The sequence below is a fragment of the Sardina pilchardus genome, chromosome 3, assembly GCF_963854185.1.
Source record: "Sardina pilchardus chromosome 3, fSarPil1.1, whole genome shotgun sequence".
NCBI lineage: Eukaryota > Metazoa > Chordata > Actinopteri > Clupeiformes > Clupeidae > Sardina > Sardina pilchardus.
Window position 1 is genome coordinate 13,384,265 of NC_084996.1, and position 72,089 is coordinate 13,456,353.

General features: G+C 42.9%; 2 protein-coding genes and 3 pseudogenes across 5 annotated transcripts; all 5 read left to right on the forward strand.

Annotated features, from left to right (window-relative positions):
* Nucleotides 1-18,697: 18,697 nt before the first annotated feature.
* Nucleotides 18,698-20,845, forward strand: LOC134076743 (immunoglobulin lambda-1 light chain-like). Its single transcript, XM_062531944.1, has 4 exons — nt 18,698-18,813; nt 18,904-19,229; nt 19,560-19,593; nt 20,402-20,845. The coding sequence occupies exons 1-4, from the start codon at nt 18,774-18,776 to the stop codon at nt 20,722-20,724; spliced, it is 723 nt and encodes a 240-aa protein (XP_062387928.1). The 5' UTR covers nt 18,698-18,773; the 3' UTR covers nt 20,725-20,845.
* A 3,040-nt stretch (nt 20,846-23,885) lies between these two features.
* LOC134076745 (immunoglobulin lambda-1 light chain-like) lies at nt 23,886-32,673 on the forward strand. Of its 4 annotated transcripts, XM_062531948.1 has the most exons (5): nt 26,601-26,655; nt 26,744-26,918; nt 27,003-27,069; nt 31,325-31,358; nt 32,282-32,673. In XM_062531948.1, the coding sequence occupies exons 1-5, from the start codon at nt 26,616-26,618 to the stop codon at nt 32,602-32,604; spliced, it is 639 nt and encodes a 212-aa protein (XP_062387932.1). In that variant the 5' UTR covers nt 26,601-26,615; the 3' UTR covers nt 32,605-32,673. The 4 variants fall into 4 exon arrangements, with proteins under 4 accessions (XP_062387931.1, XP_062387932.1, XP_062387929.1 ...); XM_062531947.1 differs by lacking the exons at nt 26,601-26,655; nt 26,744-26,918; nt 27,003-27,069 and adding exons at nt 23,886-23,940; nt 24,029-24,353 and having other exon boundaries at nt 31,324-31,358; XM_062531945.1 differs by having other exon boundaries at nt 26,744-27,069.
* Nucleotides 32,674-39,977: 7,304 nt separating this feature from the next.
* On the forward strand, nt 39,978-43,944 carry LOC134076747 (immunoglobulin lambda-1 light chain-like; annotated as a pseudogene).
* Nucleotides 43,945-47,775: 3,831 nt separating this feature from the next.
* Nucleotides 47,776-52,710, forward strand: LOC134076744 (immunoglobulin lambda-1 light chain-like; annotated as a pseudogene).
* Nucleotides 52,711-58,898: 6,188 nt separating this feature from the next.
* LOC134076746 (immunoglobulin lambda-1 light chain-like) lies at nt 58,899-64,570 on the forward strand (annotated as a pseudogene).
* The last annotated feature ends 7,519 nt before the right edge of the window (nt 64,571-72,089 follow it).

Below are 72,089 nucleotides of genomic sequence, written 5' to 3' on the forward strand. Positions count from 1 at the left end.
ACACATACTCTCCCTCTCTATCTCCCTCATTAACACACACACACATACTGTACACACACACACAATGATTTAGACAGAGAGTATTTTGTGCAGAGGGGATTCTCTGTGGAATGGCTTGTCCATGGTGAGCCCTTAAAGGGATATTCCGCCATTTTTGGAAATACGCTCATTTTCCACCTTCCCTCGAGCAAAACAATCGATATTTACCTTGTTCCCGTTCATCCAGCCATTCTGTGAGTCTGGCGATACAACTTTTAGCTTCAGCCTAGCATAGATCATTGAATCGGATTAGACCATTAGCTTCTCGCCTGCTAGCTTCATGTTTAAAAGTGACTAAGATTTCTGGTAATTTTCCCATTTAAAACGTGTCTCCTCTCAAGTTAGAAAGTGCAATAAGACCAACTGAAAATGAAACCTGCCGTTTTTCTAGGCTGATTTGACATGGAACTACACTCTCATCTGGCGTAATAATCAAGGCAACTTGCAGCTACTGGCACTACTACTGCTTGTTGTCTATGGGGACTATTTTCAGATGCTGCGTAAGATATCACTGCGCCTATGGTACGTTTGCAAGTTGCCTTGATTATTACGCCAGATGAGAGTGTAGTTCCATGTCAAATCAGCCTAGAAAAACGGCAGGTTTCATTTTCAGTTGGTCTTATTGCACTTTCTAACTTGAGAGGAGACACGTTTTAAATGGGAAAATTACCAGAAATCTTAGTCACTTTTAAACATGAAGCTAGCAGGCGAGAAGCTAATGGTCTAATCCGATTCAATGATCTATGCTAGGCTGAAGCTAAAAGTTGTATCGCCAGACTCACAGAATGGCTGGATGAACGGGAACAAGGTAAATATCGACTGTTTTGCTCGAGGGGAGGTGGAAAATGAGCGTATTTCCAAAAATGGCGGAATATCCCTTTAAGGAGTAACACATGGCAGAGAAAGAGAATGCAGTTGGAGTTCTCCACATTCTCTCACAGCCCTAGTACCTTAAGTCTTCTCATTAGGACATGATCCTGATGCCTGTGGCATGGAGCTCTATACACATACACACAAACACACACACACTCACACACACACACACACACACACACACACACACACACACACACACACACACACACACACACACACACACACACAAAAACACAGACATAAATCTGCCCTACTTTCTCTCACCCATGCATGTGCACTCACCAAACACACTCACACAAATACGTGCATAAATCTTCCCCCAGACCCCTACGTTTCTCTCTCTCTCTCTCTCTCTCTCTCTCTCTCTCTCTCTCTCTCTCTCTCTCTCTCTCCTCTTACTCATGAGTGCATAAATGTATGTCCACAGTACACACACACATGCACACATATAAACAAACACACACACACATACGTATACAAGTCTCTTTCATTCAGAAACCAGGTGTTGACAGTACCACGAGATGGGCACATAGCCAACCCTAACAGCAAAGACAGAGAGAGATAAAGAGAGAGAGAGAGAGAGAGAGAGAGAGAGAGAAAGAGAGTGTGTGTGACAAAAGTGAGAGAGTTAAGGCTGCTGCACATTCTTCGAATGGTAGGGACCACGCAGGGTTATGCAACAGGTTGCTGCCCTCTCCCTGCCCGGCCAGCTCGGGTACACAGAGCAGTCCTCTGTCTCTCAGAGAGGGGGGGGGGGGGGGGGGGTAGGTAGCGCCAGCCTCTCTCCCCTGTCTTTAGGAGCAGCCCCACGGGAGCCCACCAGCATCCAGCTCCAGCATCCAGCCGGCGAGCAGCGCTCCACTGCACCTAGTTAATGACCATTCATCACAGCCAGCCGAGTACAACACACACACACACACACACACACACACGCACACGCACACGCACACGCACACGCACACGCACACGCACACGCACACACACACACACACAGCACGGAGATGGAGAGGAGAGCAGCCAGAGACCACAGAGGAGATAGAGGGAGAGCGAGGAAATACAACACAACAGAGATTAGATAGATAGATAGATAGATAGATAGATAGATAGATAGATAGACAGATAGATAGATAGATAGATAGATAGATAGACAGATAGATAGACAAACAAAGATAGACATAGATAGACAGACAGATAGAGAAGGAGAACAATGAGAGAGCATACGTGCTGCATACTGTAGGTATTTAGGAATTATGTTTGTACTGTGCACACTTGCACTTGCCTCCCTGGCAACGAAGCACCTGGAGATGAAATTTGAAACAGGTGGGGGCCGAGAGTGATTCATCCGAGCTGGACACGGGGGCTAAAGGGGGCGCGCTGGGGAGGGGACGCTGACCTTTACGAGCTGATTTATGAGCACTTTAATGGGGGGGAGGCAGAGCAGTGTGGAGCCGGGCAGCCAACTGACAGTCACGGAGGGGCAGGCTGGGGCAGGAGGGAGGGGAGGCCTGCGTGAATATTAAGCTCCAGCACTGCAATAACACAGCAGTCCCCTTTGGGCTGCCCAGTGCTACGGTCCTCTAGCGCTACGGTCCTCTAGTGCTACGGGGCTAAACAAAGGCATACAGATGCAAAACTTTACATAGCCTTACACATTAGTGGAGACAGATAGATACTAAGATAGATAGATAGATAGATAGATAGATAGATAGATAGATAGATAGATAGATGGATGGATAGATGGGTAGATGATAGATGGGTAGATGGATGGATAGATATTTAAGATCGTCTGAATGATGCATGATGTATGTGCATATGATATGGCAGTGTGTGTGTATGTGTCTTGCTTGTTTTGTGTGATCCCCCCCCTCCTTGTTGTGTGTGTGTGTGTGTGTGTGTGTGTGTGTGTGTGTGTGTGTGTGTGTGTATGTGTGTAAATATCTGAGTATGCACCATGTATAGGGTATAAGAGGAGTCAACACTTGGCTTGCCTGTGGCTGGCCTGTGGAGGGAGAGAGGGATGCAGTGTGGACTGGCAGGCAGGCATGGAGAGAGGAGAGGAGAGGAAAGAGGGAGGGTGGAGAGAGAGGAAAGGAAAGAAGAGGTAGGAACAAAAGGGAGACAGGAGGAAAGAGAGAGAAGAGGAGAGCAAGGAAAGAGGGAATGTGGAGAGAGAGGAGAGAAGAGAGACAGGAGAGGAGAGAGAGAGAGAGGAGAGAGACCTCATGAAATGGCTGCTAGGGGACGCACTGCTACTGCTGCTGCTGCTGCTGCTGCCTCGGTGGAAACGCACAAGGGCTCCTCCTCATCCTCCTCCTCCTCCTCCTCCTCCTCCTCCTCCTCCTCCTGCTCCTGCTCCCCCAGGGGGCAGAGCAGCGCTGACAGCAGCCTTCTGTCAAACACTCCAACACAGACACCAGCACAGGACAGCACAGGACAGCAGCAGCGGACAGAGACAGAGAGACAGACAGAGAGAGAGAGAAAGAGAGAGAGAGAGAGAAAAAGAGAGAGACAGAGACATAAAGAGAGAGAATGAGAATTATAACAATGGACAGAGGGAAAGGAAGACTGTCAAAAAAAGACAGGGAGTCAGAGACAGAACCACACAGAGAGTGAAAAAGAGATAAAGACAGAATATGGATAGATATATGAGTAGAATATGGATAGATACTGTATATGAGTAGAATATGGATAGATATATGAGTAGAATATGGATAGATATATGAGTAGAATATGGATAGATGTATGAGTAGAATATGGATAGATGCATGTATGAGTAGAATATGGATAGATATATGAGTAGAATATGGATAGATGTATGGATAGATATGAATGAAAACATAGATATGGAAAAAGGAGGGAACTGGAGAGAGGACAGACAGGCCAAGTCTGCAATGAAGAGAGAGAGAGAGAGAGAAAAAAAAAAAAACTCTTGTGGCCAAATGGACAGACAGCCTGACCAGACTTCCTGTTTTTCCCCAGTCTCGTATGTCAGCTCTATTTTTGGCAACCCTAGTGATTTTCAGAATATGTTCATGTTCACTCGTCCCATATTTTCAATCTTGGCTTCATTTATTGTGAGCATCATGGTAATCCTCACATAAGAAACATGCTCTGGCCTAAAGCATATCATTTCTCTCCAGATAGGCCCACTGCTTTCCAAAGTGTGCTCACCTGATTCATAAACTACTATAATGGAGGTACCGGTATTACAGTCATGTGTTTGAAATCCTACGAACAAAAGGAACTCCTAACCAAAAGGAAGTCCCTCACAGAACTGTATGCCACTCCAGATAAGAGCCAGTAGCTTGATGCTAGTGAATTAGCACAACAGGAGATGGGGCTGGCAAAAAAAAAGAAGAAACATCAAAGAGAGAGTAAGGGAGAGAGAGGGGAGAGAGAGAGAGAGAGGGAGAGAGAGAGAGAGAGAGGGAGAGAGAGAGGTGATGTCTGTGCATTGGAGCATTCCTTCATGAAGGCTCAGGTGCCCTCTCTTGCCATGGGCGCCTGGGTGGGTGCACAGGTTCACCAAAGGCCACAGACTGGACTCCACACCACTGCGCCCCAAAAGACTGGACTCCACGCCACTGTGCCCCAAAAGACTGGACTCCACACCACTGCGCCCCAAAAGACTGGACTCCACACCACTGCGCCCCAAAAGACTGGACTCCAGCATCCTAGCCAGTCATTGTGAGCGCTGAGCACAGCTTTAGCAGCACGCAACAACGCCCCCAGAGCCACAAAAAGGACTTTTCCTGCACAGATGATCTCAATGCTTAATGCTTACTGATTGCAGGGCTCCCCTCACACTCTCTCTCTCTCTCTCTCACTCTCTGTCTATCTCTCCCTCTCTCTCTTCATCTCTCCATTGCTCTCTTTCTATCCGTCTCTGCATGGTATTGTGTGAGAGTGAGGAGCCTGGATGTTTCTGCTACTAAGAGCCACTCTAAGGAAAAGGCGAGCATTGAGTTTATGTAACTGTTCCTTCCCTGGGAACAACATGTGTGTCACAGATAAGAAAGCAGAGGCACACACACACACACACACACACACACGCATACACACACACACAATCACATGCGCACACACACACCATAGAAGCATATCCCAGATGAATTGTCCCTGGCAAATCCACTAAACCCACTCTGCATTTTTAACTTGCTGCCACAGCTCAAACACACACACACACACAGGGCCGTCTTGCTCCGCTCCCCTGCTGCTGTTTACAAGCTCACGCACTCTCACATCTCCCTCTGCTCTCCCACATCCCCTTCATCCGCTCCACTCAGCTCCTCCACATCTGCACACACACTCTTTCAGTTCCCCTCTTTCTCTCTCTCTCGATCGCTCTCTCTCTCTCTCCCCCTCTCTCGATCGCTCTCTCTTTTCTCTTTTTCTTACAAATAAATGTCAACGAACGCAGACTCGCTATGTCCACAGACGCATCTGTAAACCACTAGCCATACATAGACAAACACACACACACACACACACACACACACACACACACACATCCAAGCAAACTCTCTCTCTCACACGCACACATACACACACCCACACACACACACATGAATACAAGCAAACTCTCTCTATCTCACACACACACATACACATCAAAGATAACATTTCCCCAATAATTTGGCCCTCACTCATCATCCTGTCACAGAGTAATTGTCTGACACATTGTCTGAACTAAAACAAACGATCTTTGTCACACGACTCCCCCTCACCACCCCCCCCACCCCCCTCCTGTGATTCCCTCCTGCTCTCCTCCCCTGCAGAGTGAGCCGGAGGGAGGCTGGGATTGGACGAGAGGGACTGATCTGGGTCTCGGCGACGTGTTAAATACTGTATGAGATCATCTGTCACGGCGAGGGGAGGAGAGGAGAGGAGAGGAGAGGTGTGGAGACGGAAGGAGGAAGCGGCAGGGGAGGAGATGAGGAGGAGGAGGAGGAGGAGGAAGAGGAGGAGGAGGGAGCATGGCTGCCGCACGCGTGACACATTTCCACAGGCAGCGCTGCATCGGCACGTTCACTTCTCTTTCCCAACCTGTCTGTCTTCATTCCCTCCCCCGTTTCCTCATCTTCTCTCTCTCGCTCTCTCTCTCTCGCTCTCTCTCTCTCTCACGATTTTTCTCTGTCCCTGTCTTTCTCTCACTCACTCTCTCTCTCTCTCATCCTTCCTCTCTTTATCGCTTGCTTCCTTTTTTTAATTCTGTTTATTTATCGCATTCTAAATATTTGCCTCTTCATGTTTCACTTTATTTCATTCTCTCTGTCTCTGTCCTTCTCTCTCTCTCTCTCGCTCTCTCTCTCTCTCTCTCTCTCTTTCTCTGTCTTTCCAGATCCACTCCATTCCAGTTCGAGCTGCCCCTGCCGAGGGCCCCCGCCAGCCTTACGTAACGCCCGAGCGTGGCAGACTGGCAGCAGGGGAGCGCAGGGAATTATGAAACCCGTCAGCCCTGTGTTTCATCAGTCGGGGGGGCGAGAGTGGGGGGTGATGGTGGGGGGGGTGGGGTGAGGGGGAGCGCTGTTCTGAGGGGTCTGGGGAAGCACCGCCAGTCGACTCTCACCGCTGCCCAGGGGTCATGCAGCTGAGCTCGCGACGACGACAGGGGGGGGGGGGGGGGGGTTGGGGGGGCACGAGTTCAAAGAGCCAGCTTTGTTTTTTTTCTGCGCGTCAGCTGTCATGAGTTTGATGGGGTTTTTTTTGCACAATTCAAGAACCAGGAGGAGGAAGTAATGACTGATATTGAGCTGGCATGATAAGTGTGTGTGTGTGTGTGTGTGTGCGGGGAGGGGAAGCCTGCTCGCTCTTTTGCTTGCGGTGGCTGAGGAGGCACTGTTCCCACGTCGCCTTTTTACTGGCAGTGCTCCACAGTCCAGCTGTGTTGCCTGACAACTGCTGCCATGGCGGCTGAGGAATCGTACTGTTCACCCGCCTGTCGGGGGAGGTAGGGGGTCGTTATAGCTGTCCGTGGTGCTGAAGTGTCAGCACAGGTGCTCCTCGCAAAAACACAGGCGCTGTCCTTGGTGCTGAAGTGTCAGAACAGGTACCCTCAACATGCACAGGCCCTCTCCGTGGTCCTGAAATGAGCTACAGGTATTGGGGTGATGGGGAAATTCACAAGCTCCTCATCTCCCTCGTTCAGTCAACCATGTTGTGTGTTGTGTGGATGTGTTGTGTTGTGTTTGAGTGAGTCTGTGTTTGTACGTGTGTGTGTGTGTGTGTGTGTGTGTGCGTGCGTGCGTGCGCGTGTGTGTGTGTGTGTGTGTGTGTGTGTTTGTAGGGGGGCGGAGCAACTTCTACTTCAACAGTGTGCCATATTTAAACCAGTATTATGTGACTCATCCAAGTGCTTGGCCTCTTTACAGCCACAATTAGTATTGATTTGTTTTTGCAAGGAGCCCATTTGTACAGCCATACAACGGTGATGGTGAACTACTGACAGAAAGTGACAAAATTAATACCTCTACAAATCAATTTCACTCAATTAGGGAAGATTTCATTGAGCCCAAGTGATAGCAAATAGTTAAAGTGATGGTCTGGCTTGCTGTGAAGACTACTATAATCTGATTTCCATCACTATCAAAGACCATCACTCTCTATCAGATTATCTCAGGCAAAGGCAGGGGATAAAAATAACCTTCCATTTCATTCTTTCATTCCGTTTCATCCCATTTGGAATCTTGGCAGGCCACAAACACACATGCCAGGTGTGCTAAAGCTTCAAAAAAAACGCACACACATCAAAACAACCAATATCGCACGTGTGTCTCATGGAGACCTCATTTGGGGAGGTGGAAACAGAGTCAGTACAATAGCGAAAAGTCTTCTAAACGGGCACACGCGGGGCCCACTTCTGCGACTGCCCCCTCAGCACCCACCACCACCACCACCACCACCACCCACCAGGTCAGCTGGCGTCAGCGGGGCGTGCGTGCTGACACATCCCCCTGACGGACGCACGCAGCGTCACCCGGCCCTTATGCTTCTCAGGCGGACCGACCTTGAGGGGGGGGGGGGGGGGCGGCGTGGTGCGGGGCAGGAGGCGGAGGGAGGAGGAGTGGCACGCGGCGTGCCAGGAAAACAACACCATCATCACGGCCTCCGACGGAACGGAAGGACTAAAAATAAAAAACAAGCCCTGCATCACAGGGTGGGCAGCGCCATGCAGTGCTGTGCCACGCTGCACAACCCGGTCAGAACAGACATCTTGTTTGTGTATTTGTCGGTGTGTATGTTGGTGTGCATGTCTTTCAGTTTCACTTGGTGTGTGTGCATGTGTGTGTGTGTGTGCGTGCGCGCGTGTGTGTGTGTGTGTGTGTGTGTGTGTGTGTGTGTGTGTGTGTGTGCGTGTGTGTGTGTGTGTGTGTGTGTGTGTGTGCGTGTGTGCGTGTGTGTGTGTGTGAATGTGTGTGTGTGTGTGTGTGTGCGTGCGTGTACGTGTGTGTGTGTGTGCATAGGTGTGTGCGTGTATGTGTGTGTGTATGTGAGAGAGTGTGTGCGCATGTGTGTGAGCAGTCCTCTCATGACCGGGGCACGTGCCTGCATGGTGTGTCTCTCCTGCTCAGTAAGAGCCCTCCCCAGTCAGACCAAGCAGCAGCAGCAGCAGCAGGAGCACAATAAGCAGCTCAGAGCGACTGGACAAGCCCACCGTCTGGACCACAGCTGACCAGCCCCCGACACCTCAGCACATTTAACAACACCACCTAATATAATGTCCTATCCAGTAACGATACCATATAAAGTCTGGACATCTCGATCACTCTTTACCCAGTCATCATGCTTCTTTACTGGTCATTTCTTTCCCACCTGTGTTACATTGCTAAGCTTTAGCTCAGTCGTAAATCAAACCTTCCACTAGACCCACCTGCCTCTTCAAGAGAAACGCTATGTACAGTATGTATGTATGACACAACAACAGGACACTCATCTGATTGGTTGGCTAGGACAGCAGGTGCCCCTATGGTCTTGTTGGTCTCTTCCACCAACAGGCTGAGCCAAGACCAGCCTCCCTCCTCAGGCCTCAGCTGGTTTCCAGGGAGACGGGGGCAGGAGAACCCCAAGCATGTGGCTGATTAACAACATCTTCCATCCATCCACCCACCCATCCATCTATTCGTCCATCCATCATCCACCCTTCCATTGCCTATAGGCAACACGGATTCTCAGAAATGCCACTTGGCCCTTACGTGATGGATCACCACCAACTGTGTTTACAGAAGGAGGCAGCAGCGCACTGTGAAGCCACTGAGACGTACGAAACCCTCCGACCCGAGAGTTCACTTAGTCTATGATTTACCAGAGGTGCACGCCCGACACACACATGCAAAAAACACACACACAGAAACAAACACACACACACACACACACACACACACACACACACACACACACACACACTTTCATGTCCATGGCTTTAGTGTGTCTTTCACAGATGGCAGCTCCACGGAGTCATCTGCCTGACAGATCAGGGAGCCATAAATTTCCCCTCTTGCTCTGATGCTGACCTCTGGAATCGCGTGGAGAACATCTCGGCCGGCCAGACACTTTTAAGCCCCACCGACAAGTGAGGGGAATTCCTGAGCGAGCTTTAGTGAAACTTCTCCCTTGGCAGAAAGACACAGAGAAAGAGAGAGAGAGACAGAGAGAGAGAAAGAGAGAGGGAGAGCGAGAGAGAGAGAGAGAATGCCTGCGGGCAATTTAATCAGTTCACAATGGCCCAGCAGAGGAGAGCCTTTCACTCACGTAATTCCTTTGGCGTGACCAGGGGTGTTCTCTCCACCTCCCCTTACACAATCTAATTACCAGTGGTGCGGTCGCGAAAGACAGTGCCACGCCACGCCACGCTACGCCATGCTATGCCATGCTATGCCATGCCACCGCCAGGTTAGCACAGCTTGCTGACCACGGCCTGGCAACAGCCTTGATGCCAGGGAGCGATCAGAGGCGTAACGCACGACTCAGCAGCACACACACACAAACACAAGGCAGCCTTGGCCACGGAGAGAAATAGGACAGGGCTATTTAGGAGATAGAGGGAGAAGAGGGGGAACAGGGACAGAGGCGGAAGACAAGAACAAAAAGAACAGTGGAGACAAGAAAGAAAGAGAGAGAGAGATGGAGAGAGGGAGCAAGAGAGAAAGGGAGAGAGAGAGAGAAAAAGAGGGAGAAGGGGGAGAGAGAGGCCTTTTGTGTGCTAGAAAGAGGGTAAATAGGAAAGGCACTGGTGCCATTTGAATGCTAAGCACATCGCAAAGCAACTCACATTGCTCTGGTTGTGGCTTGGACAGTTTATGTCTTCAGCCATAACTCTGTGGGTCAATGCTCCACCACCCTGCATGCGCGCACACACACACACACACACACACACACACACACACACACACACACACAACTGAACACACTCTGCAGCACCTGAGGATCTCTCATCTCAAGATGACCACCGCCACACACCAAGGGCTTCCACAGCCATATAAAAAGCTGTATGTGTGTGTGTGTGTGTGTGTGTGTGTGTGTGTGTGTGTGTGTGTGTGTGTGTGTGTGTGTGTGTGTGTGTGTTCATGTGAAAAGTATCCTAGCCCTTAGGTCTACCCACACTAACATATGCACATACAACTCATCACGTGACATGTCAAGACAGCAAGAGAACGCAAATGAAAGCTGCTGCAGGCCATTCCAACTCAAAGGTATAACAGCACGTCCGTTGAAGAAGGCCACTGTTACTCATACGCATTACACAACATGGCTTCTGACGTCTGACTCTAACACTGTTGATGTTTTTACAGCTTAGCATGTGACTTTCCCAGGCTGCCAAATCCTGTCCTAAAATATGGAGCCATTTCTTTCAGAGTATGCTATTCAGAAAATGTCATGTTTCAGCGCATCGAACATGGAGTGCGTCGAACCGATCGTGATACTAACCTGACAGATGTCATAATGCTGATATGTATGTGTACACACACTGAAGCACACATGCTTGCGTGTTTACAGACACACACATACATACATACATACATACACACACACACAAACACACACACAGTTTGCGCATCATTTCATATTTCCCTCGCCTGTAATGTCCATCACACCATCGCATGTATTCAATCAGGTGACGTGTTCACCTACCTGAGTCAAAATGTGAACTGAAGGCAAAGCTCGGGTTGAAGAAAGCGGAGGACATGACTGCCACCAACACAGACGCGGTCATTTTCCTCATAAGGCTTGAGATGCAATGCGGTGAGAAGAAATTTGAATTAGAAAAAAGGAATCTGTCCGGCTACAGAAAAAACAGCAGAGATAAATGCAGCATTTTCTCCTTGATGCTCAGTGAACCGCGCCACTCTGTCCCTCTATCCCGTTTTCTCTTGCATCAGATGCATCCGATTAAGAAACAGATGTCGGAAAACATTTCCGCTCGTCTCTCTTTGGAATTTACCGCAGTCATTCACTTGTCTTTCAGCCGACCTAAACAATCGTGTTCTTCTTGCTTGCCTCTCGTCCATTAGGTTGCTTGTGGTGCGGTCCCTTGAAGTGTAGACACAGCGCACTCGATCGGTCCCTGGTCAACGTGATGATTTTATTTAAAACATTACCATCCGTGTCCGTGCATCCAACATTTGGCAGTTACGCACAATAAATCTCTGTAAGAGGGTTATTAACTGAGTCACTTTCCTACGAGAAGGCGAGGTGAGTTAAACCATATTGTGTGTAGAGTTCCCGCCGCACTCTTTTCCATAAGCCGCAGTCCCCTCATTACGCCAGCCACGGACTAATGAATTGGATGGGAGCTGAGTATTGCTCTGCTAGACTGCGCACAGTAAGAGCGCCATCTTGCAGAGAAGGAACTAAACGAAAACTCAGGTTTGATCTTAGTTCTCCTGTTCAAACGCAGAAATGTTGCAATCTGACTCAGTGAAAGTTAGGACGAGTTGTCCATTTGTAGGCTACGTTTCTCTTTTTTCTATGTTTAATAGCACATTTATACAGTACGTTTTGGTTTTGGAGTATCATTGCTGGCACCATCATAACCAGCACCACTGCAACTGTTCACTAATTTGACACAAACTTTTGTCTCATCTCATTGAGCAACAAAAGAGAGAGAAACTAAATATTGCATCAATTCTCTACATACTGATTCACACTGGTAGCAAGTTACAGCTATCAACTGTTAACATGTCATCCATTTTGCTTTTTGTAGTGTAGTATTGCACAAAAAATGACTTGCCTAAATGCCAATTTGCAGTTAGGGTAATAATTGCGAAGTGCCAATCAAATGGAACTGTTATAAGTCTGCCATGTCCCTTTTTATGCACAGAGAAGAGGATGGTAAAAGAGGCAAGTGTTTCTGAAGAATTACTGTTGGCCATAGGATAAAAGTAGCGTGTTAAGGTCACCACATTAGTCTAAAAGTCTAATTAAGTCTAAAACACATTAAAAGTGACCATACAAACAAGGAAAAGCCTTTCTTGCCATTGAACCATGTAAGCTAAGTGCTGAAGTTGCTAAATGCTATACTGGAACTTTGCCTGGAATCATCTTCACGGTCTGATGGAAAGTAGCCTTTTTCCAACTTATCCTCCATTCAAGGTGGATTTGACATACAGAGAAGAATACCGAAAAGAGCCATTTCCTCTGTGCTGTAGATCCATCAAGATGCAGGCACAGGGATGTTGCAGCATTCGACTTGCTATTCTGTGTGAGATGTGTCCACTAGGATGCACTACAGGGCAAACTTAGGTGAGGGGAGGTGGGGTTGGGGCGATGGAAGGACTTTATATTGATACCTACAGTATGGATCTAAAGTTCCTGTGGTTAATGGCAGTGGTCCCTATATTGTGTTGTTCAAGTTCAAGTTTCAAGTTCAGTAATGTATTGCCATGTCAATACAGTTGATTGGAATTTATCTTGGTGTCATTGAAGATTTTTTTTTTTTTTTTTTTTAAAGCAATACATACATAGGAACATACAGTACAGTACATGAAATACAGTCATTAAAACCAGTAAAAAGCTGTAAAGTTAAACTTGTGCTATTCCAACTTCCCATAAAGTGCCTTGTGCAGTCTATAAAGTGCATTTGAAAGAGGTCATTTAGCACAGGTTTACTCTGCAAGGTGTCTGAGCACTAAGGAGCCTAATAGTGGCAGAGTAAGTTCTATTACAAAGGCGGGATGTTTTACCCCTAAGACAGACTTTGGACTCTCCGAGGCTGTGTTGTGTCCATATCGTGGATGTGAGGAGAGGGTATTAAGGAGGGCAAATAGCAGAGGTCAGTTAGTTAGACTGTTTCAGTGTTTGATGTTAGCCTCTACTAATAGGAGAAATATAAAATAAATGTAATTTGTGCAAGTGCAGCTGCCATAGCTGCACAGTGTATAGTGCATGGGAGATCTGCAGACAGTATGCATAAGTCAGAGGGTTTCAATCTGCCTGAAGTCCTACCTGAAAGTCGAACTGATCGGTAGAAGGACAAACAACATCTACGCAGACATTTACTGTAAAGTAAAGTCCTGTTCATGCTACATGACAAGGCAACTACAGTATGACAGTTGTCATTGTCATTTCTTATTGAAAATACTTTATGCGTTTCAACTTTTAACCTCAGGGAAAGTAAGCAAAGGGGGAAAACTAATGTCATTTAAAAAATAAATTCAAACTTCCAGCAGACTATAGCCTGGCTAGCGCCTACCACTTCTCAAATGAGACGTGGTCTGGCAACCAGACATTCATTTTCTCGTATTTGAAAAAATGCAGATCCGTTCATTGGGCGCCACCGATGTCTATCAAATGCGTCTGTGCATAGCTCACCATGGTCTTGCTTTCTCCCCTGTTCTGTGATTGGTCGCCAAAATCAGGCGGAAATTTGGGTGTTAGTTTCCAGACTGCCTTAGCTGCGTGATTGAAATCACTGCATAAGGCAGGATGGGAACACCCAGGCTAAGCAGACTAGGTAATTTACAAATTGCATACATTTATATTTTACCCAAAGGATTTCGACTTAATTGTGTAATTAGTTCTTCTCAGTTGCTTTGGCACATTTCTGAGATCAGAACTGTTATTCTCAAAACTGTTTGCTCAAACTCCATATCATGTTATCACTTGTACACATAACTGAAGCAGTTTCTCCCCCATCTTGAACAAATAGCAATATTTTAGTACATCCATATCCATACACCTGATTTTGTACAAATGTCTGCTATTTTGTTTTACCTATGGCTAATATCATGTTGCACGATATGCACTACGCTGGTCCCCTGCTGATTAGTCCTGCCCCATAAAACAAATGGGCCTTATGTCATCGCTTGTGTCATTACAAGCAAATATGTTTAACCAGCACACACACACACACACGCGTCGTGCCTAACAACGCTCCTTAGCTGTTCGATTATACAGTATAACGCACGGCCTCTCGGGGCTTATTGCTTAAGTCATAACTAGTTGTCATAGTCTGTCTAGCATATAGTAGGCTATACATACAGTATGTGACCTGCACAGACAGGAATGTCAGGATGTATAGAAAGATGTACAGTGGTGCACAGCTCCAATATTGGTCAATTTTAATTTGAACAATGTAATACCTTTGTAAAGTCTTGGTTTTCTTTATACAGTCACAATGTCTATCAATCAACAGTAAAAACTTTGAAACATCCACTTTCTGCAATCAACCCCCTCCACACACAATAATGTGTCATTTTGTAGTTTGAATTAGAAAATACAGTGGTGCTGCCTTGAGCATTATTCATTAAAAAATACATACAAATCAATCATATTGACAACAGGACAAAACGGTTTGAACAACTTGACATAAACAATGGCATCATGACTTACCATTTTGATTGCACTGACAATTTCATCAGTATAAATATGCTTTTGAGGCATAAATTAAGCATTTTGAGCAAGATACATGCTCTTGCATGCTATCCACTATGTAGTGCGGCTTGTTCTGAGAAATTCACTAATTGAAAATGTTTTTGAAATTCAAAAAGTGCACCAAAGCAACCAAGACAAAAAAGTGCATGTCTTGTGTTATAAAAACTGTATTTCTAAGTAAGAACACATGGTGGCAGTAAAGAGCCATGCTCTGATCAAAGATCATGCCCTGCAGTTCTCTTTTGGTCGGCTGAAATTCTCAAAGATAAAAAGGGGAAGTGATTTACAATTTTATACAAAGTCTTGTGAGAGTGAAAGATAAGGACACATTTAGAGAATGAAGTAAGTTAGTGACTCAGCAGAGTGTGAAGCGTGTGTGTCCTCCTCCCACCAGCGCTAGTCAGGCTGCTCCAGCTCCTCTCACAGTCTACCCAGCTCACACAGGATACACCTGCTGGCCTCGGCTCTCTATTTCTGACTATGCAAATACTGAAACCCCTCTTCACGAACCCTCACATGCAGTCAGCCATGACAGTGAACTCCATTTCTTTCCTCTCAGCATCTGAAAAGTATCATTAACGAGAGTCATTAATGTATGAACTTTAAACAATTTAAATGGATATATTTGTTTTAAATTAAAAGAACATTTCTAATGATCACATCACCATTGCCCCCGGGTAAAACAACAAACAAATAGTTAATAAATAATCAGGAGTAGACAGGTCTCAGGTATAAATAAGTAAAACAGCTGCATCTACCTTGACTGAACAGCCTGCACAACAAGTGATGTGTGTTTGCCCCAAGTTTTGTGTGTTTGCCACACGTTTTGTGTGTGTTTGCCCCAAGTTTTGGCACAGTCTAGATGACTAAAATGCTACATTATCATGATGAAATGATACATTATGCTACATTATGTGAGAAAACATGGTGCTTCTACACAGAGTTGGTCATCTCTCCTGACCAGACAACCATGTAAAAACATTTTCATAACCAAAAATAGCTGTTGGTGAAACTGTTTCTGAATACCCACTACCCAAATTAATTGATAAAACTAGACTTTAATAATACATTGCGGTAAGATTGATGTGGATGTATTTGTGTAAGAAATATTTAATTGCTCCATTGCATGTTATTTCTGGTATCTGATCATTCTAAACTAGAAGACAAGCTGGGGTTATAAGATTATATAGAATTTTTAAGAGACTAATCCTGATTGGTTGATTTCTGAGCGCTGGTCTCCTTATAGGAGGGTCCTGCAGTGTGTCCTCTCCTCACACTCCACCTCTGCTCATCTCTCTGCTGGACAGTAGGAGCCGTTCACTCCACACACTGACAACATGCTGGGGACACTCTGCACTCTCATCACGGCTCTGGCATGTAAGAGCCCACTGCAGGCTTTAGTGTGTGTCTGCTGTATGGGAGAGGGTGCATATGGCTGTTACATGTGTGCTGTTGCTCTTTACAGGTGTGAGTGGCGTGACTGTAGTGACCCAGACGCCTCCTGTTCTCACCGTGAGGAAAGGACAGACGGCCACTCTGCTCTGCAACCTGGGGACTGTGACTGGCAGTTCTGCTCGCTGGTATAAACAGATTCCAGGAGAAACTCCACAGTACATGTTGAGGTTTCGTCATGACTGGAGTTCTGTATATTATGGATCTGGCTTCTCAGCACCTAAATTTGATTCAAAACATTCATCTCAGTCCGACTACAGTTTGATCATTAACACTGTAGAGGTGGGAGACTCTGCTGTGTATTACTGTAAGACATATGACAACTCTGTTAATGAGTGGGTATCACAGTGATTCAGCCCATGACAAAAACCTCCTCACTGTTCACACTCACTTCTGCTTTTAGTCAGCAGCACTGGAGCACCAATGTGCAGTTGCTCTGAATGGTTCATAAAAGAGCATCAAAGAGAAGTTCTATAATAAGTATTAAAGAGATCAAGCCTTTTCTGTCACCCATAACGGCCCAATAAAATGGCCAATCAAATATAGAGATTTATGACTGCGCCTTTGTTTTCCTCTCCATGCTGCCATGGAAGAAGAACTTTATCTTTCTTTTCATCTTTCTCTTGTTACCTGTGTGCCTGCAAGCCTTGTGCTGCAGAGCCGAAATTAAGTGGTCTAGTAGTAGAAATAGTTTATTTGATTCTGATCATTCATAGAGGGGAGCACTAATTTACAATTAAGTTGAGATCACATGGCAAATAATTAACTTACAACACAGTAGAGGAAGGGGAGGGTACTTTGGAATAATAAATATATAAATATGTAAAAAGTTGCGAAGACTACAACATACTGTATGAAACTAGTGTAAATTTCAGTCTGCAATTCCTTTCTGACAAACAAAGAACTAAATGAACAGCTATGTTTCCCAGGACTGCAGCTATTCTCTCATTGCACATGTGTCAGTTTCCTATAGGCTATTTTTTATTTGAACGATCTTCTTATATACTGTACAGTGTCTTATATAAATCCAAAAAACAGCCAACTTCTGAAGATTTGTGACTTACTGAAGGTTGACACAATATCATGGATTAATAGCCATAAGACACAATTAGTGATTGGCTGATGCCCCATCCTCCCTCCCCCTCCCCAGCTGCTGGTCTCCTTATAGGAGGGTCCTGCAGTGTGTCCTCTCCTCACACTCCACCTCTGCTCATCTCTCTGCTGGACAGTAGGAGCCGTTCACTCCACACACTGACAACATGCTGGGGACACTCTGCACTCTCATCACGGCTCTGGCATGTAAGAGCCCACTGCAGGCTTTAGTGTGTGTCTGCTGTATGGGAGAGGGTGCATATGGCTGTTACATGTATGCTGTTGCTCTTTACAGGTGTGAGTGGCGTGACTGTAGTGACCCAGACGCCTCCTGTTCTCACCGTGAGGAAAGGACTCACGGCCACGCTGCTCTGCAACCTGGGGACTGTGACTAAAAGTGGTGCTCGCTGGTATAAACAGATTCCAGGAGAAACTCCACAGTACATGTTGAGGTTTTATCATGGCTTTAGCTCTGTAAAATATGCATCTGGCTTCTCAGCACCTAAATTTGATTCAAAAAATTCCTCTCAGACTGACTACAGTTTGATCATTAACACTGTAGAGGTGGGAGACTCTGCTGTGTATTACTGTCAGACATGGGACAGCTCTGTTAGTGAGTGGGTATCACAGTGATTCAGCCCATGACAAAAACCTCCTCACTGCTCACACTCACTCCTGCTTTTAGCAGCAGCAGTGGAGCACCAATGTGCAGTTGCTCTGAATGGTTCATAAAAGAGCATCTATGATAAATCTAGAAGAAATCAAGCCTTTTCATTCACCCATAATGACCTCTTAAAATGGGCAACAAAAAAGATTTATCACTTTACCTTTATTTTTCTCACCATACTGCTATGACAGAAGACCTTTAACTATCTTTTGTTTTTCTATGTATTTTTAACTTGAAGCCTTTTGCTGCATGCTGAAATGAATTAGTATAGCAGTAGTATGAGTTTATTTGATTCTCAGAGTTCATTGAGGGAGGCACTCATTTACAATGAAATTCAGATCACATGACCAACACCGAACTTTTACTACACAGTAGAGGAAGGGGAAGATACATTAAAACATTAAATAGATCAAATTTGTAATAAGTTGCAAAGACTTGGACACACTTTATGAAACTAGCGTAAACTTCTGTCTGCAATTCCTTACTGACAAAGTCAACAATCAGCTCTGTTTCCCAGGACTCTGCAGCTATCCTCTCATTGCACATGTACAGTACTGTAGGTTCAGTTTCCTAAATTTTTAAGTTAAAATGTGATTTCCAGTAGGATTAATTGCCATAAGACACAAATGAATGATTGGCTGATGCCCCATCCTCCCTCCCCCTCCCCAGCTGCTGGTCTCCTTATAGGAGGGTCCTGCAGTGTGTCCTCTCCTCACACTCCACCTCTGCTCATCTCTCTGCTGGACAGTAGGAGCCGTTCACTCCACACACTGACAACATGCTGGGGACACTCTGCACTCTCATCACGGCTCTGGCATGTAAGTTCATCTGATCTATAATCATAAAATGTCAATAACAGTACACAACGGCAAAACAATCACAATAATTGTACACATTCTTCTCCACAGATATCAGATGTCAGAAAGTGGTAACCCAGACACCATTAACACTTTCAGTGAAAACCAGTGAGAAAGCAACCTTGAACTGTAACATTGCAAAAGATGAGCGCTATTATGTTTCTTGGTATAAACAGATTCCTCTTGATGCTCCACAGTTTGTGTTAAGGTTCTATTACTCTCATAGTTCTCCAGATTATGGAACTGGCTTCTCATCTGACCATGTCACATCTACAGCCTCATCAAGCACAGACTATCAGTTACTCATCAGCAATGTAGCTGTGGAAGACTCAGCCACATATTACTGTGCTACATGGGACGACACCGCTAAGGAGACTGTACCACAGTGGTTTCCACCATGACAAAAACCCACCCAGTGACATCAGTTCTGCTCATGGCACTCATCAAGATATCACGTCATGGGATATAGCAAGGTTGGATATAGAAAACGAAGGATTTCATCTCTGATGTTGTGTGAGCTGTTTCTATTTGTGGAACCTGTGTAATGAGTGATGTAGGATTTTAATCCAAATGCTGGAGGGACTGTTGTGATCTTGAGGAAGTGGAGAAAGTGAAGGTCTGAGGAGAGCTGCTGTTTCAGTTCCACCTCTCAGTTCTGAAACTGGGGAGGTTTTTGTACGACGGAAGATACGAGATGAATCACTGTGGTATTCGGACAAGGCACCAAGCTGATTGTAACCGGTAAGTCAACTTTCCATTTCAAATTTACCGTGCTATAAGTATTTGTAGGTTTTTGTAAATGTTGCATCTTCAATAACTCACTTTCAATCTTTGTGAATTCCAACTGTGGAATTTATAATGAATAGAATTACATCAATGATGGTGTTTGTTTGTGAAAACCTCAGAAGAAGCTTTAATAAATGATCTTGTCCCATTTTATTCAATAATTTAGTATTGATATCTACAACCTTTATTATTATTTTGTATGTTATTATTTTGTATGTTTCCTTATGAATTTTCAGTAGTCATGATACATTGTTAGTTCTTTCCTAAAGATTTTTTGATCATTTTTTGATTGAGTACTTCTTTGATTTGATAATATATTTTTTGTAATAATGTATGAAATATTTGACTAAAGTCATATTCATACGAAGAGTTATGCGCGATCATATGACATATGTCAACGGAAGTCAATCCATATAAGATTAATGTTTCTATTTTTCTACAAAGGTTAGTGCTATTTCCATGAATACTAAAATTGACAGTGGCAAACATGTATGTTATTTGTGCTGCTTTGATAAGTTTGCAATGCTGCTGTTGATATGTGTGTTAAAAAAGTGATTTGTTTAAAAATGTTTTATTTTTTTAAAATGAGATGTCAGTAAAAGTCTTTTTCCTCCTTCTACTACTCCCCTCAGCTCTACTTACAGTATTATGTGGTTGAGAAATGTTGTAATGTGTGTGTGTGAGAGAGACATGCTGTTGTGTCCACTGCTGCTGATCTGTGCTGTGTGTGGTGTGTTGTGCTCTGTGTGTGTGTGTGTTTCAGACTCGGCGCTGCCCGCTGCGTCTCTGACCCTCTTTCCTCCGTCCAGCGCGGAGCTGCAGGCCGACAGAGTCTCTGTGGTGTGTGTGGCAGAGGACCTGCCCACGGGCTTTGCTGAGGTCAGCTGGGCGGTCAGTGGGAACCCGGTCAGCAGCGGCATCAGCACCGGCTCCCCTCAGCAGCAGCCCAACAACAAGTTCCGGCTCAGCAGCCTCCTGACCATCCAGACGGCCGACTGGACCAGCGACAAAGACGTGTCCTGCCAGGTGGCCAGTGCCAGCTCCACAGCCTCCAAGAGCATCAAGCAGTCAGACTGCAGCAACTGAGGCCACAGGGAAATGGCTCATTTTTACTAAACTTTTACAGAGAATAAATGTATTTGCTAGATTAAATGTTCCTTTGAATATTCCATTATTTTGTTTCAATAAAGAGCATTTTATTAACTTTGGTCTTTGACTCTAATGATCTTCCTACTTTCTACTGAAATTTTATCCATTTCATAGAAAAAAATTATAAATAAAAGAAATATATTTTTTTAACCAAATTGCATTTGAGACAGCTATCATCAGTCCTACTGGGGATAATCATGGGGAAGTACGTGTTGTTTTTTCATTTCTATTTAGAGTATGAAAATCTGGTGGTTTCTCTCTCCTCATATGATTGATCAAGGGGCACGCCACTCACAGTTACTACACCTGCTGGCAGGGTGGCTATGACGATGCTAACTAGTTGCAGCTACTGTAAGCCAAGTTACAAACAAGGGGGTTCATTACAATGTCATGAAATATAGGTTTTATGCTAAAGTGACTTTTTGGAGCCAGTAAAAATACTTAGATACTGCACTGTGGTGTCTGAAGTGCAGACATGTCATCCCCAAGTCCTCCTTCTTATCTCTGGGGACTTTAACCGCGCCTCCCTGTTTGCCACACCCCACATTCACACAATTGCCTCACTAGACACAATAGAACTTTAGACTTATTTTATGTAAGCATAAAGGACACATAGATCATTACGTCTCCTCCGTGAACAAACTGTCAGCCAAGAAATGTGTAAAGAAATGGTCTGCTGAGACCAGTATGGCATTCAAAGACTTGATACAACAGACTGAGAAGGTGTGGATAGTCTGACTGCCACCTGGCTACGTGGATCACCGACTACCTCACTAACAGACTGCAGTATGTGAGACTACGTGGCTTTGAGTCAGATGTGGTAGTCTCTGGAGCACAGGGGTCCCACAAGGTACATCATTCTCCCCCTTTCTCTTCACACTGTAGGCCTACACATCAGACTTAAGATGCAACAGACAGCTGTCACCTCCAGAAGTTCTCAGATGAAACAGGCGTTGTCAGGGAATGATATGGAATATAGGGAGGGAGGTCATCACCATCTTTGTCGAGTGGTGTGGAGGAAACTACCTTCAGATGAACGCCAGTAAGACTAAAGAGACTGAGAGTGTGTTGAGCTGTTCATACAGTATGTTAAGGTTCAGTGATCTGCGGGATGATCCAATCATGACCCATGTCTAGTGTCATGGCAGACAGACAGATTTAGCTTAGAAATATATTATGTATTTTATTGAGTACATGATATCACGCCCCCTAATGGTGTTCCCAGGGCCTAAGGAATAAAATACTTTCAAACCTCCAGTCACCTCGGGTGCACTATATTGCCACCATGTGGCAGTACTGCTGTACAACAGTGAAGTCACCTGAAACTTTCCTTTCCCCACATGAAAAGAATATATTTTCCACTTATCACAAAATGATAGTTCTGTCACTCTGTATTACTACCAATGTATTGGTAATGTGATGTTACTGGGAGTACTGACATTAGTCCCTATACTTGTATCCGTGTAGTGTAAGTAGAGAGAGGATATAGGGCATGTACAAGAGGCCAGTTAGCTACACTGTTTCAGTGTTTAATATTAGGATTCCTAATATTATAATATATTTCATTCATAAAAGTATAACTGCCACAGCTACACAATGTGGAGTATATGGGGGAATATACTGTGAACAGTAAATGTAAGTCAGGCGTTCAACCTGACTGAAGTCCTACCTGAAGGCATATGCCATAAAGCATAAGAAAAGGGGGGAAGCTGCCTTTTATAATTTAAAAAAGAATATCAGCCTACTCTTTTTACTGAGTATCAAAATCACCAAAGAGATGCTTCAGAAGACCAAGGTATTTCAAAATTAAACGGTATAACGGTATGAGTTGTGTTGTGAAAACAACATTTCTGAGTAAAGACACATGGTGGCAGTATAGAGCCTTGCTTTTGGTCTTTTGAGTCTTTTGGTCGCCTTGGGATTCTCAAATATAAAAAAGGGAAGTGAATTATCATTTTATACAACATTTTGTGAAATCGTCAACCCTACAGCACTTACTATAATTATTACAAACATTGTTATTATGATGCGAAGGCAATGTCAGATTTGTAAATAGTTTACGTAATTCCAAAATATTCCATATTTTGACCAAAGGAGAGACAGAAGGACACATTTAGAGAACGAAGTAGGCCTAAGTTAGTGACTCAGCAGAGTGTGAAGCGTGTGTGTCCTCCTCCCACCAGCACTAGTCAGGCTGCTCCAGCTCCTCTCACAGTCTACCCAGCTCACACAGGATACACCTGCTGGCCTCCGCTCTCTATTTCTGACTATGCAAATACTGAAACCCCTCTTCACGAACCCTCACATGCAGTCAGCCATGACAGTGAACTCCATTTCTTTCCTCTCAGCATCTGAAAAGTATCATATAGGCTAACGAGAGTCATTAATGGATGATCTTTTATTTAAATGGATATATTTGTTTAAATTAAAAGAACATTTCTAATGATCACATCACCATTGCCCCCGGTAAAACAACAAACAAATAGTTAATAGATAATCAGGAGTAGACAGGTCTCAGATATAAATGTATAAATAAGTAAAACAGCTACATCTACCTTGACTGAACATCCCGCACTACGTGATGTGATGTGTGTTTGCCACAAGTTTACTTTCAGTCTGGATGACTTACAGTAAGTGCTACATTATCATGTGATGAAATGATACATTATGATACATTATGGGAGAAAATGTGGTGCTACTACACAGAGTTGGTCATCTCTCCTGACCAGACAACCATGTGAAAACATTTTCATAACCAAAAATAGCTGTTTGTGAAACTGTCTCTGAATTCCCAAATTAATTGATGAAACTGACTTGAATAATAAATAGCGCTACGATTGATGTATGATGGATGTATTTGTTTTGAGAAACATTCCATTGTTCCATTGCTCCATTGCATATTATTTCTGGTATCTGGTCATTCTAAACTAGTAGACAAGCTGGGGTTATACTGTACGATTATATTTAATTTTTAAGAGACTAATCCTGATTGGTTGATTTCTGAGCGCTGGTCTCCTTATAGGAGGGTCCTGCAGTGTGTCCTCTCCTCACACTCCACCTCTGCTCATCTCTCTGCTGGACAGTAGGAGCCGTTCACTCCACACACTGACAACATGCTGGGGACACTCTGCACTCTCATCACGGCTCTGGCATGTAAGAGCCCACTGCAGGCTTTAGTGTGTGTCTGCTGTATGGGAGAGGGTGCATATGGCTGTTACATGTATGCTGTTGCTCTTTACAGGTGTGAGTGGCGTGACTGTAGTGACCCAGACGCCTCCTGTTCTCACCGTGAGGAAAGGACACACGGCCACGCTGCTCTGCAACCTGGGGACTGTGACTAACAATGAAGTTCTGTGGTATAAACACACTCCAGGAGAAACACCACAATACATGTTGAGGTTTTATCGTACCAGGAGTTCTGTATCTTATGGATCTGGCTTCTCAGCACCTAAATTTGATTCAAAACATTCCTCTCAGACTGACTACAGTTTGATCATTAACACGGTAGAGGTGGGAGACTCTGCTGTGTATTACTGTCAGACATATGACAGCTCTGTTACTGAGTGGGTATCACAGTGATTCAGCCCATGACAAAAACCTCCTCACTGCTCACACTCACTTCTGCTTTTAGTCAGCAGCACTGGAGCACCAATGTGCAGTTGCTCTGAATGGTTTATGAAAAAGTATCAAAGAGAAGTTCTATATCAAATAAAAAAAGGAATCAAGCCTTTTTATTCACCTATATGAAATTGAAAAATAAAATGTAGATATTTATGACTTTACCTTTGTTTTCTCACCCTGCTGCCATGTCAGAATACCTTTAACTTTCCCTTTTCTATGTCTTTTTAACATGAAGCCGTGTCCTGCAATGACATGCAGTAGTCTTATCTAGTATGTTTATTTGATTCTCACACAGTTTATTGAGGGAATAACTCATTTTCAATTAAGCTAAGATCACATAAATTAACTGATACCTCACAGTAGAGAAAGGGCTAGGTAAATTAAACAACAGATGAAATACGTACATTAACATTTTGTATGAAACTAAACTTCAGTCTGCATTTCCTTACTAACAAACAAATAACTAAATGAACAGCTCGTTTCCCAGGGCTGCAGCTCTTATCACATTGCTTATGTAGGTTCAGTTTCTAAAGTTTTTAACTTGAATAATCTGCTTAGAGACTGTATCTCATACCAATCGAAGTAACAACCAGCTACTGAAGGTTTGTGATTTCCAGTAGGCTGACACAGCATCATGTATTAATAGCTATAAGACACAATTAGTGATTGGCTGATGGCCCATCCTCCCTCCCCCTCCCCAGCTGCTGGTCTCCTTATAGGAGGGTCCTGCAGTGTGTCCTCTCCTCACACTCCACCTCTGCTCATCTCTCTGCTGGACAGTAGGAGCCGTTCACTCCACACACTGACATCATGCTGGGGACACTCTGCACTCTCATCACGGCTCTGGCATGTAAGAGCCCACTGCAGGCTTTAGTGTGTGTCTGCTGTATGGGAGAGGGTGCATATGGCTGTTACATGTATGCTGTTGCTCTTTACAGGTGTGAGTGACGTGACTGTAGTGACCCAGACGCCTCCTGTTCCCACCGTGAGGAAAGGACACACGGCCACTCTGCTCTGCAACCTGGGGACTGTGACAAACGTTCGAGCAGTGTGGTATAAACAGATTCCAGGAGAAACTCCACAGTACATGTTGGGGTTTCATCATAGCTGGAGTTCTGTACAATATGGATCTGGCTTCTCAGCACCTAAATTTGATTCAAAGTATTCCTCTCAGTCTGACCACAGTTTGATCATTAACACTGTAGAGGTGGGAGACTCTGCTGTGTATTACTGTCAGACATATGACGTCCCTGTTAGTGAGTACGTATCACAGTGATTCAGCCCATGACAAAAACCTCCTCACTGCTCACACTCACTTCTGCTTTTAGTCAGCAGCACTGGAGCACCAATGTGCAGTTGCTCTGAATGGTTCATAAAAGAGCATCAAGGAGACGTTCTATAATAAATCTACAGTGAAAGAGATCAAGCCTTTTCATTCACTCATAATGACCTCATGAAAAGGGCAATAAAACAGATTTATCACTTTACCTTTATTTTTCTCACCATACTGCCATGGAAGAAGAACTTTAACTGTATTTTTTTTTGTCTTTTTACCTGTGTACATTTGCATGTAAACCCTGTGCTGCAGTGCTGAAATGAAGTCTAGTCTAGTCTCGCAGTGGTACAGTATGTTTATTGGATTCTCAGAGAGTTCACTGAGAGAAGCACTCATTTACAATGAGGCCGATATCACATGACCAAAACTGAAGTTATACAACATAGTAGAGGAAGGGGAGGGTACGTTAAGATATTAAATATTTAAAATATGCATGTAACAAGTTGCAAGGACTTGGACACAGTATAAAACTACTGTAGGCCTATGTGTAAACTTCAGTCTGCAATTCCTTACTGACAAACAATAGCCTAGAAATCTAGACGCCCCTAGCGGCAACAAATCTAATTTGGCTGCCCGGGGTACCTACATCTTGATGTGGGTCTGGCTGGTCAAGCAATCCTCTCATTGCAGATGTAGATTCAGTACTACGTCTTTAAATTCAGTTTTGATTTGCGGTAGATTGACACAGTATCATGGATTACAGTAATATCGATAACACAACTAGTGATTGGCTGATGCCCCATCATCCCTCCCCCTCCCCAGCTGCTGGTCTCCTTATAGGAGGGTCCTGCAGTGTGTCCTCTCCTCACACTCCACCTCTGCTCATCTCTCTGCTGGACAGTAGGAGCCGTTCACTCCACACACTGACAACATGCTGGGGACACTCTGCACTCTCATCACGGCTCTGGCATGTAAGAGCCCACTGCAGGCTTTAGTGTGTGTCTGCTGTATGGGAGAGGGTGCATATGGCTGTTACATGTATGCTGTTGCTCTTTACAGGTGTGAGTGGCGTGACTGTAGTGACCCAGACGCCTCCTGTTCTCACCGTGAGGAAAGGACAGACGGCCACTCTGCTCTGCAACCTGGGGACTGTGACTGACCAGAGTGCTCGCTGGTATAGACAGATTCCAGGACAAACTCCACAGTACATGTTGAAGTTTCGTCATGACTATAGGTCTGTAAATTATGGATCTGGCTTCTCAGCACCTAAATTTGATTCAAAACATTCCTCTCAGTCTGACTACAGTTTGGTCATTAGCACTGTAGAGGTGGGAGACTCTGCTGTGTATTACTGTCACACATGGGACGACTCTGCAAAAGAGCACGTATCACAGTGATTCAGCCCATGACAAAAACCTCCTCACTGATCACACTCACTTCTGCTTTCAGTCAGCAGCACTGGAGCACCAATGTGCAGTTGCTCTTGTCTAAAGGGTTCATAAAAGAGCATCAACGAGAAGCTATAACAAATCTAAAATAAATCAAGCCTTTTCATTCACCCAGAACGGCCTAATAAAATGGCAAATAAAATGTAGAGATGAATGACTTTACCTTGTTTTCTTCACCATGTTGCCCTGGAAGAAGAACTCTAACTTTATTTTTTCCTTTGTCTTATGCCTGTAAACCTTGTGCTGCAGAGCTGATATGAAGTAGTCTAGTAGTAGAATAAGATTATTCAATTCAGAGAGTTCATCGAGGGAAGCACTCATTGACAATGAGGCCATATGGCCAACAATTAACTAATAGCCTACTTCACAGTAGTGGAAGGGGAAGGTGTGTTGAAATATGAAATAGATAAAAATAAGTATGTAATAAGTTGCAAAGACTTGGACACACTGTATAAAAATATGTGTAAACTTAAGTCTGAAATTCCAACTGAAAAGTAAAGAACTCAATTAGCACTACTGTTTCCCAGGGCTCTGCCTGCAATCCTCTCATTGCATATTACAATAAGTAGGTTCAATTTCCTACAGTAGGTTTTTTATTTGAATTCTGATTTCCAGTAGGTTGACTCAGTATTGTGGATTAATATCCATCAGACACAATTAGTGATTGTCTGATGCCCCATCATCCCTTAACTTCAGTCTGCAATATTCCTTACTGACAAACAAATTACTAAACAAACAGCTCTGTTTCCCAGGGCTGCAAATCTCATTGTACACCTACTGTAGGTTCAGTCTCCTACATTGATATCAAGTTGAAGTTCAAGTTCAAGTTTATTATAGCCATTTCAACAGTATAAAATACAATTGATAGGAATGTGTTTTGGTATGCTCACATATAAGACACATAATGACAACACAATAGCACAGGGGTAACAACACTTAATATACAGAAAAGGTGCAGCAAAGTGCAAGGATCACAGAAAGCAACAGTTCAGTACAGTTGTACAAGTGCAAAGAGAGGTAGCCTGGTATGTAATCCATAAGTGCTTAGTGCATGTTCAGGTGGCGAATAGCTTGTGGATAGGTACTATCCCTGAAGCGTGATGTTTTGCATGTGATGCTCCTGAACCTTCTCCCTGATGGTAGGGGTGTGAATAGATGGTGTGCTGGGTGGGAGAGGTCAGAGATGATGTTTTTGGCTTTCCTGGAGATTCTGGTGATGTAATGTGAGGCTATGGTAGGCAGACTACAGCCAATGATTTTTGAGGCCCTGCGCACCACCCTCTCAAGCCGTTGTTTGTCCTGGCTGGTGGCACTACCATACCAGACCAAGATGGCGAAGGAGAGTACACTCTCAATGGTAGCCCGATAGAAGTGGATCATGCCTGCTTGACTGACCCCAAACTTCTTCAGCTGACGGAGGAAGTGTAGTCTCTGATGGGCTTTGGAAATGATGAGACTGGTGTTCTGGTTCCATGATAGGGACTGATGGATAGTGGTGCCTAGAAAACGGAAGGAGGGTACCCACTCCACTACCTGGCCATTAATGGAGATGGGAAGGTGCTGGTCTGTCTTTTTCCTGAAGTCAACTATGAGTTCTTTGGTTTTTGTTGTATTGAGGATGAGATTATTGTCTGCACACCACTGCACCAACTTTTCTACCTCATCCCGATAGGAAGACTCCTCCCCATCACGTATGAGGCCTATAACGGTGGTGTCGTCCGCAAACTTAAGCAGTTTAACAGATGCAGAAGTTGATATACAGTTGTTTGTGTACAGAGAGAATAGCAGGGGTGATAAGACACATCCTTGTGGGGCACCAGTGTTCAGAACCCTGGGTGAAGACACATTGTTCTGGATCTTAACACACTGTGTCCTGCAGGACAGAAAGTTCAGTAACCACTGACAGAGTGAGGGATTTGCTCCCATGGACAGGAGAGAATTGTACAATGTGACAGGCAGGATGGTATTGAAAGCTGAACTAAAATCGATGAACAGTACACGGGCATAGGTGGACTTAGAATCAAGATGTTGTAGAATGAAATGTGTGCAGAGTGAGACTGCATCGTCCACTCCCCTATTTGCCCTGTAGGCGCCAGCGTGATATGTGACAGGTACCTACAGACTAGACGTTCAAAGATTTTCATTACAACAGAAGTGAGTGCAACAGGCCTATAATCATTGAGACAGGTAATGTTAGTTTTTTTGGGCACTGGGATGATCAGAGCTGATTTAAAGCATGCAGGTACCATTGTACTGTTAAGGGACCAGTTGAAGATGAAAGTGAGAATAGGAGCAAGCTCGTCTGCACAGTTCTTAAGTGTAGCTGGTGTCACGCCATCAGGCCCAGCAGCTTTGTTGGTGTTCTGTTGCCGCAGCAGTCTACGAACATCATGCTCCGTGATGGAAGGGGGGGAATGCCCCACCCCCAGAGGGTGAGGGAGAGTGCTCGCCTGGGCACTGTTCTCAAAGCGGCAAAAAAAGCCTTGATATCTTATATCAATCAAAGAAACACCCACTGAAGATGTCTGATTTCCAGTATCATGTATTAATAGCCATAAGACACAACTAGTGATTGGCTGATGCCCCATCCTCCCTCCCCCTCCCCAGCTGCTGGTCTCCTTATAGGAGGGTCCTGCAGTGTGTCCTCTCCTCACACTCCACCTCTGCTCATCTCTCTGCTGGACAGTAGGAGCCGTTCACTCCACACACTGACAACATGCTGGGGACACTCTGCACTCTCATCACGGCTCTGGCATGTAAGTTCATATTATCTATACTGTACATGATGAAATATCAATGACAATAGATTATTTAGACAGACAAACACCAACAAAAAGATATTAACATTAATTTTACAATTTTTTCTCCACAGATATCAGATGTCAGAAAGTGGTAACCCAGACACCATTATCACTTTCTGTGAAAATTAGTGAGAAAGCAACCTTGAACTGTAACATTGCAAAAGACGAGGGACAATATGTTTCTTGGTATAAACAGAGTCCTCTTGATGCTCCACAGTTTGTGTTAATGTTCTATCACTCTCATAGTTCCCCACATGCTTATGGAACTGGCTTCTCATCTGACCATGTCACATCTACAGCCTCATCAAGCATAGACTATCAGTTGCTCATAAGCAATGTAGTTGTGGAAGACTCAGCCACATATTACTGTGGTACACTCACCTCCACGAATGAGTGGGTACCACAGTGGTTTCCACCATGACAAAAACCAGGGCTGTAGTCAAGACCACCTTTGTCGAGTCCAAGACAAGTCCAAGACCAGGACCGGTCGAGACCAAGTCAAGACCGAGTCCAAAGAGGTTCAAGTCCAAGACAGACCGAGTCCAAAAGACTCGAGTCCGAGTCAAGACCGAGTCCAGGACAGAAAAAAACAACTTGCATGCATGACAGTATAAAGACAATAATTTTGGGTTATTATTAATTTTGCTGATCTAAATACCCACCCAGGATTTGTAAGTATAACCATTCCCCTTAATATCACATAATCTAATTTAAAGAAAACAGAATGATATAAACTGATACCTTAGTTACAACTGATACAAACACCAATCCACTACTATTACCACTGCTAGGTACTAGTACTGAGCATTTGAGCAACTAAATTACAATAGCTTCACTCCAGACAAAGACAAGAATGACCAGTATTACAGAGTGTACTCCTACTTCCCTTGAATGTTATAACATAAGAAAGATGCCTGGACTCGGTCAAGACCAAGAACCATATTTGGCAAGACCAGTGGCCGAGACCGAGACAAGTCCAAGTCAGATACCAGCGAGTCCGAGACAAGTCCGAGACCATAAAAAAACGGACTCGAGTCCGGACTCGAGTCCGAGTCCGGACTCGAGTACTACAGCCCTGACAAAAACCCACCCATTGACATCATGCTCATAGTGCTCATCAAGACATCAAGATATCGTGTCCTTGGATATAGAAAGGTTGGATATACAGAAAACGAAGGATTTAATCTCTGAAATGTTGTGTGCTGTTTCTATTGGTGGAACTTCTATAATGTGTGATGTGGGATTTTAATCCAAACCCTGGAGGGACTGTTGTGATCTTGAGGAAGTGGAGAAAGTGAAGGTCTGAGGAGAGCTGCTGTTTCAGTTCCAACTCTCAGTTCTGAAACTGGGGAGGTTTTTGTACGACGGAAGATATGAGATGAATCACTGTGGTATTCGGACAAGGCACCAAGCTGATTGTAACTGGTAAGTCAACTTTCCATTTCAAATTTACTGTGCTATAAGTATTTGTGGATTGTTATAGATGTTGCTTTTTCAACATCTCACTTTCAATCTGTGTGAGTTCCAACTGTGTGGAATTAACAGTATAATGAATAGAACTACACTAGTGATGCTGTGTGTTTGTCAAAACCTCAGATGAAGCTTTAAGAAATGTCCCATTCTAAATCCATCTTGTCCCATTTTATTCAATGATTTAGTCAGCATTGACATCTTCATTGTCAAATAATATTTTCCTCAAACATTGGGATCAGTTTTCGATAGCCATGACAAATTACTATTTATTTTCTCGTTAGCTATGTACAGTATTATTTAATAGATTGGCTTTTTTTTTTATTAATTTAATGATTTCTTATTGGTGATAAATGTAATCAATTAATTTGCTTTTATGTATTTGACTTAAATTCATGCAAAGTGTTACATTTCATCTGCAATACTACAGTATATGATCGTTAGTTGTTTTTGTATGGAAGTAAAATCGATCTTAAGACATATCTTAACAGAAGTCAATCAATATAAGATAAATATCTCTACAAAGGGCTGGTGTTATTTTCATGAATACTAATATTGACAGTACATGGCAAACATGTATCTTATGTGTGCAGTTTTGAACAGTTTGAGACGCTGCTGTTAAGATACAGTACAGTATACAGTATGGTAAAAAGGTGACATTTTCTATTCTATTTCCTTGTTTTTTTTTATTTATTTTTTTATGAGATTTCACAAAAGGTTTGTCTCCTGTTATATCTTAAGCTCTACAATGTGTGTGTGTGTGTGTGTGTGTGTGTGTGTATATATGTTTGTGAGAGAGAGACATGTTGTTAGGTGTCCACTGCTGCTAATCTCTGCTGTGTGTGTGCTGTGTGTGTGTGTGTGTGTGTGTGTTTCAGACTCGGCGCTGCCCGCTGCGTCTCTGACCCTCTTTCCTCCGTCCAGCGCGGAGCTGCAGGCCGACAGAGTCTCTGTGGTGTGTGTGGCAGAGGACCTGCCCACGGGCTTTGCTGAGGTCAGCTGGGCGGTCAGTGGGAACCCGGTCAGCAGCGGCATCAGCACCGGCTCCCCTCAGCAGCAGCCCAACAACAAGTTCCGGCTCAGCAGCCTCCTGACCATCCAGACGGCCGACTGGACCAGCGACAAAGACGTGTCCTGCCAGGTGGCCAGTGCCAGCTCCACAGCCTCCAAGAGCATCAAGCAGTCAGACTGCAGCAACTGAGGCCAGGGGGAACATGGCTCATTTTTACTAAACTTTTACAGAGAATACATGTGTAGTCACTTCCGCACACACTGAAAATTCCCTCCCCCTGCCTCCATTTGAAGTTGTAGAGTCATGTGGTTTTCTCTCAGCCAATTAGGGAAGATCAAGCTATCTTACAAATATTGACATCATAGCATCTGACCAATCAGCAGTGGACTACAGCACCTCAAACACAACCATCTGGCAGAAATCACATATTTTAGGTTTTTGAACCTGGCTCATCCCACAACTATCATAATAGCATCAAAACTAAACATTGTAAGTTGATGTAACTCACACATTATTTGGTTGAATAGTTGTGTTAAAGACTGAGATTGTTGTTATTTGCATAGCATTTTTAAAAATGAGCTTATTGTTTGGCTAAAAACTAAATGCACTATATTTGATCATACGCCCTATTCACATAAGTGGCACAAGTGTCCATTTTTACACATATGCCTGATATAAGTATCTTTTTTAAATATTATTAAATGGCACACAGGTGCTTATTGTTAGTGTGAAACCTAGTACTGTGTGCATTTATTTTAATGACTCAATACTAGTTAGTGATAAAACACAATTATGAGCAAATATAAGTGGTAATTTAGTCATTATAGTTGTATTTCGGTTTTTATACACTGGTACATAGGAGTATAGCATTCATAGTACTAGGCACCTGTATATGCCATTCATGCCATTTAATTATATTAAAAAGATACATGGTACACGAGTCCATGTACCAAGTTTGGTTTTGATACATGCAGGGGTTGCTGAGATATAAGCTCACTTTCTGTCTGGCGGCTTCGAAAATTGGCAAAAATGGGCAAAATTGGCTGTTACGGGCGAACGGTAAAAGTTCCGAAGAAAAAACTGAAATGGGTTGGTGAGGCATCAGCTGAGGATGCTCTGTGTCAAGTATGGTGTTGATCGGAGATTTTTTTTTCAAATTCACCCTCTGTTTTTTTCCCCCCCCAGACGGGCAAGGACATATATATGGTAACTTCATTGACCATGATTTGCTATGCCAAGATGAAAAAAGAAAAAAAAAAAACATCACCCATTAACTTTCTGAAGTTAAAATTTAGAATTTCCAAAGATTTCAATGAGTGCCCTATAAAGGGTTAAATGTTCCTTTGAATATTCCATTATTTTGTTTCAATAAAGAGCATTTTATTAACTTTATTTGGTCTTTGACTCTAATGATCTTCCTACTTTCTACTGACATTTTATCCATTTCATAGACAAAATGTATAAATAAAAGAAATACAATTTCTTTTAACCAAATTGCATTTGAGACAGCTATCATCAGCTAATCTTGGGGAAGTATGTGTTGTTTTTTCATTTCTATTTAGAGTATGTAAATCTGGTGGTTTCTGTCTTCTCACATGATTGGTCAAGGGGCACGCCCCTCACAGTTACTACACCTGCTGGCAGGGTGGCTATGACGATGCTAACTAGTTGCAGCTACTGTAAGCCAAGTTACAGAACAAGGGGGTTCATTACAATGTCATGAAATATAGGTTTTATGTTAAAGTGACTTTTTGGAGCCAGTAAAAACACTTCCTCCTTCTTATCTCTGGAGACTTTAACCGCGCCTCCCTGTTTGCCACACCCCACATACACACAGTATGTAAACTGCCTCACTAGAGACAATAGAACTTTAGACTTATTCTATGTAAGCATAAAGGACACATAGATCATTACGTCTCCTCCGTGAACAAACTGTCAGCAAAGACATGTGTAAAGAAATGGTCTGCTGAGACCAGTATGGCATTCAGAGACTTGATACAACAGACTGAGAAGGTGTGGATAGTCTGACTGCCACCTGGCTACGTGGATCACCGATTACCTCACTAACAGACTGCAGTACGTGAGACTACGTGGCTTTGAGTCAGATGTGGCAGTCTCTGGAGCACAGGGGTCCCACAAGGTGCAGCATTCTCCCCCTTTCTCTTCACACTGTACACATCAGACTTCAGATGCAACAGACAGCTGTCACCTCCAGAAGTTCTCAGATGACACAGCCATTGTCAGGGAATGATCTGACATATAGGGAGGGAGGTCATCACCATCTTTGTTGAGTGGTGTGGAGGAAACTACCTTCAGATGAAAGCCAGTAGGACTAAAGAGACTGAGAGTGTGTTGAGCTGTTCATATAGTACGTTAAGGTTCAGTGATCTGCGGGATGATCCAATCATGACCCATGTTTAGTGTCATGGCAGACAGACAGATTCAGCTTAGAAATATATTATGTATTTTATTGAGTTCATGATATGATGTTATGTATCAAACATGATAAACTCTTACACTCCATCATGACCACTAAGGTCTGCATCCCACGCGCGCATGGACACACCCCGTTCCCACACCCAGAAGGGTGACCGTGCTTTCAGCATCCCTGCACCACGCCTCTGGAACAGTCTACCACATGATCTTAAATCAGCATCATCTGTCACTGCTTTTAAATCTCTTCTTAAAACCTATTTATTCAGACTAGCTTTTAACAGTCTTTGAGTTCCTGTGGAACAATTGGATGTTGATGCCACATGTATCCTTGTCTATGTGTTTATATGTCTTTCTCTGTTGTCTTGGTTGTTGTGTGGAGGTGTAACCTGTTGTGTATGTTGAATTGTGTTAATCTGTGTATTTTTACCTGTGAAGCACTTTGGCATGAAATGTGCTATACAAATTAAACTTACTGACTTACTTACTATATCACGCCCCCTAATGGTGTTCCCAGGGCCTAAGCCCTAAGGAATAAAATACTTTCAGACTTCCAGAGACATTGGGTGCACTATATTGCCACCATGTGGCAGTACTGCTGTACAACAGTGAATTCACCTAAAACTTTCCTTTCCCCACATGAAAAGAATATATTTTCCACTTATCACAAAATGATAGTTCTGTCGCTCTGTATTAATACCAAATGTATTGGGAATATGATGTTACTGGGAGTACTGACATTAGTCCCTATACTTGTATCCGTGTAGTGTAAGTAGAGAGAGGATATAGGGCATGTACAAGAGGCCAGTTAGCTCCACTGTTTCAGTGATTAATATTAGGATTCCTAATATTAGAATATATTTCATTCATAAAAGTATAACTGTCACAGCTGCACAATGTGGAGTACATGGGGGAATATACTGTGAACAGTAAATGTAAGTCAGAGGCGTTCAACCTGACTGAAGTCCTACCTGAAGGCATATGCCATAAAGTATAAGAAAAGGGGGAAAGCTGCCTTTTATAATTTAAAAAAGAATCTCAGCCTACACTTTTTACTAAGTACTGAGATGCTTCAGAAGACTAAGGTATTTCAAAATTAAACGGTATAACGGTATGAGTTGTGTTGTGAAAACAACATTTCTGAGTAAAGACACATGGTGGAGCCTTGCTTTTGGTCTTTTGAGTCTTTTGGTCGCCTTGGAATTCTCAAATATAAAAAGGGAAGTGAATTATCATTTTATACAACATTTTGTGAAATCGTCAACCGTACAGCACTTACTATAATTATTACAAACATTGTTATTATGAAGTGAAGGCAATGTCAGATGTGTAAATAGTTTAATTCCGGAATATTCCATATTTTGACCAAAGGAGAGAAAGTTACTGTAAGGACACATTTAGAGAATGAAGTAAGTTAGTGACTCAGCAGAGTGTGAAGCGTGTGTGTCCTCCTCCCACCAGCACTAGTCAGGCTGCTCCAGCTCCTCTCACAGTCTACCCAGCTCACACAGGATACACCTGCTGGCCTCCGCTCTCAATTTCTGACTATGCAAATACTGAAACCCCTCTTTACGAATCCTCACATGCAGTCAGCCATGACAGTGAACTCCATTTCTTTCCTCTCAGCATCTGAAAAGTATCATATAACGAGAGTCATTAACGGATGATCTTTTATTTAAATGGATACATTTGTTTAAATTAAAAGAACATTTCTAATTATCACATCACCATTGCCCCCGGTAAAACAACAAGCAAATAGTTAGAAAATAATCAGGAGTAGACAGTTATCAGATATAAATGTATAAATAAGTAAAACAGCTACATCTACCCTGACTGAACACCCTGCACTACGTGATGTGATGTGTGTTCGCCACAAGTTTACTTTCAGTCTAGATGACTTACAGTAAGTGCTACATTATCATGTGATGAAATGATACATTATGATACATTATGTGAGAAAATGTGGTGCTATTACACAGAGTTGATCATCTCTCCTGACCAGACAACTATGTAAAACATTTTCATAACCAAAAATAGCTGTTGGTGAAACTGTTTCTGAATCCCCAAATTAATTGATGAAACTGACTTGAATAATAAATAGCGCTACGATTGATGTGGATGTATTTGTTTTGAGAAACATTCCTTTGCTCCATTGCATATTATTTCTGGTATCTGGTCATTCTAAACTAGTAGACAAGCTGGGGTTATACTGTACGATTGTATTGGATTTTTAAGAGACTAATCCTGATTGGTTGATTTCTGAGCGCTGGTCTCCTTATAGGAGGGTCCTGCAGTGTGTCCTCTCCTCACACTCCACCTCTGCTCATCTCTCTGCTGGACAGTAGGAGCCGTTCACTCCACACACTGACAACATGCTGGGGACACTCTGCACTCTCATCACGGCTCTGGCATGTAAGAGCCCACTGCAGGCTTTAGTGTGTGTCTGCTGTATGGGAGAGGGTGCATATGGCTGTTACATGTATGCTGTTGCTCTTTACAGGTGTGAGTGGCGTGACTGTAGTGACCCAGACGCCTCCTGTTCTCACCGTGAGGAAAGGACAGACGGCCACGCTGCTCTGCAACCTGGGGACTGTGACGAACACTTATGCAGTGTGGTATAAACAGATTCCAGGAGAAACTCCACAGTACATGTTGAAGTTTTATCATGGCCATAGTTCTGTAGAATATGGATCTGGCTTCTCAGCACCTAAATTTGATTCGAAACATTCCTCTCAGACTGACTACAGTTTGATCATTAACACTGTAGAGGTGGGAGACTCTGCTGTGTATTACTGTCAGACATATGACAGCTCTGTTAATGAGCGCGTATCACAGTGATTCAGCCCATGACAAAAACCTCCTCACTGTTCACACTTACTTCTGCTTTTAGTCAGCAGCACTTGAGCACCAATGTGCAGTTGCTCTGAATGGTTCATAAAAGAGCATCAAGGAGAAGTTCTATAATAAATCTAGAAGAGAACAAGCCTTTTCATTCACCCATAATGACCTCATGAAAAGGGCAATAGAACAGATTTATCACTTTACCTTTATTTTTCTCACCATACTAGCATGGAAGAAGAACTTTAACTGTTTTTTTTGTTTGTCTTTTTATCTGTGTACATTTGCATGTAAACCCTGTGCTGCAGTGCTGAAATGAAGTCTAGTCTAGTCTCGCAGTGGTACAGTATGTTTATTGGATTCTCAGAGAGTTCACTGAGAGAAGCACTCATTTACAATGAGGCCGATATCACATGACCAAAACTGAAGTTATACAACATAGTAGAGGAAGGGGAGGGTACGTTAAGATATTAAATATTTAAAATATGCATGTAACAAGTTGCAAGGACTTGGACACAGTATAAAACTACTGTATGTGTAAACTTCTGTCTGCAATTCCTTACTGACAAACAATAGCCTAGAAATCTAGACGCCCCTAGCGAAACAAATGTAATTTGGCTGCCCGGGGTACCTACATCTTGATGTGGGTCTGGCTGGTCAAGTAATCCTCTCATTGCAGATGTAGATTCAGTACTACATCTTTAAGTTCAGTTTTGATTTGCGGTAGATTGACACAGTATCATGGATTACAGTAATATCGATAACACAACTAGTGATTGGCTGATGCCCCATCCTCCCTCCCCCTCCCCAGCTGCTGGTCTCCTTATAGGAGGGTCTCGCAGTGTGTCCTCTCCTCACACTCCACCTCTGCTCATCTCTCTGCTGGACAGTAGGAGCCGTTCACTCCACACACTGACAACATGCTGGGGACACTCTGCACTCTCATCACGGCTCTGGCATGTAAGAGCCCACTGCAGGCTTTAGTGTGTGTCTGCTGTATGGGAGAGGGTGCATGTATGGCTGTTACATGTATGCTGTTGCTCTTTACAGGTGTGAGTGGCGTGACTGTAGTGACCCAGACGCCTCCTGTTCTCACCGTGAGGAAAGGACAGACGGCCACGCTGCTCTGCAACCTGGGGACTGTGACGAACAATTATGCATGGTGGTATAAACAGATTCCAGGAGAAACTCCACAGTACATGTTGCGGTTTTATCATGGCTCTAGTTCTGTAGGTTATGGATCTGGCTTCTCAGCACCTAAATTTGATTCGAAACATTCCTCTCAGACTGACTACAGTTTGATCATTAACACTGTAGAGGTGGGAGACTCTGCTGTGTATTACTGTCAGACATATGACAGCTCTGTTAATGAGCGCGTATCACAGTGATTCAGCCCATGACAAAAACCTCCTCACTGTTCACACTTACTTCTGCTTTTAGTCAGCAGCACTTGAGCACCAATGTGCAGTTGCTCTGAATGGTTCATAAAAGAGCATCAAGGAGAAGTTCTATAATAAATCTAGAAGAGAACAAGCCTTTTCATTCACCCATAATGACCTCATGAAAAGGGCAATAGAACAGATTTATCACTTTACCTTTATTTTTCTCACCATACTAGCATGGAAGAAGAACTTTAACTGTTTTTTTTTTGTCTTTTTATCTGTGTACATTTGCATGTAAACCCTGTGCTGCATTGCTGAAATGAAGTCTAGTCTAGTCTCGCAGTGGTACAGTATGTTTATTGGATTCTCAGAGAGTTCACTGAGAGAAGCACTCATTTACAATGAGGCCGATATCACATGACCAAAACTGAAGTTATACAACATAGTAGAGGAAGGGGAGGGTACGTTAAGATATTAAATATTTAAAATATGCATGTAACAAGTTGCAAGGACTTGGACACAGTATAAAACTACTGTATGTGTAAACTTCTGTCTGCAATTCCTTACTGACAAACAATAGCCTAGAAATCTAGACGCCCCTAGCGAAACAAATGTAATTTGGCTGCCCGGGGTACCTACATCTTGATGTGGGTCTGGCTGGTCAAGTAATCCTCTCATTGCAGATGTAGATTCAGTACTACATCTTTAAGTTCAGTTTTGATTTGCGGTAGATTGACACAGTATCATGGATTACAGTAATATCGATAACACAACTAGTGATTGGCTGATGCCCCATCCTCCCTCCCCCTCCCCAGCTGCTGGTCTCCTTATAGGAGGGTCCTGCAGTGTGTCCTCTCCTCACACTCCACCTCTGCTCATCTCTCTGCTGGACAGTAGGAGCCGTTCACTCCACACACTGACAACATGCTGGGGACACTCTGCACTCTCATCACGGCTCTGGCATGTAAGAGCCCAGGCTTTAGTGTGTGTCTGCTGTATGGGAGAGGGTGCATATGGCTGTTACATGTATGCTGTTGCTCTTTACAGGTGTGAGTGGCGTGACTGTAGTGACCCAGACGCCTCCTGTTCTCACCGTGAGGAAAGGACAGACGGCCACGCTGCTCTGCAACCTGGACTGGGACTGTGACAAACAATTTTGCTTGGTGGTATAAACAGATTCCAGGAGAAACTCCACAGTACATGTTGCGGTTTTATCATGGCTCTAGTTCTGTAGGTTATGGATCTGGCTTCTCAGCACCTAAATTTGATTCGAAACATTCCTCTCAGACTGACTACAGTTTGATCATTAACACTGTAGAGGTGTGACATGGGATGGCAATACGTGTGTATCACAGTGATTCAGCCCATGACAAAAACCTCCTCACTGCTCACACTCACTTCTGCCTTTAGTCAGCAGCACTGGAGCACCAATGTGCAGTTGCTCTGAATGGTTCATAAAATAAGGTGATCAGAAGACCAAAACCGGAGACAAAATCCCAAAAAACGGGGACTGTCCCCTGAAACTGGGGGCGTCTGGTCACCCTATGATAAAAGAGCATCAAAGAAGAGTTCTGTGAAAAATATAAAAGAAATCAAGCCTTTTCATTCACTCATAATGAGCTAATAAAATGGGCAATACAATGTAGAGATGTATGACTTTACCTTTCTTTTCTTCTCTGTCTTACCTTTGCACCCTGTGTTGCAGAGCTGAAATTAAATAGTCTAGTAGTAGAATAAGTTTATTTGATTTAGATAATTCATTAAATACATAAAAATAAGTATGTAATAAGTTGCAAAGACTTGAACACACTATGAAACTATGTGTAAACTTCAGTCTGCAATTCCTTACTGACAAACAATAGCCTAGAAATCTAGACGCCCCTAGCGGCAGCAAAATCTAATTTGGCTGCCAGGGGTACCTACATCTTGATGTGAGTCTGGCTGGTCAGGCTAGACAAACAAATTACTCAACAAAAATCTTTGTTTTCCAGTGATCCTCTCATTGCAGATGTAGGTTCAGTGCTACGTCTTTACAGTAACTTCAGTTTTGAGTTGCGGTAGGTTGACACAGTATCATGGATTCATATCGATAAGACACAATTAGTGGTTAAGAACTCATTTAATGAAATTCAGATCACATGGCCAACATTGAACTTTTACTATATAGTAGCGGAAGGGGGAGATGCATTAAAATGTTAAATAGATCACATAAGTTGCAAAGACTTGGACACGCTGTATGAAATGTGTATGTGTAAACTTTGCTCTGCAATTCCTTACTGACAAAGAAATAACTTAATGAACAGCTCTGTTTCCCAGGACTGTAGCTATTCTCTCATTGTGCATGTAGATTCAGTTTCCTACATTTTTAATTTGAACTATATCTTCCTAGATATCTTATATCAATCCAATAAACACACAACTGCTGAACATGTGTGATTTCCAGTAAATTGACACATCATGGATTAATAGCCTTACGACACAGCTAGTGATTGGCTGATGCCCCATCCTCCCTCCCCCTCCCCAGCTGCTGGTCTCCTTATAGGAGGGTCCTGCAGTGTGTCCTCTCCTCACACTCCACCTCTGCTCATCTCTCTGCTGGACAGTAGGAGCCGTTCACTCCACACACTGACAACATGCTGGGGACACTCTGCACTCTCATCACGGCTCTGGCATGTAAGTTCATATTGTTTATACATGATGAAATATCAATTACAATATGTAGGCACACAGCATTATGTAGCAACAGAATATTCACTTTCATTTTTCACATTCTTCTCCACAGATATGTCAGAAAGTAGTAACCCAGACACCATTATCACTGTCTGTGAAAACCAGTGAGAAAGCAACCTTGAACTGTAACATTGCTGAAGACTATACCTATGTTTCTTGGTATAAACAGATTCCCCTTGATGCTCCACAGTTTGTGTTAAAGTTCTATCACTCTCATAGTTCTCCAGATGCTTATGGAACTGGCTTCTCATCTGACCATGTCACATCTACAGCCTCATCAAGCATAGACTATCAGTTACTCATCAGCAATGTAGCTGTGGAAGACTCAGCCACATATTACTGTGCTACATGGGACAGCACCGCTGGTGAGTCGGTATCACAGTGGTTTCCACCATGACAAAAACCCACCCAGTGACATCAGTTCTGCTCATGGCACTTATCAAGATATCAAGACATCACGTCATTAAAGAAAGGTTGGATATACAGGAAACGAAGGATTTCATCTCTGATGTTGTGTGTGCTGTTTTTATTTGTGGAACCTGTGTAATGAGTGATGTGGGATTTTAATCCAAACCCTGGAGGGACTGTTGTGATCTTGAGGAAGTGGAGAAAGTGAAGGTCTGAGGAGAGCTGCTGTTTCAGTTCCACCTCTCAGTTCTGAAACTGGGGAGGTTTTTGTACGACGGAAGATATGAGATGAATCACTGTGGTATTCGGACAAGGTACCAAGCTGATTGTAACCGGTAAGTCAACTTTCCATTTCAAATTTACTGTGCTATAAGTGTTTGTAGATTGTTGTAAATGTTGTATTCAGTCTTTCAATTAATCAAACTTTCAGTCTGTGTGAGTTTCAACTGTGTGGAATTTATATTTAATAGAATTATACCAGTGATGCTGTATGTTTGTAAAAACCTCGGAAGAAGCTTTAAGAAATTATCCTGTCCCATTTTATTGAATGATTTCATCAGCATTGACATCTACAAACTTATTATTATTTTAACTATTATTTTCCTCAATATTGTTATGAATTTTCAGTCATGGGAAATTATTATTCTTTTCTAATGAACTTCATTTTATTTGATAGATTGAACGTCTTTATGAATTTCACAATTGGCCATTGGTGACAATCTCTTATTTAACTTAAGTTCATATAAAGTGTTACATTTAATTTGCAATACTGTACGATCATTAGTTGTTGATAGTATAGAAGTGTATAGAAGTAAAATAGATCATATGACGTACGTCAACAGTAGTCAATCAATATACAGTAAGATGAGTATTTCTATTTTTCTGGCAAGGGTACAGTAGTGCTATTTTCATGAATGATAATATTGACAGTGGCAGGCATGTATCTTATTTGTGCTGTTTTGATATATTTGAGATGCTGCTCTTGAGATGTGTGGTAAAAGGTGATTTTTTAGATTGTTTTAAATTTATTTTTATGAGATGCCATAAATGTGTTTGACATGTTGTTATGTGCGTGAGAGACGTTGTTGTTTGTGTTTGTGTGTGTGTGTGTGTGTGTGTGTGTGTGTGTGTGTGTGTGTGTGTGTGTGTGTGTGTTTGTGTGTGTGTGTGTGTGTGTGTGTGTGTGTGTGTGTGTGTGTGTGTGTGTGTGTGTGTGTGTGCGTGTGTGTTGTGCCCACTGCTTCTGATCTCTGCTGTGTGTGTCTGTGTGTGTGTGTGTGTGTGTGTTTCAGACTCGGCGCTGCCCGCTGCGTCTCTGACCCTCTTTCCTCCGTCCAGCGCGGAGCTGCAGGCCGACAGAGTCTCTGTGGTGTGTGTGGCAGAGGACCTGCCCACGGGCTTTGCTGAGGTCAGCTGGGCGGTCAGTGGGAACCCGGTCAGCAGCGGCATCAGCACCGGCTCCCCTCAGCAGCAGCCCAACAACAAGTTCCGGCTCAGCAGCCTCCTGACCATCCAGACGGCCGACTGGACCAGCGACAAAGACGTGTCCTGCCAGGTGGCCAGTGCCAGCTCCACAGCCTCCAAGAGCATCAAGCAGTCAGACTGCAGCAACTGAGGCCAGGGGGAACATGGCTCATTTTTACTCAACTTTTACAGAGAATACATGTATTTGCTAGATTAAATGTTCCTTTGAATATTCCATTATTTTGTTTCAATAAAGAGCATTTTATTAACTTTATTTGGTCTTTGACTCTAATGATCTTCCTACTTTCTACCGAAATTTTATCCATTTCTTAGACAAGATTTATAGATAAAAGAAATACAATTTCTTTTAACCAAATTGCATTTGAGACAGCTATCATCAGCTAATCTTGGGGAAGTATGTGTTGTTTTTTCATTTCTATTTAGAGTATGAAAATCTGGTGGTTTCTCTCTTCTCACATGATTGGTCAAGGGGCACGCCCCTCACAGTTACTACACCTGCTGGCAGGGTGGCTATGACGATGCTAACTAGTTGCAGCTACTGTAAGCCAAGTTACAGAACAAGGGGGTTCATTACAATGTCATGAAATATAGGTTTTATGTTAAAGTGACTTTTTGGAGCCAGTAAAAATACTTAGATACTGCACTGTGGTGTCTGAATTGCAGACATGTCATCCCCAAGTCCTCCTTTTTATCTCTGGGGACTTTAACCGCGCCTCTCTGTTTTCCACACCCCACATTCACACAGTATGTAAACTGCCTCACTAGACACAAAAGAACTTTACTTATTTTATGTAAGCATAAAGGACACATAGATCATTTCGTCTCCTCCGTGAACAAACTGTCAGCCAAGAAATGTGTAAAGAAATGGTCTGCTGAGACCAGTATGGCATTCAGAGACTTGATACAACAGACTGAGAAGGTGTGGATAGTCTGACTGCCACCTGGCTACGTGGATCACCGACTACATCACTAACAGACTGCAGTATGTGAGACTACGTGGCTTTGAGTCAGATGTGGCAGTCTCTGGAGCACAGGGGTCCTTCACTTATCACAAAAGGATAGTTCTGTCACTCTGTATTAATACCAATGTATTGGGAAAATGATGTTACTGGGAGTACTGACATTAGTCCCTATACTTGTATCCGTGTAGTGTAAGTAGAGAGAGGATATAGGGCATGTGCAAGAGGCCAGTTAGCTACACTATTTCAGTGTTTAATATTAGGATTCCTAATATTAGAATATATTTCATTCATAAAAGTATAACTGTCACAGCTACACAGTGTGGAGTACATGGGGGAAGTCAGGCGTTCAACCTGACTGAAGTCCTACCTGAAGGCATATGCCATAAAGCATAAGAAAAGGGGGAAAGCTGCCTTTTATAATTTAAAAAAAGAATCTCAGCCTACACTTTTGACTGAGTATCAAAATCACCAAAGAGATGCTTCAGAAGACTAAGGTCTTTCAAAATTAAACGGTATAACGGTATGAGTTGTGTTGTGAAAACAAAATTTCTGAGTAAAGACACATGGTGGCAGTATAGAGCCTTGCTTTTGGTCTTTTGAGTCTTTTGGTCGCCTTGGAATTCTCAAATATAAAAAAGGGAAGTGAATTATCATTTTATACAACATTTTGTGAAATCGTCAACCCTACAGCACTTACTATAATTATTACAAACATTGTTATTATGAAGTGAAGGCAATGTCAGATGTGTAAATAGTTAAATTCCAAAATATTCCATATTTTGACCAAAAGGAGAGAAAGATAAGGACACATTTAGAGAATGAAGTAAGTTAGTGACTCAGCAGAGTGTGAAGCGTGTGTGTCCTCCTCCCACCAGCACTAGTCAGGCTGCTCCAGCTCCTCACAGTCTACCCAGCTCGCACAGGATACACCTGCTGGCCTCGGCTCTCTATTTCTGACTATGCAAATATTGAAACCCCTCTTTACGAACCCTCACATGCAGTCAGCCATGACAGTGAACTCCATTTCTTTCCTCTCAGCATCTGAAAAGTATTATATAACGAGAGGCATTAATGGATGAACTTTAAGCAATTTAAATGGATATATTTGTTTAAATTAAAAGAACATTTCTAATGATCACATCACCATTGCCCCCGGGTAAAACAACAAACAAAGGTTGCAACTAACCAACCAACCAACCCAACCAATAGTTGATCAATAATCAGAAAAGAACAGGTCTCAGATATAAATGTATAAATAAGTAAAACACATCTACCCTGACTGAACATCCTGCACTACAAGTGATGTGTGTTTGCCACATGTTTTGTGTGTGTTTGCCACACGTTTTGTGTGTGTTTGCCCCAAATTTTGGCACAGTCTAGATGACTAAAGTGCTACATTATCATGATGAAATGATACATTACAGTATGATACATTATGTGAGAAAACATGGTGCTACTACACAGAGTTGGTCATCTCTCCAGACCAGACAACCATGTAAAAACATTTTCATAACCAAAAATAGCTGTTGGTGAAACTGTTTCTGAATACCCAATTCCCAAATCAATTGATAAAACTAGACTTTAATAATAAATTGCGCGGTAAGATTGATGTGGATGTATTTGTGTAAGAAATATTTAATTGCTCCATTGCATGTGATTTGTATCTGATCATTCTAAACTTGTTGACAAGCTGGGGTTATAAGATTATATTGAATTTTTAAGAGATTAATCCTGATTGGTTGATTTCTGAGGGCTGGTCTCCTTATAGGAGGGTCCTGCAGTGTGTCCTCTCCTCACACTCCACCTCTGCTCATCTCTCTGCTGGACAGTAGGAGCCGTCCACTCCACACACTGACAACATGCTGGGGACACTCTGCACTCTCATCACGGCTCTGGCATGTAAGAGCCCACTGCAGGCTTTAGTGTGTGTCTGCTGTATGGGAGAGGGTGCATATGGCTGTTACATGTATGCTGTTGCTCTTTACAGGTGTGAGTGGCGTGACTGTAGTGACCCAGACGCCTCCTGTTCTCACCGTGAGGAAAGGACACACGGCCACGCTGCTCTGCAACCTGGGGACTGTGACGATCAACAATGCTCGGTGGTATAAACAGATTCCAGGAGAAACTCCACAGTACATGTTGAAGTTTTATCATGGCTGGAGTTTTGTATCTTATGGATCTGGCTTCTCAGCACCTAAATTTGATTCAAAACATTCCTCTCAGACTGACTACAGTTTGATCATTAACACTGTAGAGGTGGGAGACTCTGCTGTGTATTACTGTAACACATGGGACGGCAATACGTGCGTATCACAGTGATTCAGCCCATGACAAAAACCTCCTCACTGCTCACTTCTGCTTTTAGTCAGCAGCACTGGAGCACCAATGTGCAGTTGCTCTGAATGGTTCATAAAAGAGCATCAAAGAGAAGATCTATGAGAAATGTAAAAAAGTGTCAAAGACAAGTTCTATAATAAATATAAAAGAGATCAAGCCTTTTCATTCACTCATGGTGACCTAATAAAATGGCCAATAACATGTAGAGATGTATGACTTCACATGTGTTGTCCCCTCCATGCTATCATGACAGAAGACCTTTAACTTTCCTTTTTCTAAGTATTTTTAACTTTAAGCCTTTTACTGCAGTAGTGAGAGGAAGTTGTGTGGCAATATACGTTTATTTGATTCTCAGAGAGTTTGTTGAGGGAAGAACTCATTTACAATGAACTTCAGATCACATGGCCAACATTGACCTTTTACTACACAGTAGCAGAAGGGGAAGATGCATTACAATTCCTTACTGATAAAGAAATAACTAAATGAACAGCTCTGTTTCCCAGGACTGCAGCTATATTCTCTCATGTAGATCCAATTTCCTACGTTTTTAATTTGATTTTATAATAATCCAATAAACACCCAACTGCTGAAGATGTGTGATTTCCAGTAGGTTGAAATATCATCAAGGATTAATATCGATAAGACACAGCTAGTGATTGGCTGATGCCCCATCATCCCTCCCCCTCCCCAGCTGCTGGTCTCCTTATAGGAGGGTCCTGCAGTGTGTCCTCTCCTCACACTCCACCTCTGCTCATCTCTCTGCTGGACAGTAGGAGCCGTTCACTCCACACACTGACAACATGCTGGGGACACTCTGCACTCTCATCACGGCTCTGGCATGTAAGAGCCCACTGCAGGCTTTAGTGTGTGTCTGCTGTATGGGAGAGGGTGCATATGGCTGTTACATGTATGCTGTTGCTCTTTACAGGTGTGAGTGGCGTGACTGTAGTGACCCAGACGCCTCCTGTTCTCACCGTGAGGAAAGGACAGACGGCCACGCTGCTCTGCAACCTGGGGACTGTGACTACCAGTGCTGCTCGGTGGTATAAACAGATTCCAGGAGAAACTCCACAGTACATGTTGTATTTTTACCATCCTAACAGTTCTCCTACATATGGATCTGGTTTCTCGGCACCTAAATTTGATTCAAAACATTCCTCACAGTCTGACTACAGTTTGATCATTAACACTGTAGAGGTGGGAGACTCTGCTGTGTATTACTGTAAGACATATGACACCTCTGTTGATGAGTACGTATCACAGTGATTCAGCCCATGACAAAAACCTCCTCACTGTTCACACTCACTTCTGCTTTTAGTCAGCAGCACTGGAGCACCAATGTGCAGTTGCTCTGAATGGTTCATAAAAGAGCATCAAAGAGAAGTTCTATAATAAATATTAAAGAGTTCAAGCCTTTTCAGTCACCCATAATGGCCCTCTCCATGCTGCCATGGAAGAAGAACTTTAACTTTCTTTTCATCTTTCTCTTGTTACCTGTGTGCCTGTAAGCCTTGAGCTGCAGAGCTGAAATTAAGTGGTCTAGTAGTAGAATAAGTTTATCTGATTCTGATCATTCATAGAAGGGAGTACTAATTTACAATTCAGTTGAGATCACATGGCAAATAATTAACTTACAACACAGTAGAGGAAGTTGAGGGTACGTTGGAATGATAAATATATAAAATATGTAAAAAGTTGCAAAGACTACAACATACTGTATGAAACTATGTGTAAATTCCAGTCTGCAATTCCTTTCTGACAAACAAATAACTAAATGAACAGCTCTGTTTCCCAGGACTGCAGCTATTCTCTCATTGCACATGTGTCAGTTTCCTATAGGTTTTTTTTATTTGAACGATCTTCTTATATACAGTATCTTATATAAATCCATAAAACAGCCTTCTGAAGATGTGTGACTTACTGAAGGTTAACACAATATCATGGATTAATATCGATAAGACACAATGAGTGATTGGCTGATGCCCCATCATCCCTCCCCCTCCCCAGCTGCTGGTCTCCTTATAGGAGGGTCCTGCAGTGTGTCCTCTCCTCACACTCCACCTCTGCTCATCTCTCTGCTGGACAGTAGGAGCCGTTCACTCCACACACTGACAACATGCTGGGGACACTCTGCACTCTCATCACGGCTCTGGCATGTAAGAGCCCACTGCAGGCTTTAGTGTGTGTCTGCTGTATGGGAGAGGGTGTGTATGGCTGTTACATGTATGCTGTTGCTCTTTACAGGTGTGAGTGGCGTGACTGTAGTGACCCAGACGCCTCCTGTTCTCACCGTGAGGAAAGGACAGACGGCCACGCTGCTCTGCAACCTGGGGACTGTGACTGGCAATTATGCATGGTGGTATAAACAGATTCCAGGAGAAACTCCACAGTACATGTTGAGGTTTTATCACAGCTGGAGTTCTGTACAATATGGATCTGGCTTCTCAGCACCTAAATTTGATTAAAAACATTCCTCTCAGACTGACTACAGTTTGATCATTAACACTGTAGAGGTGGGAGACTCTGCTGTGTATTACTGTAAGACATATGACAACTCTGTTATTGAGTGGGTATCACAGTGATTCAGCCCATGACAAAAACCTCCTCACTGCTCACACACACTTCTGCTTTTAGTCAGCAGCACTGGAGCGCCAATGTGGAGTTGCTCTGAATGGTTTAGGAAAAAGTATCAAAGAGAAGTTCTATATCAAATAATAAAAAAAAAGGAATCAAGCCATTTTATTCACCAATAATGAGCTTATGAAATAAAAACATTTTTAGATATTTTTGACTTCACCTTTGTTTTCTCATGCTGCTGCCATGTCAGAATACCTTTAACTTTCCTTTTGCTATGTCTTTTCAACTTGAAGCATCATGCTGCAGTGCTGAAATTAAGTGCAGTAATCTAGTAGAATAAGTTTATTTGATTCTCACACAGTTCATGGAGGGAATAACTAATTTTCAATCAAGCTACAAGATCACATAAATTAACTGATACTGTACAGTAGAGGAAGGGCTAGGTACTTTGAACAATAGATCAAATACGTATAGGCTACAAAGTTACAAAGACTTGAACATTTTGTATGAAACTGTGTAAACTTCAGTCAGCAATTCCTTACTAACAAACAACTAACTAAATGAACAGCTCTGTTTCCCAGGAACGCAGCTATTCTCATTGCACATGTAGGTTCTGGCTGATTTATTTGATTCTCAGAGAGTTTGTTGAGTTAAGAACTCATTTAATGAAATTCAGATCACATGGCCAACATTGAACTTTTACTATATAGTAGCGGAAGGGGGAGATGCATTAAAATGTTAAATAGATCACATAAGTTGCAAAGACTTGGACACGCTGTATGAAATGTGTATGTGTAAACTTTGCTCTGCAATTCCTTACTGACAAAGAAATAACTTAATGAACAGCTCTGTTTCCCAGGACTGTAGCTATTCTCTCATTGTGCATGTAGATTCAGTTTCCTACATTTTTAATTTGAACTATATCTTCCTAGATATCTTATATCAATCCAATAAACACACAACTGCTGAACATGTGTGATTTCCAGTAAATTGACACATCATGGATTAATAGCCTTACGACACAGCTAGTGATTGGCTGATGCCCCATCCTCCCTCCCCCTCCCCAGCTGCTGGTCTCCTTATAGGAGGGTCCTGCAGTGTGTCCTCTCCTCACACTCCACCTCTGCTCATCTCTCTGCTGGACAGTAGGAGCCGTTCACTTCACACACTGACAACATGCTGGGGACACTCTGCACTCTCATCACGGCTCTGGCATGTAAGTTCATCTGATCTATAATCATAAAATGTCAATAACAGTACACAACGGCAACACAATCACATTCATTTTACACATTCTTCTCCACAGATATCAGATGTCAGAAAGTGGTAACCCAGACACCATTAACACTTTCTGTGAAAACCAGTGAGAAAGCAACCTTGAACTGTAACATTGCAAAAGATGAGAGCCAATATGTTTATTGGTATAAACAAATTCCTCTTGATGCTCCACAGTTTGTGTTAAAGTTCTATCACTCTCATAGTTCTCCAAATGCTTATGGAACTGGCTTCTCATCTGACCATGTCACATCTACAGCCTCATCAAACATAGAATATCAGTTACTCATCAGCAATGTAGCTGTGGAAGACTCAGCCACATATTACTGTGCTACATATGATACCTCTGCTAAGGAGTGGGTATCACAGTGGTTTCCACCATGACAAAAACCCATCCAGTGACATCAGTTCTGCTCATGGCACTTATCAAGATATCATGTCATTGGATATAAGGTTGGATATAAAGAAAACGAAGGATTTCATCTCTGATGTTGTGTGTGCTGTTTCTATTTGTGGAACCTGTGTAATGAGTGATGTGGGATTTTAATCCAAACCCTGGAGGGACTGTTTTGATCTTGAGAAAGTGGAGAAAGTGAAGGTCTGAGTAGAGCTGCTGTTTCAGTTCCACCTCTCAGTTCTGAAACTGGGGAGGTTTTTGTACGACGGAAGATATGAGATGAATCACTGTGGTATTCGGACAAGGCACCAAGCTGATTGTAACCGGTAAGTCAACTTTCCATTTCAAATTTACTGCGCTGTAAGTATTTGTAGATTTTTGTAAATGTTGCATCTTCAATAACTCACTTTCAATCTTTGTGAATTCTAACTGTGGAATTTATAATGAATAGAATTACATCAATGATGGTGTTTGTTTGTGAAAACCTCAGAAGAAGCTTTACGAAATGATCTTGCCCCATTTTATTCAATAATTTAGTATGATATCTACAACCTTTATTATTATTTTTTATGTCATTATTTTGTATGTTTCCTTCTGAATTTTCAGTAGTGATGATACATTTTTTTTTAATTTGATAATATATTTTTAGTAATAATGTAGGCCTATTAAATATATGACTAAAATTCATATTCATACGAAGTGTTATAAGCGATCATATGGCATACGTCAACGGAAGTCAATCAATATAAGATTATTTCTATTTTTCTACAAAGGTTAGTGCTATTTCCTTGAATACTAAAATTGACAGTGGCAAACATGTATGTTATTTATGCTGCTTTGATATGTTTGCAATGCTGCTGTTGATATGTGTGTTAAAAAAGTTTTTTTTTAATGAAACGTCAGTAAAAGTCTTTTTCCTCCTACTACTCCCCTCAGCTCTACTTACAGTATTATGTGGTTGAGAAATGTTGTAATGTGTGTGTGCTGTGTGTGTGTGTGTGTGTGTGTGTGTGTGTGTGTTTCAGACTCGGCACTGCCCGCTGCGTCTCTGACCCTCTTTCCTCCGTCCAGCGCGGAGCTGCAGGCCGACAGAGTCTCTGTGGTGTGTGTGGCAGAGGACCTGCCCACGGGCTTTGCTGAGGTCAGCTGGGCGGTCAGTGGGAACCCGGTCAGTAGCGGCATCAGCACCGGCTCCCCTCAGCAGCAGCCCAACAACAAGTTCCGGCTCAGCAGCCTCCTGACCATCCAGACGGCCGACTGGACCAGCGACAAAGACGTGTCCTGCCAGGTGGCCAGTGCCAGCTCCACAGCCTCCAAGAGCATCAAGCAGTCAGACTGCAGCAACTGAGGCCAGGGGGAACATGGCTCATTTTTACTCAACTTTTACAGAGAATACATGTATTTGCTAGATTAAATGTTCCTTTGAATATTCCATTATTTTGTTTCAATAAAGAGCATTTCATTAACTTTATTTGGTCTTTGACTCTAATGATCTTCCTACTTTCTACTGAAATTTTATCCATTTCATAGACAAAATGTATAAATAAAAGAAATACAATTTTTTTTAACCAAATTGCATTTGAGACAGCTATCATCAGTCCTACTGGGGATAATCATGGGGAAGTACAGTACGTGTTGTTTTTTCATTTCTATTTAGAGTTTGAAAATCTGGTGGTTTCTCTCTTCTCACATGATTGATCAAGGGGCACGCCACTCACAGTTACTACACCTGCTGGCAGGGTGGCTATGACGATGCTAACTAGTTGCAGCTACTGTAAGCCAAGTTACAGAACAAGGGGGTTCATTACAATGTCATGAAATATAGGTTTTATGTTAAAGTGACTTTTTGGAGCCAGTAAAAATACTTAGATACTGCACTGTGGTGTCTGAACTGCAGACATGTCATCCCCAAGTCCTCCTTCTTATCTCTGGGGACTTTAACCGCGCCTCCCTGTTTGCCACACCCCACATTCACACAGTATGCAAACTGCCTCACTAGACACAAAAGAACTTTAGACTTATTTTATGTAAGCATAAAGGACACATAGATCATTACGTCTCCTCCGTGAACAAACTGTCCGCCAAGAAATGTGTAAAGAAATGGTCTGCTGAGACCAGTATGGCATTCAGAGACTTGATACAACAGACTGAGAAGGTGTGGATAGTCTGACTGCCACCTGGCTACGTGGATCACCGACTACCTCACTAACAGACTGCAGTACGTGAGACTACGTGGCTTTGAGTCAGATGTGGTAGTCTCTGGAGCACAGGGGTCCCACAAGGTACATCATTCTCCCCCTTTCTCTTCACACTGTACACATCAGACTTCAGATGCAACAGACAGCTGTCACCTCCAGAAGTTCTCAGATGACACAGCCATTGTCAGGGAATGATCTGGAATATAGGGAGGGAGGTCGTCACCATCTTTGTCGAGTGGTGTGGAGGAAACTACCTTCGGATGAACGCCAGTAAGACTAGATGACGACCAGTAAAGAGACTGTGAGTGTGTTGAGCTGTTCATATAGTATGTTAAGGTTCAGTGATCTGCGGGATGATCCAATCATGACTTATGTCTAGTGTCATGGCAGACAGACAGATTTAGCTTAGAAATATATTATGTATTTTATTGAGTTCATGATATCACGCCCCCTAATGGTGTTCCCAGGGCCTAAGGAATAAAATACTTTCAAACCTCCAGTCACCTTGGGTGCACTATATTGCCACCATGTGGCAGTACTGCTGTATAACAGTTAGTTCACCTGAAACTTTCCTTTCCCCAGATGAAAAGAATATATTTTCCACTTATCACAAAAGGATAGTTCTGTCACTCTGTATTAATACCAATGTATTGGGAATATGATGTTACTGGGAGTACTGACATTAGTCCCTATACTTGTATCCGTATAGTGTAAGTAGAGAGAGGATATAGGGCATGTGCAAGAGGCCAGTTAGCTACACTGTTTCAGTGTTTAATATTAGGATTCCTAATATTAGAATATATTTCATTTATAAAAGTATAACTGTCACAGCTACACAATGTGGAGAACATGGGGGAATATACTGTGAACAGTAAATGTAAGTCAGAGGCGTTCAACCTGACTGAAGTCCTACCTGAAGGCATATGCCATAAAGCATAAGAAAAGGGGGGAAGCTGCTTTTTATAATTTAAAAAAGTATCTCAGCCTACACTTTTTACTGAGTATCAATATCACCAAAGAGATGCTTCAGAAGACTAAGGTATTTCGAAATTAAACGGTATAACGGTATGAGTTGTGTTGTGAAAACAACATTTCTGAGTAAAGACACATGGTGGCAGTATAGAGCCTTTCTTTTGGTCTTTTGATTCTTTTGGTCGCCTTGGAATTCTCAAATATAAAAAAGGGAAGTGAATTATCATTTTATACAACATTTTGTGAAATCGTCAACCCTACAGCACTTACTATAATACAAACATTGTTATTATGAAGTGAAGGCAATGTCAGATGTGTAAATAGTTTAATTCCAAAATATTCCATATTTTGACCAAAGGAGAGAAAGTTAAGGACACATTTAGAAAATGAAGTAAGTTAGTGACTCAGCAGAGTGTGAAGCGTGTGTGTCCTCCTCCCACCAGCACTAGTCAGGCTGCTCCAGCTCCTCTCACAGTCTACCCAGCTCACTCAGGATACACCTGCTGGCCTCGGCTCTCTATTTCTGACTATGCAAATACTGAAACCCCTCTTTACGATTCCTCATATGCAGTCAGCCATGACAGTGAACTCCATTTCTTTCCTCTCAGCATCTGAAAAGTATCATATAACGAGAGTCATTAATGGATGATCTTTTATTTAAATGGATACATTTGTTTAAATTAAAAGAACATTTCTAATGATCACATCACCATTGCCCCCGGGTAAAACAACAAACAAATAGTTGATAAATAATCAGGAGTAGACAGGTCTCAGATATAAATGTATAAATAAGTAAAACAACTACATTTACCCTGACTGAACATCCCGCACTAATGTACATGATGTGATGTGTGTTTGCCACAAGTTTACTTTCAGTCTGGATGACTTACAGTAAGTGCTATATCATATGATGAAATGATACATTATGATACATTATGGGAGAAAATGTGGTGCTACTACACAGAGTTGGTCATCTCACCTGACCAGACAACCATGTAAAACATTTTCATAACCAAAAATAGCTGTTGGTGAAACTGTTTCTGAATCCCCAAATGAATTGATGAAACTGACTTGAATAATAAATAGCGCTACGATTGATGTGGATGTTTTGAGAAACATTCCATTGCTCCATTGCATATTATTTCTGGTATCTGGTCATTCTAAACTAGTAGACAAGCTGGGGTTATACTGTACAATTGTATTGGATTTTTAAGAGACTAATCCTGATTGGTTGATTTCTGAGCGCTGGTCTCCTTATAGGAGGGTCCTGCAGTGTGTCCTCTCCTCACACTCCACCTCTGCTCATCTCTCTGCTGGACAGTAGGAGCCGTTCACTCCACACACTGACAACATGCTGGGGACACTCTGCACTCTCATCACGGCTCTGGCATGTAAGAGCCCACTGCAGGCTTTAGTGTGTGTCTGCTGTATGGGAGAGGGTGCATATGGCTGTTACATGTATGCTGTTGCTCTTTACAGGTGTGAGTGGCGTGACTGTTGTGACCCAGACGCCTCCTGTTCTCACCGTGAGGAAAGGACAGACGGCCACGCTGCTCTGCAACCTGGGGACTGTGACTAACTATGAAATTGTGTGGTATAAACAGATTCCAGGAGAAACTCCACAGTTAATGTTGAGGTATCATCACAGTTACAGTTCTCCTACATATGGATCTGGCTTCTCAGCACCTAAATTTGATTCAAAACATTCGTCTCAGACTGACTACAGTTTGATCATTAACACTGTAGAGGTGGGAGACTCTGCTGTGTATTACTGTCAGACACATGACGGCTCTGTTAGTGAGTGGGTATCACAGTGATTCAGCCCATGACAAAAACCTCCTCACTGTTCACACTCACTTCTGCTTTTAGTCAGCAGCACTGGAGCACCAATGTGGAGTTGCTCTGAATGGTTCATAAAAGAGCATCAAAGAGAAGTTCTATAATAAATATTAAAGAGATCAAGCCTTTTCAGTCACCCAACGGCCCAATAAAAAGGCCAATCAAATATAGAGATTTATGACTGCGCCTTTGTTTTCCTCTCCATGCTGCCATGGAAGATGAATTTTATCTTTCTTTTCATCTTTCTCTTGTTACCTGTGTGCCTGTAAACCTTGTGCTGCAGAGCTGAAATTAAGTGGTCTAGTAGTAGAATAAGTTAATCTGATTCTGATCATTCATAGAAGGGAGTACTAATTTGCAACTAAGTTGAGATCACATGGCAAATAATTAACTTACAACTCTGTAGAGGAAGGGGAGGGTACGTTGGAATAATAAATATATAAAATATGTAAAAAGTTGCAAAGACTACAACATGCTGTATGAAACGACAGTATATGTGTAAATTTCAGTCTGCAATTCCTTTCTGACAAACAAATAACTAAATGAACAGCTCTGTTTCCCAGGACTGCAGCTATTCTCTCATTGCACATGTGTCAGTTTCCTATAGGCTATTTTTTATTTGAACGATCTTCTTATATACAGTATCTTATATAAATCCAAAAAACAGCCAACTTCTGAAGATGTGTGACTTACTGAAGGTTAACACAATATCATGGATTAATTGCCATAAGACACAACTAGTGATTGGTTGATGCCCCATCATCCCTCCCCCTCCCCAGCTGCTGGTCTCCTTATAGGAGGGTCCTGCAGTGTGTCCTCTCCTCACACTCCACCTCTGCTCATCTCTCTGCTGGACAGTAGGAGCCATTCACTCCACACACTGACAACATGCTGGGGACACTCTGCACTCTCATCACGGCTCTGGCATGTAAGAGCCCACTGCAGGCTTTAGTGTGTGTCTGCTGTATGGGAGAGGGTGCATATGGCTGTTACATGTATGCTGTTGCTCTTTACAGGTGTGAGTGGCGTGACTGTAGTGACCCAGACGCCTCCTGTTCTCACCGTGAGGAAAGGACACACGGCCACGCTGCTCTGCAACCTGGGGACTGTGACAGACTAGTGCTCGCTGGTATAAACAGATTCCAGGAGAAACTCCACAGTACATGTTGAAGTATCATCACAGTTCTCCTACATATGGATCTGGCTTCTCAGCACCTAAATTTGATTCAAAACATTCCTCTCAGTCTGACTACAGTTTGATCATTAACACTGTAGAGGTGGGAGACTCTGCTGTGTATTACTGTAACACACGGGACAGCTCTGTTAATGAGTATGTATCACAGTGATTCAGCCCATGACAAAAACCTCCTCACTGTTCACACTCACTTCTGCTTTTAGTCGGCAGCACTGGAGCACCAATGTGCAGTTGCTCTTGTCTAAAGGGTTCATAAAAGAGCATCAACGAGAAGCTAAAATATATAAAATAAATCGAGCCTTTTCATTCACCCATAATGGCCTAATAAAATGGCAAATAAAATGTAGAGATGAATGACTTGACCTTGTTTTCTTCACCATGCTGCCCTGGAAGAAGAACTCTAACTTTCTTTTTTCCTTTCTCTTATGCCTGTTAACCTTGTGCTGCAGAGCTGATATGAAGTAGTCTAGTAGTAGAATAAGATTATTCAATTCAGAGAGTTCATCGAGGAAAGCACTCATTGACAATGAGGCTAAGACCATATGGCCAACAATGAACTAATACTTCACAGTAGTGGAAGGGGAAGGTGCATTGAAATATAAAATAGATTTAAAAAAAAAGTATATAATAAGTTGCAAAGACTTGGACACACTGTATAAAAATATGTGTGAACTTAAGTCTGCAATTCCAACTAAAGAACTCGATTAGCACTACTGTTTCCCAGGGCTCTGCCTGCAATCCTCTCATTGCATATTACAATAAGTGGGTTCAATTTCCAGGGGGCGCTGTGGCGCAACAGGCTACAGCGCTCGTGCCATGTACGGGTCTGAGTGCCCATGGGGACCCACGTTCGAATCCGGCCTGCGGTCATTTCCCAATCCCACCCTATCTCTCTCTCCCACTTACTTCCTGTCTCTCTCCACTGTCCTATACAAATAAAGGCAAAAAGACCAAAAAATATACTTAAAAAAAAAAAAAAAAGTAGGTTCAATTTCCTACAGTAGGTTTTTAATTTGAATTCCAATTTCCAGTAGGTTGAATCAGTATCGTGGATTAATATCCATCAGACACAATATGTGATTGGCTGATGCCCCATCATCCCTAAACTTCAGTCTGGATTTCCTTACTGACAAACAAATTACTAAACAAACAGCTCTGTTTCCCAGGGCTGCAAATCTCATTGTAAAGTGCACCTACTGTAGGTTCAGTTTCCTACATTGATATCTTAAGTCTTATATCAATCTAAGAAACACCCACTGAAGAAGTCTGATTTCCAGTATCATGTTAATAGCCATAAGACACTATTAGTGATTGGCTGATGCCCCATCCTCCCTCCCCCTCCCCAGCTGCTGGTCTCCTTATAGGAGGGTCCTGCAGTGTGTCCTCTCCTCACACTCCACCTCTGCTCATCTCTCTGCTGGACAGTAGGAACCGTTCACTCCACACACTGACAACATGCTGGGGACACTCTGCACTCTCATCACGGCTCTGGCATGTAAGAGCCCACTGCAGGCTTTAGTGTGTGTCTGCTGTATGGGAGAGGGTGCATATGGCTGTTACATGTATGCTGTTGCTCTTTACAGGTGTGAGTGGCGTGACTGTAGTGACCCAGACGCCTCCTGTTCTCACCGTGAGGAAAGGACTCACGGCCACGCTGCTCTGCAACCTGGGAACTGTGACTAACAGTGGTGTTCGGTGGTATAAACAGATTCCAGGAGCAACTCCACAGTTTGTGTTGTATTTTTACCATCCTAACAGTTCTCCTACATATGGATCTGGCTTCTCGGCACCTAAATTTGATTCAAAACATTCCTCACAGTCTGACTACAGTTTGATCATTAACACTGTAGAGGTGGGAGACTCTGCTGTGTTTTACTGTAAGACATATGACAGCTCTGTTAATGAGTGGGTATCACAGTGATTCAGCCCATGACAAAAACCTCCTCACTGCTCACACTCACTTCTGCTTTTAGTCAGCAGCACTGGGGCACCAATGTGCAGTTGCTCTGAATACTTCATAAAAGAGCATCAAAGAGAAGTTCTATAATAAGTATTAAAGAGATCAAGCCTTTTCAGTCACCCATAACGGCCCAATGAAATAGCCAATCAAATATAGAGATTTATGACTGCGCCTTTGTTTTCCTCTCCATGCTGCCATGGAAGAAGAACTTTAACTTTCTTTTCATCTTTCTCTTGTTACCTGTGTGCCTGTAAACCTTGTGCTGCAGAGCTGAAATTACAGTAAGTAGTCTAGTAGTAGAATACGTTTATTTGATTCTGATCATTCATAGAGGGGAGTACTAATTTACAACTAAGTTGAGATCACATGGCAAAATATAGCTGCAAGCAGCAATGTGGGGGCCAAGCTTTGGAAATTTGGAAAGACAACCCCTTCCCCTCCCCCCCTCCCCCCGTGACCACCATAGAGGAGTATTTGTGTGCTTGTGTCTGGGTTTGAGAGAGAGAGAGATGAAAGCATTACTGAAAAATGAGCTGACTTCCTGTGATTATAGCGCCCCCTAGTGGTCAAAAGACATGACATGGTAGAGTGGGAGTGTGCAAATGGAACCCCCCCCCCCCACGACCACCATAGAGGAGGGTGTGTGTGCTTGTGTCTGGGTTTGAGAGAGAGAGAGATGAAAGCATTACTGAAAAATGAGCTGACTTCCTGTGATTATAGCGCCCCCTAGTGGTCAAAAGACATGACATGGTAGAGTGGGCGTGTGCAAATGGAACTCCCCCCCACGACCACCATAGAGGAGGGTTTGTGTGCTTGTGTCTGGGTTTGAGAGAGAGAGAGATGAAAGAATTATTGAAAAATGAGCTGACTTCCTGTGATTATAGCGCCCCCCCTAGTGGTCAAAAGACATGACATGTGTTGTGCCTTCTCAGGATGGTGTCTTGAGTCTATATACCAAGTTTGGTTTTGATACTTGAAACCGTTGCTGAGATATGAGCCTACTTCCTGTGATTATAGCGCCCCCCTAGTAGTCAAAAGACATGACATGGCAGAGTGGGCGGGTGCAAATGGAACCCCCCCCCACGACCACCATAGAGGAGGATGTGTTTGTTTGTGTTACATTAATGTTGAAATATGAGCCTACTTTCTTTGAATACAGCACCACATAGTGGTCAAAATTTGCCAAATTTATTGAGACTCCTCTTCATTGGGTCCTGAGCCCATGTACTAAGTTTGGTCTTGATACGTGAAAGCCTTGCTGAGATATAGGTTCTCTTCCTGTGTGGCGGCTTCGCCGCCAATTTGGATTGGCTGTTACAGGCGAGCACTTCCCTCAATTGTTCCACAAAACAATGCGATTATAGGTCATGGTATGAAGATGGTGTGTGCAAATTTTGGTGAGTATTGGATGAAATATGTGACCTGTGAATCCTTTTGAAAGTTTTGACCTTGGTCTGTTGGTGGCGCTACAGCCTGAATGGTAAAGTCTTGTTAATAGGTGGGTGGGGTCATTACTTTTGCCTTAATCAACTGAGCAAGTTTCAGCTTGATAGGTCAAAGCATTGTAGAGCTACTTGCATTATTGTTGTTGAAAAATGTATACATTTTGACCTGTTGGTGGCGCTGGAGTTTTGGGGTCTGGCGTCTGTAAATTGGGGAAAGTGGTCATTGGCCATAGAGGAATATGTGTATTAAATTTCAGAACTTTTTACTCTATGGTTCTAAGGCTTCCATAGAGATATAGGTTTAATGTCTGTGTGGCGGCTTCGCCGCCAATTTTGATTGGCTGTTAAGGGAAATAATTTTGTCAATTCTTCCAGAAAGCAATGCAATAAGAAGGCATGGTCTAAAGATGGTGTGTGCAAATTTTGGTGAGAATCGGATGAAATTTGTGACCTGTGAAACCTTTTGAAAGTTTTGACCTTGGTCTGTTGGTGGCGCTACAGCGTTCATGGAAAAGTCTTGTTAATTGGTGGGTGGGGCTATACCTTTTGCGTTAATACACTGAGCAAGTTTCAGCTGGATAGGTCAAAGCATTTCAGAGATATTTGCATTAATGTTGTTGAAAAATTGATGAATTTTGACCTGTTGGTGGCGCTAGAGGTTTGAGGTCTGGAGTCTGTAAATTGGTGAAAGTGCTTAGAGTTGTGAGTAGAATAAGTGTGCCAAATTTCACAACTTTTTACTGTATGGATCTATGGGCTGCCATAGACTTCCATTGGAGAAGAATAATAATAGGAAAAGGTACAATCACTATGGGTGCTTCGCAGCTTCGCTGCTTGGCCCCCAATAATTAACTTACAACACAGTAGAGGAAGGGGAGGGTACGTTGGAATAATAAATATATAAAATATGTAAAAAGTTGCAAAGACTACAACATACTGGATGAAACTATGTGTACATTTCAGTCTGCAATTCCTTTCTGACAAACAAATAACTAAATGAACAGCTCTGTTTCCCAGGACTGCAGCTATTCTCTCATTGCAAATGTGTCAGTTTCCTATGGGCTATTTTTATTTGAACAATCTTCTTATATACAGTATCTTATATAAATCCAAAAAACAGCCAACTTCTGAAGATGTGTGACTTACTGACGGTTGACACAATATCATGGATTAATATCCATATGACACGATTAGTGATTGGCTGATGCCCCATAATCCCTCCCCCTCCCCAGCTGCTGGTCTCCTTATAGGAGGGTCCTGCAGTGTGTCCTCTCCTCACACTCCACCTCTGCTCATCTCTCTGCTGGACAGTAGGAGCCGTTCACTCCACACACTGACAACATGCTGGGGACACTCTGCACTCTCATCACGGCTCTGGCATGTAAGTTCATTTTATCTATACATGATGAAATATCAATGACAATATACAATGTACAATGAAGACAGACAAACACCAACAAAAAAACATTCACATTCATTTTTCACATTCTTCTCCACAGATATCAGCTGTCAGAAAGTGGTAACCCAGACACCATTAACACTGTCTGTGAAAACAAGTGAGAAAGCAACCTTGAACTGTAACGTTGCTGAAGATTATGACTATGTTTCTTGGTACAAACAGATTCCTCTTGATGCTCCCCAGTTTGTGTTAAGGTTCTACCACTCTCATAGTTCTCCAGATGCTTATGGAACTGGCTTCTCATCTGACCATGTCACATCTACAGCTTCATCAAGCATAGACTATCAGTTACTCATCAGCAATGTAGTTGTGGAAGACTCAGCCACATATTACTGTGCTAAACGTGACAAGACCACTCAGGAGTGGGTATCACAGTGGTTTCCACCATGACAAAAACCCACCCAGTGACATCAGTTCAGCTCATGGCACTTATCAAGACATCATGTCATTGGATATAAAGGTTGGGAAAAAAGAAAACAAAGGATTTAATTTCTGAAATGTTGTGCTGTTTCTATTTGTGGAACCTGTGTAATGTGTGATGTGGGATTTTTATCCAAACCCTGGAGGGACTGTTGTGATCTTGAGGAAGTGGAGAAAGTGAAGGTCTGAGGAGAGCTGCTGTTTCAGTTCCACCTCTCAGTTCTGAAACTGGGGAGGTTTTTGTACGACGGAAGATATGAGATGAATCATTGTGGTATTCGGACAAGGCACCAAGCTGATTGTAACCGGTAAGTCAACTTTCCATTTCAAATTTACTGCGCTATAAGCATTTGTAGATTGTTGTAAATGTTGCATCTTCAATAACTCACTTTCAATCTTTGTGAATTCTAACTGTGGAATTTATAACTAATAGAATTACACCAGTGATGCTGTATGTTTGTAAAAACCTCGGAAGAAGCTTTAAGAAATTATCCTGTCCCATTTTATTCAATAATTTCGTCAGCATTGATATCTACAACCTTTATTATTATTTTAACTATTATTTTCCTCAATATTGTTATGAATTTTCAGTCATGGGAAATTATTATTCTTTTCTAATGAACTTCATATTATTTGATAGATTGAACGTCTTTATGAATTTAACAATTGGCCATTGGTGACAACCTCTTATTTGACTTAAGTTCATATAAAGTGTTCAATTTAATTTGCAATACTGTACAATCATTAGTTGTTTATAATATAGAAGTGTATAGAAGTAAAATAGATCATATGTCAACGGAAGTCAATCAATATAAGATGAGTATTTCTATTTTTCTGCCAAGGGTAGTGCTATTTTCATGAATAATAATAATGACAGTGGCAGGCATGTATCTTATTTGTGCTGTTTTGATATATTTGAGATGCTGCTCTTGAGATATGTGGTAAAAGGTGATTTTTTAGATTGTTTTAATTTTCTTTTTATGAGATGCCAGTAAAAGTTTTTTTCTCCTGCTGCAGTACATCCCTCAGCTCTACTTGTTATGTGTTTGACATGTCGTTATGTGTGTGTAAGAGATAAATGTTGTTATGTGCGTGAGAGACGTTGTTTGTGTGTGTGTGTGTGTGTGTGTGTGTGTGTGTGTGTGTGTGTGTTATGTCCACTGCTGCTGATCTCTGCTGTGTGTACTGTGTGTGCTGTGTGTGTGTGTGTGTGTGTGTGTGTGTGTGTTTGTGTGTGTGTGTGTGTGTGTGTGTGTGTGTGTGTGTGTGTGTGTGTGTGTGTTTCAGACTCGGCGCTGCCCGCTGCGTCTCTGACCCTCTTTCCTCCGTCCAGCGCGGAGCTGCAGGCCGACAGAGTCTCTGTGGTGTGTGTGGCAGAGGACCTGCCCACGGGCTTTGCTGAGGTCAGCTGGGCGGTCAGTGGGAACCCGGTCAGCAGCGGCATCAGCACCGGCTCCCCTCAGCAGCAGCCCAACAACAAGTTCCGGCTCAGCAGCCTCCTGACCATCCAGACGGCCGACTGGACCAGCGACAAAGACGTGTCCTGCCAGGTGGCCAGTGCCAGCTCCACAGCCTCCAAGAGCATCAAGCAGTCAGACTGCAGCAACTGAGGCCAGGGGGAAATGGCACATTATTTAGATATGTTATACCCTAGCTAATTTTACTAGAATGTATCTGGTTGAATAAATGTGTCTGGTTGAAGTCTTTTCTGAGTTATTACATGTAAGAGCTGTAAAGATTCTAAACTATTTTAGACAATATATATATTGCATTTGCAAGATTACAATTCTTACTTCATCATTTTGTTTCAAATAAAGAGCATATTATTAAGTTTGTCACAGTGTTTGATTGTAATGGTTATCCTACTTTTACTGAAATGATGTGCATTTCATAGACAAAATGTATAAATTATTATTTTCAGAAATGTTAAACCAAATGACATTTGAGATGTCATTTCCTCACATCTCTGTCTCATCAGTCCTACCAAAGATCGTATAGTTACTAAGATGAATCATAAAGGGGTTTTTCAATGGAATGAAATGGTACCACTTCCGCCTCCTAAAGGGGCGTGATCAGTGACGAGATAATCGGTTTAGAACGGTGTAGAATCAGCAGAAGCAGGTGCCGTTGATAACAGGTTTATTTCTCCCATAGAAATGCTCCCGTTTGCCTCCTAAATGGGAGTGGCAGTTGCGTCACAATGAAACCAGAATTTACCATCATTATGAATCGTCTCGCTTTATAAACCGTCTCTGGTCCTACTCATCATGGGGAAGTACCTGATGTTTCTATTTGGAGTCCTATGAAAATCTGGTGGTTTCTCTTTTTCACACATGATTGATCAAGGGGCACGCTTCTCACAGTTAGTACACCTGCAGGTGTGAGGAGAGGAAGATGCCCTCTGATTCCTTATTCTTTTATTCAAAACATACGATCAGTTCGTCAATTCATACTAATTCAAATTGTATATATAATTCTACCTGATTATATTAATTAAACTAAAAAAAAACAAAAAGTGCAATCAGTCATTATGTAGAGGTAGTATAGCCAGCCCAGGATCTTCTCTTTGTCCTCCACTTCTATCACTACCTCTGGTAAAGTTGAGGAAAAAAGGTGTAAAAATCATCTATTGTCATTTTATCTTAATAGATTTCACATTACAGGACTGACATAACCACGTTACACATAATATGTAGGCCTAACCATATTGTACACACTTTAAGTGTTCTGGCTGAGAAAGAGAGACTTTGGTTATCATATCATATTATTGTGCTCCTAATTTTTCAGTAATTTTCTACAGAGGTCCTTATGACCTCTCTTAGCAGCCTCCTGGTTCATACAGTATATGGGCAAGATACACATGCATGGGTCCTTATCCAGGCAAGGTTTTGCCATTTTCACTGAGCCCCTATTTTTACACCTATTTCCTGACTTACAGAGGTCAACATACTTTAGAATGAATACTTGCATAAATGAATAAGTGAATAAATGTCACTACTGTGTGTCAAAGTTAACAAACCCATGTGAAATTCATCTAATAGTAAAACTAAGTGAACATATTGGTTAGAGCACCAGAATATACCTTTATTTAGAAACAACCACGTACCCTATAACAAAAAGGTACTGTACTTTACCTCTTCAGGATTTATTTCTACTTTGTGGTTCATATAATTTTTTCCACATCAGGAGTCATCCAGTGCGGACAAAAACCTCTTTTGAACTAATGTCAGGTATGAGAATAAAATAGTTACATCACATTTCAATCCTTGCTGTTCATTCTTATGCTGTCTACATTTGGCAGAGCAATGCAGTTGGAAACAGCTCACTGAACATTCTTCAAATTATACAGATAAACATAGTGAGATAGTTATAATCAAAAAATAGACTGCATCTTGAATCCCTCTTTTTTCCTGATGGTCATGCAGACCTACAGGATAAAGGCTTAAGGGGGACTATATTGCCACCCTGTGGCAGAACTGCTGCATAACAGTGAATTCACCTGAACCTTTCCTTGGCCCACATTAAATGTAGATATATTTTCCACTCATCACATTAGGATAATCATTTACCATTTACAGCATTATAACCTAAAATTCTAAGACATTCGTATATGTAAGATGACCTGTCATAGACCAGCTAGTTTTCAAAACAAGTATGTACAGCTTGTCCCTTTCTCCTGTCATCCGTGACCTCTGCAATGTACCCCCATTCCTCCCGGAGAGTGGTACGCTCCTCTCCCTCGCCTCAGACCCCCGTCCCTGACCCCTCTGCCCCCCCTCCCTACAGCTGAGGTCTTCTCTGTACCCCCATTCCTCCCGGTGAGTGGTACGCTCCTCTCCCTCGCCTCAGACCCCCGTCCCTGACCCCTGTGCCCCCCCTCCCTACAGCTGAGGTCTTCTCTGTACCCTCATCCTCAGTGGTCTGGGTCCCGAGTCGGAGGCCTTGGCCGGGGCGTCCCTTAGGGGTACCCGGGCCGAGGCCCTCATGACCGGCCGCCGAGGGGCGGCCCACATTGGCAGCCTGGGTCTGGGCTTGGGGTATTTCCCTGCCTGGACGTCGTCCACGAAGGCCTCGACCCGATCAAACTTGGCCGACAGGGCACCCAGGTTCTCCTTCAGAGAGTTGAACTGCTTGTACAGGTCACCCAGTGCATCAGACAGCGGCTTGATTCTGGGGAGAGAGAACACATACAGTACATGGCTCTGTTTCACATCTTCTGAGGAGGAATTCCATTCTTATCATGTAAAGTGGTTCCAATTATGGGGTTTTTTTCCAGATGTGGTCCCGAAAAAGACATGTTCCACAAGAACTCTTCAACTCTTCAGACATTAAGCGTTAAAGGTGCATCATTTCTTAGAAAGTTCTTAGTGGTAGCTAAATAGTATCCTTGCATTCCTTTGTGGTTGGACAACACAGCATGCTCATATAATCTCAGAAGGTCAATAAGAGTTCATGGGAACAGCTGAAACACCTTCAGGCATAACCAGTGTTAATCAAACAGAAAATATGGAATTCATTGATCAGATTTCACATTCACTGCTTACGCATTCTCACCCACACACTGTCACACAGACAAACTGATGCATGCATACACACCTAGTCACACACACACACACACACACACACACACACACACACACACACACACACACACACACACACACACAGATAGAGTGAGTGTGTGTGTGTGTGTGTGTGTTCCATAGCAAGGGGTATTACATAATTTGCACATGTGGCACTCTACACACGTTGTCCAGAAACAACAGAGGAGTGCATTGGCTTGAGTGTAGAGTAGGTCTCACTTCACTCTGCTGCCATCACATGCTCACCAGTTGAGCTTCAACTCCCCACACACGTCATCACATCTGATCACAGGCTAAGTGAACAGCGCCAGGACAGAACTCACTGGTGAGCTTAGAACAACTCATCCAGATGCATGCAGTGCATAGACCATATGGAGGGAGAAAGAGAGAGAGAGAGAGAGAGAGAGAGAGAGAGAGAGAGAGAGAGAGAGGGGGAGATAGAGAGAGAAAGGGAGAGAAAGTGAGAGAGGGAAAGAGAGAGGAAGGGAGAGAGTAAGAAGGAGATGCACTTTAATTGGGCGTAAAATAATCATTCCTCACAGCCCCAATCTCTGAAACACACCAACACACACACTAACACAGAAGTATACATAAAGCATGCGTTCATATCAGATCAAACCCCTAGCACCTGATACAAATCATCGTGTTACAGCAGACGGTTCACATACCTGACGTATTCTGGCAGCACAGCGGCATGGTCATTGACTAGCATGTCCTTCACCTGGGTCATGATAGCAAACTTCCAGTTATCCAGCACCTGCGTCAGGTTGGAGCAGCCCTTGGCTGTTGGCTTTTCAGACACTGACAGGGAACATGGGCAGGATTCAGTATGGGCAAGAGCTTTACCATTTGACATCAAATTTAAAGCCCCAATATGCAAGAATTGATATCTACAGTAACCCTTGCTGATACTTTCCAGATACACATTTAGCATCGATTTTCAAAAGAGTACCTACTGTAGTATGTCGAAAAGTGAAAAGGGTCACTTTTCTGACCCAGAACACAATACGTACACAATATGTGCATTAAGTACATATTAGGTGCTTTATGTGCACTGTAACAATGACAGAGACCATCACATGTACCATCGTGTACCATCAACATTATTTCAGTTTCAGGTACACTTTTTTTTTTTAAAAAGTGTTTGCTTTAAATGTATATTCTGTAACTATTTGCCCTACAAAAAGTATCCACAATTCAAACTTCTCATGTCATATTGTGTTATTTTTGCTGGGACGCAACCTGCAATCAATATATCTCACAGAGCTTTGCTCACTGATGGCTACATATGTTGGAATGAGAAACACTTCAAGTAGAAGTCTGAATTATAAACATTCTGTTCCCATTACTTTGCTGCCAATAAGTCTCTTCGGTTAATTGCGCTACTCTGTAATGCAACTTGATATGTGAAAATGAGTAACGGGCCTTCACTCTCTGGGTAGGGTTCCAAAACACAATCCAAGTCTCCAAGTCCATATTTAGAACAAGTCTGACCTCTGGTGTCCCATGCAGGCTCCTCAGTCCACTTCTTCTGAGCCAACCCCAGCGAGGCCAGAACAGGCAGCAGGGCCAGGGCCCTCATCATCCTCATCTTCATCAGGAAAAACAAGCATGAGCTCATCCCACTGGTTACATAAGAACATGGCTCTTTGCTCAAATGAAAACACACACGCACGCAGACATACACACACACACACACACACACACACACACACACACACACACAAGCAGACTCCTGCGTGCACACACACACACACACACACACACACACACACACACACACATTCGGAGCCAGGCAAACTTACAAGCACTCACACCAGCCCCCTCAAAGAGTCCAAACCTATGAGTTCATTATCCTTTGTATTCTGACTTACACACACACACACACACACACACACACACACACACACACACACACATGCAACATGAGAAACATACATGCAAGATGTATTCTACCAGATTTGACTCCAGATTTGCAAGACTATAAAGCACACCATGCAAGGCATTACATTATCAATTTCTGAACACGAGAAGACATTTTTAAAACTTTTACATTTGAGATTGAATTATGACATAAAGGGTCAATAAAGTGTGCGATGGCCAAAGCGTGCCAGCATACCTTAGAAACTCTTAACAAGGTCAGTAAGAATAATACAACCGCTATATTGCACATGAACAGAGGTATGCCGAAAATAAGCCAGTCTCACGTCACACATCTTCAGCTGCCAAACACAGTGATCCCTGGGTACCTACTTTGGTGTTCCGATGTATTCCCAAAGCAGACGTATCCAGCCGTGTGTGATGTGTGCGTTCAGCGGCTTGTGAGCAGTGAGGAGGTGGAAGAGGAGACGTGCGTCTTTTAAGGGATGCCCAAAACGACGGGCCTCCTCTCAGCCTGACCTGGCCACACCTACTGGCTCAGAGCGAGATGACCATTTAGCGCGGATGCACGTGCAACGCACACACTCCTGAGGATAACAGATGCGCGCACACACACACTCTCTCTCACTCTCTCTCTCTCTCTCTCTCTCTCTCTCTCTCTCTCACACACACACACACTCACACACACACACACATATACGCACGGACCCTTACAAATTAAACTCATACACTTACTTTATCTCTCTTTTACACATACATACAAACATTCAGGCATGCACCCATGACCCTGACCCTCACACACACATATGCCACACAACACACTCAAACAAACAAATTATATACTTACTGTATATAAATATATATAATTGGATAAACCATCTTGAAAATGCCATAACAACCCATATATACTATAAACACAGTGTTATAGTCCTTTCCCCAAGTGTTTAATCCAAAGTAGTGCTAAAATCCAGATGAACACAAAAAGCCAAAGTGATACCATAAAAGGGTTTGCATAACATGATTCCAAATTTTGGATAAGGTTTCCACAACACACTCAAACAAACATATGTACACATGCACACACACACACACACACACACACACACACACACACACACACACACACACACACACACACACACACACAACACACACATACTCACCTGAATGCTTTATGGCTCTCTTTTCCTCCTTTAATTCACACTGACTCCCCAAAACCCACTAAACTCCCTTTCAGGAGCCTCCTCATAAAATCTCCCACTGTGCAGCGAGTAGAAGCACTCTCCCCTCCGCGGTGAAGCTGAGTGACGTGCTGACTCCTGAGCCAGGCCAGAAGTGTTTGATGTCGCCGCATCCCCCCGAGCGCTAGCTACATTCCTGCGTCACGCCATCATTGTCTGCCCGACATCTGCGTTAGCCGGATCGGAGCCATCACCGCTCACCCCTTTCGATCGGAGGAGAGAACGGTGACGGAGGTTCGCAACTCTCCGCGACTCGCTGAGGCGCCAGCAACGCGGTCATAAAAAGACAATCATTCACATTGTACAAAATGTGAAAACAGTCGATAATAGCTCAGAATGAGATACATGGACGCCGACATCACTCGAAATGCTTGACTTAGCTGATTTATAACAAATTAATTCATGATCTAATCAGTCATTATCAAATTGATGTTCAGAAAACGTTCCGTTGGAATACAGATGATGTTCTCAAGACGAGGGGGTGTTCTGTGCTTTCATCTCGGCAGTGTAACAGAGAGATCATATGCAATTAAAGGAGGCATCCTTGGTGGTTTAACTTGAGGGTGTCTGGACAGCACATGGCAGCATGAAAAACATGTGTTCCTATCATTGCAATAACACAAGTCACAGAAATAATGGCTCATAGAAAGGTTGCTGTCCCAAAGCTATGGAAACACATTATCACCGGTGCTGTTTATGGAGAGGCACCACTGGTCAAGTCAGCAGTGGAACTCATAAACAGGCACACAAACTGTAGTCTCTCTCCAGGCTGCAGTTCATGACCTCAGCTGACCTCAGACAAGCACTGTGTGTGTTCACTGGTGGAGGAGTGAGTTATGGACTGGATGACTGAGAGATTGCAACAAAGCAGGCATCCCTCAGTCTCAAGTGGATACATACTAAACTTAAGCAAGACATCAGACAAACTTTCTCTGCCCTCCATGATGCAAACAGTCCCTGAGCTGCGCATAATGAGGCCTGCATCAGACCATATGAATTCACAACGCAGAACGATCCCTGGACCTGACGGCACTGACCAGTTCCTTTCAGGTTTTTTTTTTTTTTTTTTTTTCAATAAAGACCAGACAGGTTTGAACCAGTCTGGAGAAGGGACTCAAAAGTGAAGACTATAGCGCTTTCTCATCAAAATGTTTTTGGAACAGCATCTATCCAAGAGACTCTCGCCAAAAGCCGTCATTTATGCCACATCTGAGAAGACTGTTTCTTTTTATGGCCTCCCATCACACACAACAGCAGACACGTGATCAGAACGACTTTTCCTCGAAGCACAAGACAAAATGAGTTCAGCATCAGGTAAGCTTGGGGCTAAGGGGTAAGGAAGCAACCACTAGTCGTGGGCGCATTAAAATATGTTTATGGGAAGGAATTAATGCAAACATGCTGTTGCCTCCCTGAGCAGTAATTAAATGTTAAATGATGACACAACAATAGGGCCTCGTAAAAAGAGCATACAACTCGACCAAAGCCAAATGCCATATCTCACAGCATTTGCAAGTAAAACTTAATTTGTTGTGTCTCCCTGTCTGTCCTTGGCACATACACACCCTTTTCTCCAAGTTTCATGAAATCAGGGCCAGTGTTTTTACACAGGCTTAATCCTGCACATATGATAAACAGACAAGCAAGACAGACCACA

Excerpts from the sequence above, each read along its gene's own strand:
- LOC134076743 (XM_062531944.1), top strand. The coding sequence starts at position 18,774 with ATGCTGGGGACACTCTGCACTCTCATCACGGCTCTGGCAT. Across the intron at positions 18,814-18,903 it reads TCTCATCACGGCTCTGGCAT|ATATCAGATGTCAGAAAGTG; the intron begins GTAAGTTCATCT and ends TCTTCTCCACAG. Across the intron at positions 19,230-19,559 it reads ACGACACCGCTAAGGAGACT|GTATTCGGACAAGGCACCAA; the intron begins GTACCACAGTGG and ends TGAATCACTGTG.
- LOC134076745 (XM_062531947.1), top strand. The coding sequence starts at position 23,901 with ATGCTGGGGACACTCTGCACTCTCATCACGGCTCTGGCAT. Across the intron at positions 23,941-24,028 it reads TCTCATCACGGCTCTGGCAT|GTGTGAGTGGCGTGACTGTA; the intron begins GTAAGAGCCCAC and ends TGCTCTTTACAG. Across the intron at positions 24,354-31,323 it reads GACAGCTCTGTTACTGAGTG|GGTATTCGGACAAGGCACCA; the intron begins GGTATCACAGTG and ends ATGAATCACTGT.